The 72,089-nt window shown below is 42.3% G+C and overlaps 2 long non-coding RNA genes across 7 annotated transcripts; one reads left to right on the plus strand and one right to left on the minus strand.

Moving 5' to 3' along the window:
- The first annotated feature begins 9,978 nt into the window (after positions 1 to 9,978).
- Positions 9,979 to 16,949, plus strand: LOC308478032. Of its 5 annotated transcripts, none has more exons than XR_013986823.1 (4): positions 9,979 to 10,043; positions 10,876 to 10,939; positions 14,790 to 14,995; positions 16,231 to 16,949. It is a non-coding gene; the product is annotated as an uncharacterized lncRNA (long non-coding RNA). The 5 variants fall into 5 exon arrangements; XR_013986824.1 differs by lacking the exons at positions 9,979 to 10,043; positions 10,876 to 10,939 and adding exons at positions 10,050 to 10,436; positions 11,560 to 11,923; XR_013986825.1 differs by lacking the exon at positions 9,979 to 10,043 and having other exon boundaries at positions 10,062 to 10,939; positions 16,231 to 16,587.
- Positions 16,950 to 51,679: 34,730 nt separating this feature from the next.
- Positions 51,680 to 56,298, minus strand: LOC308478075. Of its 2 annotated transcripts, none has more exons than XR_013986847.1 (3): positions 56,200 to 56,298; positions 53,719 to 53,922; positions 51,680 to 52,101 (listed from the first exon to the last, which is right to left on the minus strand). It is a non-coding gene; the product is annotated as an uncharacterized lncRNA (long non-coding RNA). The 2 variants fall into 2 exon arrangements; XR_013986848.1 differs by having other exon boundaries at positions 51,680 to 52,063; positions 56,200 to 56,296.
- Positions 56,299 to 72,089: the final 15,791 nt, after the last annotated feature.

Below are 72,089 nucleotides of genomic sequence, written 5' to 3' on the forward strand. Positions count from 1 at the left end.
CTCAGTTGGAGCAAACAACATGTGTTTTGATCTATCTCTAAGCAGTGGGTCTTCCCTTGGAAAGGAGTGTGGCAAGGGGGAAACCACTTGGACTAATGCCTAGAAAGTGTGGCTTTGTGGGTCAAACAAAAAACCACATCATGCTTTCTAGGCATGGCACAAGCAGAAGTGTAAATGAATCCTGGGAGAGGATACACAAAATATCCAGAAGAGCCTACCTGCATTTTTTTAAGCTCTTGGTCAATGCTGCGGTGGAATTGGACAGGATAGAGCTATGGGGCCCAGCATTTTCAGTTTTTTGACGTGATTTAATGTATCATAATTATTTTAAATTTGGGGGAAAGAACAGAGAGTTGCTACCTTAATTTCTGTTCTTCCCAAATGTTCTTAATTCATCTTCCTAGGGAGAATGGGCCACTTTCCTTCCAGAATTCTCAAATTACAGCAAAAAACTTCAAGGGTGCTTCACCTTGGCAGTGAAACCTGGCTTTCAAGCGCAGGCCATTGGTTCATTTTCAAACATGCCAGCAACTCACAGAAGAAGATCATAAAGCAGCTTCAGCTCTCTGTTTTATTGCTGACTTAACGATTCAGGGGGACGGACCTGTCTGTTTATTAAAACATTAAGCACTAAAGTTTAACAATGGACAGTAAAGTTTCTGCTTCTGATTGTTGAGAGCCACATTGTTGACAGCAGGACTGAAGAAGAGTTCTGTCTGTTTCCTGTGCAATCTTGAGCGTACGGTACAGCACAGTTTTCGAAGAACAGCCCTGAGCTGAGACTTCATTGGAAGGAGAAAATATTCACTCTCAATAATGTCTGTTCTTCATTTGTCCAGGTATATTGAGAGCTTATGTGCAAGCAGGGTAGGGATGGGCTGCTGGCTGTTAACGCTTTCAGCCTCAGGTCAGCTACAAACCCCAGGATTAACCTCAGAACTGTTTTGATGAACAGCTTTTAAAAACAGGCTAACATTTCATTTGAGATGTTCTTTAAAAAAGAAAAAGGTAAAGGACCTCTGACAGTTAAGTCCAGTCACAGACGGCGCTCATCTCGCTTTACTGGCTGAGGGAGCTGGTGTTTGTCCACAGACAGTTTTTCCGGGTCATGAGGCCAGCATGACTAAGCTGCTTCTGGCACAACAGAACACTGAAACCAGAGCAGCACACAGAAACGGCGTTTACCTTCCCACCAAAGCGGTACCTATTTATCTACTTGCACTTTTCAAACTGCTAGGTTTCAAACTGCTAGGTTGGCAGGAGCTGGGACTGAGCAACGGGAGCTCACCCCGTCAAGGGGAATCGAACCACCAACCTTCTGATCGGTAAGCCCAAGAGGCTCAGTGGTTTAGACCACAGCGCCACTTGTGTCCCTATCCTTCCCCAAATGTTCTACCCCAAATATCTCCCCAAATGTTCTACCCCTCCCCAAATATCACCAGAACAAGGACACGAAACAACAGCAATGGGATTAAGAGTCATTTTTTTTTGAACTTCAGATTGGCAGGAAACAAAATACCAACATGCCAAATCGGTGCAGGCACCTCCAAATTTCAGGGGCTGTTGAGCCCTGTGGAGGTATCGTGCAGTGGGTGGTTGGATCAGGAGGAGAAATGGGGGTGGTTTGTGAAGTTGGAGTCAGATGATTCCAGGAAGGTCCTATTAAAATGAGGAGTGCTCTGCTAGGCATGTCCCACTTGTCTCTTCCATTCCTTGCAAAAGACAGCTGGAGATGCTATGGTGGATGCTCAAGGAGAGTTGAAAATGGTTTGCCCCCCCCCCTTCCCTCCTTTCTCCTCCACTCTTGCAGGCTGACCTTACATGCTGATTAGTAAGGGCTGGCTCACAGGGAAACTGCATTTCCAATGGTCACTTTGAATATAAGTTGAAGGATTTCAGAACAAAACCTCACCCCTCATTTGAAGTGGGCTATATAAGTCCACAAAGCCGGAGCTTGAATATGTTTTCTGGCATTCCTAGTAATAAATGAATTTCAAAACCTCCCAGGAAGCTTAAAACTTCCAGCTGCATTGGTAAACAGGTTTAGGAGTTGAATCTGTGATCAGGTGAGGAGGAAGTGTAGAAGGAGGAAGTCATCAGGGGTCAGCAAGGGCAGAGCAGGATGGGCTAGGAGCTATAAAGGAAAATGGAGAGTTACACTGAACATTGGCTGCTGATGCTCAGGCCCCTTCAAGATGTTGCAGCTTTGACAAATGCTGCCAACACATTTTCAACGTTTTCTTCACAGCCTTGAATGCTGTAAAACCATTCTTTCAATTAAAGCTGAACTTCTCAGAAAACCGTGTTTCAGAGTTACAATTCTGCTGTGTATGTATGTGGGTAGGTAGAATCCATGAAGCCCAACTCTGGGTGTGACAGTAGAGAAGTCATTGTGTTTGATGGACACATTACCTGAGGGCAGCCAATTGGGGATCTGGGGTTATGGTTCAACTGCATCACAACCAATACAAGTCGTGTCCACACTAGATATTTAGCACAGGTTCATGCTAGTTGTGCTCTGAATCCAAGGACACAACCCACCAGGAAATTCACCTTCACCAAGACCCAGTGAAAAGAAAGGAATCTTCTAAACCAGGAGTAGTCAACCTTTTTATACCTACCACCCACTAATGCATTTTTCTTGATGGTAAAGTTTCCTTACTGCCCATCAGTGCTGCAGTAACAGGTAGCGTAGAATCACCTACCGCCCACCTGGAATCCTGAAACGCCCACTAGTGGGCGGTAGGGACCAGGTTCAGGTTGACTACCCTTGCTCTAAACAGTGGCAGCACAAGGGGAGGTGGGCAGAAATAGAGTACAGTGCATTTCAGAGAGAGCAAGTGTTGTCCTACATGGATACTTCACCTTAACACTCCCATTGGAAACATTTTTCCCTGAAGGAAGCCCTATTGATCTTGATGGAGTTAACATTCAAGTAAATATGCTTACGAGTGCAGCCTTATTTTCATTTCCAGTTTGCAATTCAGTTATAAATTGTATGTGAAAGGTGACTTTCCTTTGAAAAAGGGATCCAACAGTGGGTATGGGTGTATGCTTCTTTCAGGGACCCCTCTGGTATTGTGTATGCCTCTATATCAGTGGTTCTCAACTTGTGGGTCCCCAGATGTTGTTGGACTACAACTCCCATCATCCCTGAGCTCTTGCCTTGCTAGCTAGGGGTGATGGGAGTTGTAGTCCAACAACATCTGGGGACCCACAGGTTGAGAAAGGCTGCTCTATATGCTAAGTGTACTGCCTCTGCCTACTACCATCCAAGTGGAAGCATGATGAATCAGTGTCTGCACAATGACAGTGAAGCGAGTCCGTGCCTCACTGAGCCTAGTTGAAAAGAGTCCTGTTTCTCAGCTTCCATCCCTTCCATTTTGGCCAAAATCACATGTATGCGGTACTTTAAGATCATGTCTGAATCTGCAGGAGAAAAAGCAGCTCAAGGGGCTGTTATGGAGGATCAGCTGTGGTTTAAATATCCTACCACTATCCACCAAAGCATGGAGGACCCCATCTCTGGACCACAAGGTGTGATCTCTCACTGCTGTACCTCTCAGCTGTTCTTTTCCATATACAATTTTTTAAAAAGCAACAACACCATATTTATATTATCATAGGAAGGATCCCTGCTACTTAGAGCATAAATTCAAAGTATCTGCTTTATTTACTTTTCTATATATTTTCCTTGCCACCATTTAGTTTTAAATAAATAAGCTATTTGTTCATCTCTTATCACACACAGAAGCTAGATATAAGCAGAAGAAAAGCAGACCAGGAGAACCAAGGTTTAAAAGTCAAACAAATGTATTATGATTTATTAAATCTATAATATAAAATAATGGATTTATTTGCAGGTTGTTTACTCTTGTTTTAGATAGAAATCTAGAGACCTACTCGGCATCCAGCCTCTATAAGAAGCCATTAGCCAATTACCCTTCTGCCTTGTTAAATCACAGCTGCATAGAGAACTTAATCTGAAGTCTTCTCTTCAATCAGGATTCTTCTCCCCACAGTTACCTTGCAGGCTTTCCTTAGGACTTTATCACCAGTCTTCTCTCTGGTCAAGGACACACTGTTTCTTCAGATTAACCAACCTCTGCTGATGCTCTGGCTTCAGCTTTCCCAAATTACTATTGCCAAAATCTTCAGATCCCCTTGAAGGTCTTCTTTAGGGTTGCCATTCGTCCGGAATTTCCTGGACATATCTGAAATATTGCAGTCAGAAGCAGAAATCACAAAAAAAAAATGTCTGGGAAAATCCGGACGTATGGCAACCAACGTCGGCATTGCCGTTTTTGCCAATGTTCCTTAAAGGTAGCTCAAAAACTTCAGGGTTTGTTGTTGCTGCTGCTGCAAATTTGACAGAAAAGCTCAACAACTGGATTTTCACTTACAGATGGGTAGCCGTGTTGGTCTGCCATAGTCGAAGTAAAAAATTCTTTCCTGTAGCACCTTAAAGACCAACTAAGTTAGTTCTTGGTATAAGCTTTCGTGTGCATGCACACTTCTTCAGATACACTTTTCACTGTTTGAAATATGGCAAGCCTATCTTGGCTACCATCTTCATTGATTTCAGCTTTGAGGATGGCTTCTTACTCTCCAGCAGCTACCTGCTGCCACAAAGATTGTCCCTGCATCTCTCTTGAACTCTACTGACACCAGTTCCTGCTGCTCTTCTGGGGTCTAGGCCCTCTGCGGGTTTGCTTCCTGCCTCTTCAGAGTCTTTTCTTTATTCTCTCAATGAATCTCTTCACAGCCCCTTGAAAACTGCCTAGCTGACCCTTAAAGAATGTTGAGTTTGCACTTCCATTCTTTCCGGGTTCACCAATCAGCTGGTTCTCACTGGAATTCCAAAACATCAGTGGCCTATAACCATTGACCAGTAAGTCTGAATGGAATGACCACTAAAGGACCTCGCACGGTCTAACCTTCTGGATTCTATTAGCTCATAGAAACCCTGACTTGAGATCCCAGCCAGCTTCCTGGCCACTATAGCAGTCTAAACTGCTTCCTGTCAGATTGCCAAGTGAACCCAATTGTAACATATATCTCTAGATTCAGCTAGTGTAACAAGTGACTTTTCCCATTCATACAGTTAACTATTTACAATTCTGTCAGTGTTTATTGCAGAGCAACCTTCTTACGTGGGGATTTCTCCTCATAAAGATATACTTTATTCCCAGTGGCAATTCTGAGTGGGAAAGTGACTGCAGCAGAAAAGATCCTGCATCTCCTCTACACACCAATCATCTGCTCAGATTTGCACCCTCCTGAGTCTGCCTCTGGGTTACCAAAAGGCAAGAGAATATAATACAGTGGTATCTCGGGTTACATACGCTTCAGGTTACATACGCTTCAGGTTACAGACTCCGCTAACCCAGAAATAGTACCTCAGGTTAAGAACTTTGCTTCAGAATGAGAACAGAAGTCGTGCTCCGGCAGCGCGGCAGCTGCAGGAGGCCCCATTAGCTAAAGTGGTGCTTCAGGTTAAGAACAGTTTCAGGTTAAGAACGGACCTCTGGAACAAATTAAGTACTTAACTTGAGGTACCACTGTACAGTGGATGCTTGGAAATTGAACGTAATCTATTCTGGAAGGATGTTTGACTTCCAAAACATACAGATTCTGAGGTGCGGCTTCCGATTGGCTCACAGCTAGGCTTTTTGCAGATTGGAAGCCACGTTTGGGTTTCGAGGAACGTTGGAAAACCAGAACACTTACTTTTTGATGTTTGGGAGCCGAAACATTCGGGAACAGAGCAGTTCAAGAACCAAAGCTCCTCTGTATGACATCAGCACATGCAATTATCTAGCTAGATCTGGACTATTCGCTAATTTAAGACAGCGTTCCCCAGCCTGGTTCCCTCCAAATATTTTTGGACAACACCTCCCATGGACCATAATGGCTAGGGCTGATGGGAGTTGTATATCAAAACATGTGGAGGCACCAGACTGGGGAAGGAACATCTCTGGGCCTTAGTCACACAGCCTGTGATGCTGCTTAATGCATTATAGCTCATACTATCAGCTTAGTCTTGGGTTCATTTTACATAGAAGTAGAAAGGCACTGTGTTCAGCTGGACTGCCGCTCTCCAGAGTACAAATAATATATGGTAAGCTATGTGGGTCAAAGGACAGGCAGGGCTGCAGCTTAAACAACAGCAAAAGATGATGAAAAGGGATGCAAATTTTCATAGAGTTTGCATATGCTAATTTATGCATACAGATGCAAATTTAAAAACAATTACTTCAATATACAAGGCAAGTCAATTAATTTCACATTCAAATCACCCTAAGAACACACTGCAATTAATCTGCACCCCGTCTCAGATAATCTAAACCAGTTCTTCTTCAATTAATTTCCCCCAATTAATATCAACCAGATTCTGCTCCAAAATCAATTTCCATTTAATTAATTACCCCTCACTCATCATCAATCAACATGTCATTGCCCCTCCCCCCCAATTAAATTAAAAATAAACAAGATGTGTGGTTCCTTTTGGGTGATGGTGGGAAATTCTTCTATGAAATGCGGTGGGTAGTGGGTGGTCTCTATTATTATTATTATTATTATTATTATTATTATTATTATTTAATTAATGAAAAGAAAAACAATTCCATGTAACTGCAATATGATCATTTGAGTTCTGGAACCCAAATGAGCTCCCCTATTTTAAGGGGAAAAGCTTAATTTCAGTGAAAGGCAAGCTCACTTCTGTGCCGCAACACACAAACTGTAACCTAAAATACCCCTGGAAAATGATATCACTTCCATTTCCTTTCCAGGAACTTCAAATGCTCCTGGGAAATGATGTCAGGGCAGCCATTTCTTTTTCCATATAACATCCCTGGAAAGGAAACGGAAGTGACATCATTTTACACCTAGGATTTAATTTACAATGCAGTAGAGCCTTGGCCTTAATATTTTTTTTGGAGGGAGAGAAAGATAGACCACACTGAACACCATGTGTTATCCTGTATGTTTGCTATAAGACATATGGAAAGTGGACACCATCCCAGATAACCCTTGAAATACTGTTTCATCTGGTATGGAAGATTATACCTGAAGGAGCGTCTCCATCCCCATCTTTCTGCCTGGCCGCCGAGGTCCAGCGGCGAAGGCCTTCTGGCAGTTCCCTCATTGTGAGAAGTGAGGTTACGGGGCCTTCTTGGTAGTGGCACCCACCCTGTGGAACGCCCTCCCATCAGATGTCAAAGAGATAAACAACTACCTGACATTCAGAAGATATCTGAAGGCAACCCTGTTCAGGGAAGTTTTTAATGTGTGACATTTTAGTGTATTTTTGGTCTTTGTTGGAAGCCGCCCAGAGTGGCTGGGGAAACCCAGCCAGATGGGTGGGGTACAAATAATAAATTATTATTATTATTATTATTATTATTATTATTATTATTATTATTGCACTCGAGTGACAGGGCAGAAAATTATGTTGTGTCACATGACTGCCCCATTCACTTTCAATAAAACATTAGGTGGGAGGAGATCTATTGATTTTCAACAACAATGCACAACAATGAAGGACATATCCACCATTGTGGAAGGCGCTTTTCTCCCTGCAGTGCTCCAGGATGGAAGTGAGAGGGATGAGTCTGTCTATAAGCTTCTCCCTTGCAATATAGTCCAAGATGCAGGTTGACCTGATCCTTGGATAAAACTCATTTCCTGTTCTGTCCGGCTGAATGTGCCATTAGGCCCAAAATATTTGAAGTACCAAGACTGAAGCACACCCTCCAATATTTCTCCACTGAAAAAAATAGGGATGCCCTACCATACCCTTCAATATTTCCCTGGTGAAAATAGGGATGTCCTAAGGAATTATGGTGCTGGAGGAGACTCTTGAGAGTCCCATGGACTGCAAGAAGATCAAACCTATCCATTCTTAAGGAAATTAGCCCTGAGTGCTCACTGGAAGGACAGATCCTGAAGCTGAGACTCCAATACTTTGGCCACCTCATGAGAAGAGAAGACTCCCTGGAAAAGACCCTGATGTTGGGAAAGATTGAGGGCACAAGGAGAAGGGGACGACAGAGGACGAGATGGTTGGACAGTGTTCTCGAAACTATGAATATGAGTTTGACCAAGCTGCGGGAGGCAGTGGAAGACAGGAGTGCCTGGCTTGCTCTGGTCCATGGGGTCACGAGGAATCAGACATGACTAAATGACTAAACAACAAAGGAAAAGCGGGACATTCTGGGATCAAATCAGAAATTGGGGTGGCTTCTGTAAATCAGGGAGTATCCCTGGAAAATAGGGACGCTTGGGGAATCTGCTGAAGTCTACAAGGGTGGGGTTTTTTTATGGCACACACCTGCCTTTAAACCTCTCCCCTAGAAGGAAGTAAATATGCAGTGCTTTTTTGTGATGGTGCTCTATGCCCTCTATGCTGCCCATGGAAGACATTTTGTGTTGGCATGCAAGACACTTTTATTAAGAGGTGAGTACCTGTGTGCCATTTTTCATCACGCACGCACACACACACACACACACATGCAGAGAGACATTGGAGAAATTTGGAGAAATTTCTGCCTGGACACCAACACAAAACCAGGAAAAGGCAGTCTTTCAGCACAATTAATTCTTCAGGAATCAGAATTTTGTCTATTAAGAACGTTAGCCTGAAGCATCTCCACTTCTAGCTGCTAATATATCGATTCTGTTTGCAGTACACCTTGCATTGTATTATTTATAAGAAACAATATTCTCTCCTCCCTCGACAGTGTTCTCTGGCTGCAAAAATTGGCTCGGCACGAAAGGTGCTGGAACAATTTTGGTTATGTTTCCATAGCTACCTTTGCTGCTAAATGGGGTTTGCTCCATTTTAAAGTCAACTAGCATGCATATGTGCAGACATACTGCAACCAGTGGAGTATTTTCAAGCTAATCTCCAGTCTTCCTACTGCTAAGCGAATATCTATGCAATCGGTATATTTGTGAAAGGACGCTTGCAGCATAAATAATTCGGGAACTTGCGTTCTGGCTAGAGGTGTGTGTCTACGTATATACAGGCTAGATAATGCAGGCAGGAGGGTGAGTGTTCGCTGTTTGGAGAGGGAGCAGGAAAGGCATTCTGGCATCTCCCTTCACTTTGTATGCTCCAGTCAGCACTTATAATATTACAGATATTTTTCCGTTTTCTTAAAAAAGAAAAGTTTGAGGTAAGTGGGTGCCCCCTAGTGGCTGTTGGTGTGTTTGCCATGTGAAATCCATATGTTTAAACACCAGCCAATGGGAAACAAAAGACCCACCCCGCCTCTTCCAGCAATGTCCCTAAAGTGTAATTATTATTGTATACAGTTATTTTTAGATTTAGATTGTTGCTGAAATCCTCCAGCTTAGGAGGAGGCGTACTGTGCATGTAGATGCATCCAGTGGGTGCACAGCATGTTTTTTAGCGCTCTGATTTTTATTTTTTTATTTTTAATGCTTTGGGAAATCACTTTGTGGTCTATTTGATTCAAGGCTGTGGTAGAGAGAAATGTCCCCCAGATGCAAGATGAGGTGCAGGGACATTTAGCAAAAGGGTCAAGACCAAACTACCCCACGCTGATCATGTTAGATGTATAGATATTCACAGGTATGTCATCATGACAAAACGTTATAGCTTGTGCTTTTCTTACTGGCTGAAAGTCATTTTAGAAAAGAAAGGAAATCTCAGCCTTGATCTGTGCCCTCCCTGCGAGTGACCATAGAAGCATGGTTCTGGGCCAAACTAGACAATACTCCCCCCCCCCTTAAATAAGGATCGAGCCTGTGATGTACAGGGATTGGGCAGCCCATTTCCCTATATCAGAGGCAGGGAATCCTTTTCAGCCTGAGGGCCACATTTCCTTCTCAGCCAAGCTTATAGGGGCCCCATACTAGGGCTATGTATTTGATTCAACCAAACCCTGAACTGAATCAGAATTCTTTTCTGTGGGAGGTTCTTGGTTTCAGTTGAGTAAGGTGGTGACAGCCCTAGATTTTCACAGTTTGGAATGGGCCACCCAGAACAATCTAGGGCTGGAGGGCAGAGTTGGGTAGGTAGGAGGAGCAGGTGGGGGAAAAGAGACGCCATGAATGAAAAGGCCTGGGAGTGTAGGAGGGAGCAACTGAGCCTGTTGCATCTCTCAGAAGAAGGCAGGAGTGCTGGTAGTGAAGGCTGTGGCATTCATATGGAGCCCCCGGTCGTCTCACGGACTATTGACCCGTACACCACTAATCTGCTGCCACCAACCAGGTCCTCCCCGGTAAATCACTTAGTTATTTTTATCCTGTCTCTAACTCTTCTACCTCCTCTCACACAAGAACCAACTGCACTAACTATCTCTCTAATTCCATCTGTCTGCCAACTGCTTTCCTAACTGCCTTTTCCCAACCAACTAACTAAAACCAACCAACCCAAACCTCGGGCTAAGCCCTTTTATAAACAGGTAGGCTCTGCCTCTGCCTTTTCTATTGGTCTACCTATTAACTCTTTCTCTCCCCCTGTACAGACATTTTCAAACGAACGGGCAAATGCCACAGATGCCTTTGGATGTGGGGTGCTCCTTTTCTGCCTGAGCTCTCCTTTTCCCCACCTAACTCTCCTCCCTGCCCCTGAAACAGCACTCTCCAAAATCCATGTCTCCTTGCTCATTTGCAAGCATGCCTTCCACACAGGGAAGCTGCTTGGGAAGGAGTACTCAACAGGATTAAGAACACACACACACCTTGTTGTGGGTCGGGAGGAATGGAGAAGACACAACGGTCAGATCTATACTCATGGTTTATAATGTTAAGGAAGGGATAAGGAATGGTTATCATACTGGATTTGGACACATTACATTTTGCTTGTAACATTAATAATCCGTTATCAAAATGTGACACTAGAGGGTGCTGCAGAGCAACCAGGAACTGGCAGTATGAGAAAGTGTGTTGTTATGGAGGAAACAAGGTAAGGAACATTTTTATTTTACCAGTATGCCCTGTGACGTTTCAGAACAAGGTATCCAATATCGTTCTAATAACGTTAAAAAGCTCCATGTAGATCCAGCCAATGGCTTCTTCCTGCTCCCCCTCCTGATTGTATGTTTTAATTACACCTACCCAAACACATTTAAAAGGGCACTGGATGTCAATCAGCCAAAGGCCCGGTTAAAGAGGAGTGTTTTTGCCTGGTGCCTAAAGATGTATAATGAAGGCGCCAGGTGAACCTCCCTAGGAGGAGCATTTTATAAATGGAGAGCCACCGCAGAAAAGGCCCGTTCTCATGTTGCCACCCTCTGGACCTCTCTAGGAGGAGGTATATGAAGAAGGGCACAACATTATGACATCATATGATTGACAGCTCGGCCTGACAAAGTTGGCCCACAGGGGGTGGAGGAGCCAAAACATCTGGAGGGCATCAAGTTGGTCTGTGTGCTCAAAATAGTGAGTGTGCATCCACAGCATGATCACACACACACACACACACACACACACACACACACACAGCACTCTTTGCTCAGGTTGGAGCTCTTCGGTTCCTATTTATTTATGTAGACTGTGATCTGCTATTTTTTTTCTTCTTTCCAGATTCAGAGAGAGCAGAAGAGCAACCCAAAGCTGAAATATTCATCAGGATCTACACTCAGGCTTAAGGAGATTTTTATTTTATTTTAATCAGTTCCATGTTCTACAACAACAAAAAATCAAACAGAAGCTTAAGAGCTTAAATGGGACGTGCCAGCACGGAATGGTTTCCTCGCACACTGCCAAACTCATGCCCTGCAGGGCAGCACTCACTTTCCCTTAGAGCCCATCTGGGATTCATGCAGGAGCATCTGTGTCATCATTGCCAAATAATAATGTAGCTAAGTAGCCTTGGACAGGTAGCTAACAGGCATCTGATCATGGCCAGGACCTTTGCTAATGGCATGCAACAAAGCTCTTCTCAAAGGTAGGGTGGCCACTTATGCATCACCGAAAGAGAGGACAAAGAAAGGAGAGTGATTTGCATAAAATTTGCATATGTTAATTCATACGTATAGGTGAAAAATTCTATAATTTAAAACAGAAATCTTTCCATCATGGGGGAATGGGGTAAGGGGATTTGTGTGCTGATAGCGGATTTCAGCCTTGGTCTTTCAGGTCCTAGTCCAACACTCTACCCCACTCCCCAATACTACACTGGCTGCTGTTATGGTTATTTTGTAGCAGCAGTATTATGGGATGCATATGTCACTCTTCAGCATAGGATCTAGTAGCCAGTCAGGTAAGCCAATAGGACTACTAGTGTTGCAGAGTCAGGACAAGTGAGTCTGGGGGGCTGGGGGCTGACAAGGGAGGAATTAAGGGCCAGGTGAGATGTGACAGTATTTTCTAACTTGCTAATAGACTGAATGACTTTTTACAAGTAAATTGCAGACATGGGAGGGAATGCGAACCACCCCCACCCCCACACAATGGAGATAGCAGACACAAGTGGCCTGATCCAGATCTGGACTGCAGCAGGGGTCAAAGGTGCTTAAACCAAATCCCTTTTGCTTACAATTTGCTTTTTCAAAGTCATTCACACAATTGCTAATTGGGTAAATGGCTTTTCTGTCTTGTTTGTTCTAAGCCTGGAAGTATTAGGAAGGAAGTCTCAGTGAACAGAAACTGAGCTGGATTAAAAGGTTTTTCTATAGGCCACGCAGACAGGCAGGCATCTAACGACCATCTTAGCTTCAACAACTCACAGACTGACTCATTCAAAGACAGTTGTGCCAGTGGATGGGCACAGAAGGAATCACACAGGAACTTCAGGCAGGTTGCTGACCAGTAGGGGTCTCAGGACTGACTGGGGATCAATGGCTGGAGGTCAATGAAAGGCATTACTGTTGGCTGTCCTTGACACTGGGCTAACTAATGGCTAACTAATGGATGCTTTAGCTGAGAGACACATATAAGACAATGATTTCACTCCCTAATAGAAAACGCACAGAGAAACGTAAGAAAACTTGGATGCAATTATCTAAGGTGAGAAAACACTGAACTGATGTCCGTTTTTCACAAATAATTTGACTGGAAATAATAACTCTTGGAAATCCTTATTTCTAGACGCATGTCGAAATAGAAACATAAAAGAACTAAATGATACAGACTTCCAACAGATTTATAGTCGTCAAAAAACCGAGGTATGGAACCAAATATCATAATATGTGTTAACATACTTTAGAATGTATATAATTTATTATATTTATTATCTATGGATTGAAGCACCTTGATCTATCTTGACATATTTTTTGATATTACCGGCTGAAGAAGGCGTGTACTCCGAAACAGGGCCCTGTCCTGGTTACCGCCACTGAACCGTACATCTGATTCACACTCCGGATACTCCTTTTTGGCCCCATTTGATCCTTCATTCTTTATTCTTTATTCTAATTTTATATAATGTGGACTCTTTTTGACTGCTATTGAGACTTGTATAAAACAATTGTTGTGCACTGGTATTTCATGTACCTTTGTACTATATCATTGTATATTTGAAACGACATTATTTCTGCACTTAAACGTTGTATCCAAACTTACCATCACTTTAAAACTATCATACTTATACGTTGTGTTTAAATCTACTACTAGCTTCAAACTGTTATTCTTAGCAGAATACACACGTTTTTCATTTCAACTCTTGAGTAGGAATTATTCCTTATATTGAAACTTTTGGCCAGAGTTCTTGATATATCCTTAGCTGAGATTCCTGCATTGCAGAGGGTTGGACTAGATGACCCTTAGGGTCCCTTCCAATTCTAGAGCCAGTGTGGTGTAGTGGTTAAGAGCGGTAGACTCATAATCTGGTGAACCGGGTTCGCGTCTCCGCTCCTCCACATGCAGCTGCTGGGTGACCTTGGGCTAGTCACACTTCTTTGAAGTCTCTCAGCCTCACTCACCTCACAGAGTGTTTGTTGTGGAGGAGGAAGGGAAAGGAGAATGTTAGCCACTTTGAGACTCATTAGGGTAGTGATAAAGCGGGATATCAAATCCAAACTCCCTTTCTTCTTCTTCTTCTTCTTCTTCTTCTTCTTCTTCTTCTTCTTCTTCTTCTTCTTCTTCTGTTCTATGATCTTCCTCTTCTTTTTTTTCATCAATAGTCTTTGAGAAACAATTTGAACATTTTATAAATTTCTGCTTGATCAGGAGCCTGTGTGTTTCACACAAAGCATTGGACCTGGGGAAGAGCCACAGTCAGGCATTTATTTTAAATAATGGGGAGCAGTCGTTGCTGCTTTGGCTATGCACCATACCTTTAAAGTACATTTAACACACACCTAAAAGAAGCCTGGGAACTGTAGTTTCTTAAGGGTACTGGAAACTGTAGTTCAGCGGCAAACTTCAGCTTCCACGATTCTTTGTGTGTTTTGAATGTGCTTTCAATGTGTGGCATGTATGCAACTTCAGCCCCACAATCCTAGGTGTGCAACCTGATATCTATATCATCCAGCAGAGACTTATTCAGCCTGTAACCTCCATCTTGGCACTGAGTTTACAAGTGACTCCTATGGTTACAATATCAGGCAAAATTTTGGTACATTTTTAAAAAAAGTTATCCTCCCCATCTGCCCTGCTTGCTCTGTGCAACATCTTGCCTAGTGAAGAATTCTGGGGAACATGAAAGCTTATTCTCTTTTTGTGACCTTTGGGTTGGCCTTAGGCCTTGCCTAACTATAGATTTTGGAGAATTTTCCCACCCCCAACCCCAACCCCTTATGGACCAATACTGTTGCCTATGCTTTTTAAATATAAATCTGCTCCGTCTCTGAGTCATGCTGTCCCGCTCTCAGTATATTAGGATGCCATGAGCAATTCAGGGGAAGTAACATCTGAGTCTGGAGCCTTTCAAGCAGCAGCCTGCTGAGGTGAGGCACTCAACAATCCTCCTGCCCTAAGGTCATACTCAGCGAGGAGTCCCTGGAATTAGACCCACCTCATGCATCGTGATTGAAAACTCCATCCCAGCCGAGAAGCAATGCCTGGAAATAACTTGTTGGTAAGTAGACAGAAGTCTGTAAATCCCGCTTACTGCTCAGCATCTGCCAGCAGCCACAGTCGGCTGCTCCGCTCCGGTGCCTCCGAATCTCAATAAGTCCCCTGCACTCCTCGGCTGCTGCCTTGGTTTTCCTTGGTCACTCTTCGTCACTCTTGACTGCTCCTTGTCTCTCTTCATCAGCCTTAGCAGTGCTCAGCCTCGCCATCTCCCTCTCCCTCCCCTTCTGATTTCTCTCTCTTGCTAGCGTGTCCCCACACAGGGCAACTTTTCAAACTCAATATATTCCCTAATATTCTACGTTCTCTGCCACCCACTCCAAAAGAGGCCGTGACACAGATGGAGATTGACACGGGGGCATCAGAAAGCGCAGAGAGAGAAGCATTTCTGAGAGAAGATGGAGAGAGAGAGAGAAGGTTATTCCCTCAAGAAGAACTTACTTTGGAGGCAGCCTGTTCAGAATAGGCCCATTTCTCCACTTGAGAGCAGACCGGCAATTTGGCGCGGGGGCTAAGCCGTTGTTGTTATTATTATTAAGATTTATATTGCCATCCATTAAAGAACATTCCCTGGGCAATTCACAACAAAATATTAAGCAAGACGATAAATAATAATAAGAACAGGAAGCCAACAATCAGCCATAAAAGTTCAAGGAAATTCTTGAAGGAGGCAGCATAAAGTAGTTTATAGCCCAGATTTAAAACTGCTAAAAGGACTGGGTGAATTTATTTGGCACCAAAAAGACTACAGAGAAAGCACCAGTTTGCTCAGCCTGACACTAGTTCTGGCTTCACCTACTGTTGGTCTCCCTGCCTTCTTCACTACTCAATCTAATAGGCACCAGCCACTATGCAGCTGAACATGCTTAGTATCCTTTACCACAGTCATAGGCAAGCTCGGCCCTCCAGATGTTTTGGGACTACAACTCCCATCATCCCTGACCACTGGTCCCGTTAGCTAGGGATGATGGGATGAGTTGTAGTCCCAAAACATCTGGAGGGCTGAGTTTGCCTGTGCCTGCTCTACCACATGATCATAAGCCCTTAGCAATCAGTGTAGCTTCTGGTTACATGGAGGAGCCTATCCATGTACTTTACAGCCTGATATTCAAAAGGGGGAGACAGCTAAACCACCACCATTCTGTCAATCATCTTGCCAAAGAAAGGTGCATTGTTGACTGGGTGGTAGTTGGCATAAACCTCTGGGTTCATTTCACTGCCTTCCTCCCCCCCCCCCAGTGGCTGCACCACCACCTTCTTGGGGACCATCCTATCATGCAATGAAGCATTCACCGCATCCTGGTTCTACCTAGTCAACCCTCCATGGCTTGCACAAACCAGTGAGCATGGGTCAAGAGACCACGTCGTAGACCACACAACTGCAAGAAAATTGCCTGCATCTTCAAGCATCAATAGCTGAAACTGATTCCACAAAATGGACGGAATGGTACATCAGATGCCTCAACAGCTATTGCATCAATGATGATTTAGCTGTGTTTGTTAAAGATGTGGTTATGCTCCAGTTGCTCCCCTTGATTGTCCATTCTTTATTTTCTTTGCTCAGTTTCTCAACAAAGCAGCATCTCTTGAACTTCAGCAATGTTTACTTTCTCTTGTTTAAGAACATGTTATTCTCTTGAATACTTTTCAAATTCAAATTGCATGTGCAGAAACCACATAGTACAATGCAGAGTATCATTAGCCCCCTTTTGCTCTTGCAAGATTTCCCCTTGAAACCACATCACATGAACCCACATATGCTAAATAGGTCCCTCTTTCTGTTTCATTTCTCTCTCTGTGCTTCAGTGAAAATCCAAACATTGCAATTCAATCCTTGTTAAAATCTATCAGTAATCAAATACGCATATATTACCGTTTTCATCTCCCAGCTGGTAGATGTTGGCAATGTGTGTGTAAATAATAATGATAATGATGATAATAAACAAAACTAGATTTTATTTCATCTGATATAGATGCTAAGACTTTGCACATTTGAAGCAGATTGGGGTGGGGTGACTTATCCCATTTTCCTTTTAAGCATTAATTTGGTGTGTCCATCATTGTCCACCAAAGTGATGGGCTTAGCATTCAGAAACTGCCTGTCATATAACTTCTGATCCTTTCCTGTAGCCTATGGGATATGCATTGTGCACACATCTTATTTCTACTGTACTACAAAAACAAACCTGCCTACACAAGTTTCAGTGTGGCACAGCTGGCAGATATTTAGACCCATCTGCACTATACATTTAAAGCAGTATCACGCCACTTTAAACGGTCATGGCTTCCTGCAAAGGAACTGGGGCCTGTAGTTTGTTAATGGTGCTTAGAATGGTTAGGAGTCCCTTCACAGAGCTACAATTCCCAACAGTCCCTGGGAAGAAGGATCAAATGTTAAACCACTCTGGAAATTGTAGCTCTGTGAGGGGAATTGAACTAGATGAGCTTCAAAGTCCTTTCAAACTCTATGATCCTAAAGGGATGGTATTGGTTGCCAGTTAGGTACTTGTAATGTGGAATGGTAACTTCAATTGTTTAGAATCCGCATGTGTATTTCAGTGAACAGAGGCTTAGGTCCATTCCTCTGCAACAGACAGTAATCCAGCTCCAAGGTGGAGATGAATCTAGAACTAACCACAGGCCAGGATACTATGGCATATCAATATTGCATAAATAGCATGTCTGTTAATGGCATGGTCCTTAACTGCTTAAATTTCCCAGCATTTTGGAGCTTGAGTGAAAACAGAAAGCCCTTGACCCTATCTGCTAAATTAAAAGAGGTCCTGCCCCTTAATTGAATATAGATACATTCATTGATCCAGTACAAATATTGCAGCTTCTACATGCAACAATTATTTTTACTCACCCTAATGGAATAAAAAATGGGGAAGGACTTCTTGACTTGACATCTTGTAAACTGCTCTCAGGTTATTTTAATGGTGGGATACAAAGCTCTTCAAATAAAATTTACAAATCCATACATTTACTTTATCTACTAAATTTCTGATAGGGTATGGACTGTTAGTTTGTCCAGCTCCGGCCCATCTGGAGCTGGTACGGCTCGTCTTATCCTGAGCCCAGCAGAGTGTAGTCCGCAGACGAAAGGATGAAGCAGGTATAGTGCCACATTGCTAATTTTATTTCCAAACTATACCGAGAATACCGAGAACGTACATCTTGCCTCTGTGAGAGCAGAGAGCAACTCTCTCAACAAAGAAACGACAGAACAAAGAAACAGGAAACCAGTGTTTGTCACATCCAGTCTCCCATTCCTGTGGGAACCCAACAGTAACTCGGACTGTGGAATGTAAACATTGTCTTGTGACATGCATCTGCTGCTCAGTGAGGGAAATAGAAACCAACATGGACCAGGTAGGCCCAGATTTTCACAATGTCATGTAGGAGGGCAGGAGATAAAAAAAAATTGCCCCACCTCACTAGCCTTCCCCAGTTTTGTATCTTCCAGATGTTGCTGGACTACAGCTCCCATCATCATCCCTGAGCTTTGGCCATGATGGCTGGGGCCGGGGGAAGTTGTAGTCCAAAACATCTGGAGGGCACCATGCTGTGGAAGTCTACCCCACACCAACCAGGATGCGGGTGATTCTTCATCAGAACCCTCTGATCTTCTACTTTTAATTTCCACGAAGCTCCTAATCATATGCAGCAAACAGAGCAGAGCAAGAAGAACCACAAGCAACCCCCTCCCTCCCTTGCATAGTTTCCTTTACCAGATTAAATATTTAAATCAATACCACATCCAATTCTGTAGTCATTTTGTTATTTATGTTAATATTTAATTCAATAAAAGCCCACATTTTAGAATGCTTTCCAATTTATTTTATGCCACGACTGCAGCTGTAACTTTTGTATTGCATTGATGGGGGTTGCCAGATGTCCTTTGTTTTTAAGGGGGATTTGCCTTCTTTTAAAGAACTGCTGCTTGCTTAGGAACATTATAGTTTTTGTAGGGTATGGCGGAGGCTCTTTGTTTCAGACGTCAAACTTCCTAAAGATCCCTGATGCCTGACATGTTGATCTGGCCCCCCTAAATTCTCAACAGAGCAATGCGACCCGAGTATAGGGATGCAATTCAGTATCACACTAATATGATTGTTCTATCAGTGCATGCATTCTTGTTTGCCAGATGAAAACTATCTCCCCTCCTGCATCCTCTTCTGGGGGTTCTCCTGAACCTCCAGAGTGGATTTGAGGGTGGTATGGGGACATGCAGAGGGAGGAGGGGAAAGCCCTGTTGTACTAGCAGGAGTCCCTGCACTGAGTTCCACACCATGTTAGTTGAATCTGGCCCTATGGCTAAGGGACAGAGAGTGCTTATATTTTAACCTAGGAATGCAGCTGTTTGAGTACCATCAGGGCTGGCCTGTGAGGATGATGTCAAAGCCCCCACTTAGCAGAATGGACAGGGGAGCCCCCCAAATGCATCAGGGCTGGCTGACCACATTTTGAAGTACAGTGGTACCTCGGGTTAAGTACTTAATTCATTCTGGAGGTTTGTTCTTAACCTGAAACTATTCTTAACCTAAGGTACCACTTTAGCTAATGGGGCCTCCCGCTGCTGCCACACCACCGCCATGGGATTTCTGTTCTCACCCTGAAGCAAGGTTCTTAACCCGAGGTACTATTTCTGGGTTAGCGGAGTCTGTAACTGAAGCGTCTGTAACCTGAAGCGCCTGTAACCCGAGGTACCACTGTACATGAAATTACACACTGGCCTGTTATGTATTGAAGTTCACACCCTGGCCACCGGGGTATTATGTATATAGTTTTCACTCAGGTCCACATCAGTTAATTTAGGCGGGAAACCCTGGGCTGTTGTTGGTACAATGTTGACAGCCGACTGCCTATAAAAGCAGGCTGGCTGAGCTGTTCAGTTCAGTTCAGTTCAGTTCCAGCTTACTTATAAAGAACTACTTAGAGAAATCTCTGTGTCGTCTGCTATGTCCACCCGCTACTTAATACTGCCCTCTAAAGAACTCTGCTGCATAAAACCATTAAGTCGACAGGGTGATGGCGAAAGACCGTTAATTCCAGAACTCTCCTCCTTCCCAACGTGTGTACCTGGCGTATAAGACGACCCCCGACTTTTGGGGTGATTTTCCAGGGATAAAAAGTCGTCTTGTACACCGAAACATAAGGTATGTGAAGTTTCACAACTTTGGTGCCTGAGCTATCAGCTGGCAGCCTAGCGGACCTCACAGCAATGTTATGGAGATAAAAAGGAGGAGGGGAAAGGCAATATACACAGTCCCGGGAGAAAAAGTCATGGGAGAAAAAGCAAAAGGCAAAACTGTTCTCTGTAAATTAGACTTTGGTGAATTGTTTTAGAGCAGGGTTTTTAGGTTACATTATTATTTATTTTATATATTAATTGTTGTCGTCCCCCCAAAAAGTGAAATTTACAAAAGTAAGCATTAAAACCAAGGATAAACAACCCAAAATACACCAATAAACACAATTTAGTTCATAAAACAATTAAATATCTACCCCTAACTCCACAAACCTGCCTTTGTGCAGAGTGATATCACTTGTCTCAGCCTAGTTCCACAGCAATTCATGGATTTGTAGAAGGAGGAATGCTGCCGTAACTGGAGATTTGTAAACTCCAGCTCTGAGGAAAACAAAGGTGACAGAGAGATAAATAAGAAGTTGGAGGGGGGCGGACTCACTGACTGGCATCTCCATTGGTTATGGATCATTTAAAAGCAAGGAGTAACATTCAGTCTAGTCTGAAAATTAGCTGAAGTTAAAAAATCCTTTAAACTTATCTTGAACCTTCTGGGGCCTAATTAGGAGATGAAAGAAAAATAACACACTGAAAATAATCATTTTTATATTTAAAAGCCTCCCTTATAAAATGGATTATGTATAAAAAGGAATTCACTGGCCCTGCGTAGGAGAGATGACATGGGACTAATAAATTGTGTCTCAGCCGCTAATGAATCCTATTCACATTCTATTACCACACAAAAAATATCAGTTGTGGATCCAGTATTTATGAGGAAGTTATCTCAGAGATCTCTTCATGTGTTAAATTCATAGAACCCCTTTCCACAGCACAGGAAAGAAGGGTGAAGAAGCTAGCCTGCGGACACCAGCAGGGGTCCAAACTGGAGCAGCACAGAAAGGGTCTCTTGAAATTGTTCTCCATCCCTACTTGTGGGTAGAAAAACAGGAGGGACCATTCTACTATTGCAGAGTAGGTTTATCTTCACCACGCTGAAGAGAGACACAACTGTAAACTTTAAACTGTGTATTTTACTTAGCATCACCCAACATTACTGGTTACAACAAAAAGCAAAGGGGGAAAGTGAAAGAGAAATTGGCCTGGCAGACTGCAATTTATCCTGTCCCTGGGCATGGGGTCAAGTGTACCCATTGGTCAGTTGATCCTGTGCCTAGGGGAACGCCCAGTGCTTTTTTTTCTACTAAAAAAATGTTTAGGCGTACTCTCATTTTGACTCAAGAAAACCACCATTTTATAGTTCAAACGGGAACGATAAATACAGTACAGTGGTACCTCAGGTTACATACGCTTCAGGTTACAGACTCCGCTAACCCAGAAATATTACCTCAGGTTAAGAACTTTGCTTCAGAATGAGAACAGAAATCGTGCTCCAGCGGCGCGGCGGCAGCAGGAGGCCCCATTAGCTAAAGTGGTGCTTCAGGTTAAGAACAGTTTCAGGTTAAGAACAGACCTCCAGAACGAATTAAGTACTTAACCCGAGGCACCACTGTAAATGGACAAAGTACAAAGTACAAGGAAATGAAGCTGCCATCGGGGGTAGCAATGGAACTGACGATTCACTGACGCTATTCAACAAAATTGACGATTCACCGTGGTAGAGAAGAAACTAAAAAAAATATATTTTTTTTAAAAAATAATTTTTATAAAAATAAAAATTTTAGTTACTTCTCCCACTAGATTCACAAAATGTTTAGGGGTATGCATACCCCTGCGTCCCCCCAGAAAAAAGCACTGGGAATGCCCAAGACCTCCTGCTGCCATAGGCCAATATGTGGCAGGCAGGCAATCTGGCCTGCCATTCGCTGGTTCACTAGAGTGTCTCAAAGCCCATCCACAAAACTGCCTGCCTAGGAGGGCAAACAGATTTGGCTTTCTTTTCCTTTGTAACCCTCTAGGTGACTTTTCCTCTCAGTACAGTGGGTATTAATTAAAGGATGTTGCTTATTCCAGCACCTACCAATTTCTCTGGGAATCCTCCAACAATTTTTTTGAAAGTGGAATTCAATTTTAGCAGTAGTACAGCCCCCCCTCCCAACTTATGTTTAGTTGATGCCACTGCAAGTGGAAATAACAGCAACTTCATTGACATCCTGGCCACCATTTTGAATCCTTCAAAATGTCCCAGGCCTAGCATCATTCTGGAGACCTCATGCAAGCTGTCGATTGCCCACATGTAAGTTAATATATTGGCTCCATGAAGCTAAAGGTAAAGGGACCCCTGACCATTAGGTCCAGTCGTGACTGACTCTAGGATTGCGGCGCTCATCTCGCTTTATTGGCCGAGGGAGCTGGCGTATAGCTTCCGGGTCATGTGGCCAGCATGACTAAGCCGCTTCTGTCAAACCAGAGGAGCGCACGGAAATGCCATTTACCTTCCCCACCAGAGCGGTACTTATTTATCTACTTGCACTTTGACGTGCTTTTGAACTGCTAGGTTGGCAGGAGCAGGGACCGAGCAATGGGAGCTCACCCCGTTGTGGGGATTCTAACTGCCAACCTTCTGATTGGCAAGTTCTAGGCTCTGTGGTTTAACCCACACAGCGAGGGCTGTGGAGACTTCATGCAAGCTGTCGATTGCCCACACGTAAGTTAATATATTGGCTCCATGGAGCTAAAGGATGCCAAAGAAGGGAGCCGAATTGTTGTTTTTTAACTTCAATACGTATTTTTTAAATGGCTACAATACAGTACAAATTTAAGCCTCATTGATTTCACCGGCTCTTGCAGACCAATTCTATGCTGTGTCCCTTTGTTTGAATAACTGTGCACCAGAGTGTGGCCATGGACTCTTTACCAAATCCCACAAAGAACCCCACACCAGCCAGCTCTCTGGCTTCTTTAAACATGAAAATAAATTCACAGCCAATCATGAATTCTTAACTTTAAGGTAAAAAAAATAAAAATGTAAACTCTTAGTGTAGAATAAGCAATTATTTCCCAGGAAAGGGAAATAAATGTGCAGTTCTGCTTCATGGGCTGTTTGTGTCTGCTTTAAAAAAAATCTTGACACATCTTTTCTGTCTGTGTGTTGACATCAGCTCCAGGCTGGTTGGTGAAAAAGGCCAAGGATTTTCATTCCGGTTGCACATCTCTCCGAATCTGACATGAGGACAATCAGATCAGAGCTGCAGCAGGGTTGCTCTGGCAGCTCTGGATAAAATACCAGTGGTGAGGGAGATAATGGGAGATGTGTTCTGTTCTGGAAAGTCTTGCTTACCTCATCTTGCTAGGGAAGAGAAAGGATCAATTGTTCCTTGCTGCTTCCTTGCACTTTTCCACATCAGTTTATATGTGTTGTTATTGTTGTTGAAAAAGTCTTCAGCATTTTAGTGTGAATTTTTAATATACACATTTTGTGTGTGCAATTTGGCCTAATATGCATATTTTTGCAGGGGTATTTTTCCCTAATAGAATGCATTGTTTGTGTTATTTTCACAAATATAAGCATTTTTTAATGCACACTTTATCTGGGCTAGAAAACTGCAATGGAAAATTTAGGGAAGTGTAAATTTCATACCTGCATTTCAGTTTGCATTTATGTGAAAAGTGTAAATTAGGTAGGTTTGCTTTTAAATGTGAACTGAATTGGAATTAATTCCTCATCCCTACTGGAACATTCATATTTTCCAGGTTCATGGGTGGCCATCATAGGGAGAATCATTATCACAGGGTGTTGTCATATCCTCCTGTCAGTGCTCACATTGGAAGTAACTTTCATGACACTTTTCTTAAGCTACTCTTATTAGAAGGTTTCCACGATTGCAGGGAGCTGGGTTGAGGCGTGTAGAAGTTCTCCAGATCTCTGCTCCTCCTTAATTCAAGAACTGCAACCTTCCTCTTTCATGAGTAAATCCATTTATATGGTGACTTTGCAGTTACTTTTGAGGTGTAAATGTTCACACACATACACACCCTCCCTCCCTCCCTCCAGTGGTTGAGCATGTGAAAGCAATTTCATGTGCTCAATTACTTTAAAAAGTAATTTAAATTGTGGGGAATTATACATCTGGCCAGCACCACACAGCTTTGCCTTTTGCACAAAGCAAAGCTGCAGGAAAATGACTAGGGATGGATGGATATGTCAATTTCAGTATCTCTCCCAATTTTTCCAGTCTTAAAAAGTTGTCATGAAAATTCATTAGCATTTTAGCACGAATTTTTCCCAATGGACACTTTTCGTATTCAATTTTGCCTAACATACACATGTGCAGAAAGCATTTTCTCTAATATAATGCATTTTTGTCTGTTATCTTCACTAAGATATGTGTTTACACACACACACAATTTCTGCTAGTATGTGCATTGTTTGTACACATTATTTGGCTGGCGAATGGCATTGCAAAATTCACAGAAGTATGAATTTCAAAGGGTGGCTGTCTTTCAATTTAGATCTTGTTTTGGAAATTGAAAATTAGGTAAATTCACATTTAAATGTGATCTGAATCTAATTTCTCCCTTGTCCAAAAAATGACAGGAGAAATCATGCAAGATGTTGGTTTTCGCCTGCCCAAATCCCCTGATTTCTTAACTTTTCCACTCCGTTCTTTCTCTCTTTAGCTAACTATTCTCCATAGGATTAAATTAGTGTCTTCTTTAGGAACGCTGAGGTTTGCAGTGATATTTGTCTTGCTGACTACAAAAACATATAAACCTGTTTATGTGCACTGCCATCTAGTTATTTGGGCTAAATTGACAGAACCAGAATAGGCAAGCACAACAAGCAATTCTAAACACCTAAAAATGCATTGAAGCAACTTTTTGTATGGAGTTGAAGCCCATCAATCAGTGTAGATTTCACACCTCTAACATCTGCCCATTAAAATAGGTAAGCAAACCGATTATTAGATAAGCTCTGAGAAGGTTGGATACCACCTGCAAAAATATGGGTAATTTAATATACATTAAGGATGGAGATGTGAAGTCATGAGCTGTACTTAACATAGTTAAATTTCTCCCTGATGAACCAAATGTTCTTCCCTACTCCTCCCTCTGCATGTCCCTTAAATCTGTTTTGTGGGTTCCCATAACACTCTGGAGAAGATTTTGGGACAACATAGGGCATTCATAAGCAGAGGCAGGGAGAGGAGGAACTTTTCTTGTACTAGTGCAAAAAAAAAAAAAAAAGTTGATTGCCACCATGTCTGTGAAAAAATTGAAATCTCCTCTTTAAAACAATGAATTCTCAAACAATCTTAGCTTTCTACCAGTGTGCTGGAATGGATACGAGTATTGTGCCTGAAGAATGAAGGCTTACTGGGAGAACTTGGACAACGCGTTCTCCCATATCCAAAAATATTTCACAGGGCTGTTGTAGAGTTAAACGAGCTAGGAATTGTGAGGCATTTTTTACAAGAGTACCTGCTATAGAAATTATAAAGATCATGTTTCATTAAGTCCTATGGAGTGAGAAGTTCATAAACTCAAACATTCTAACATACATAAAGAGTTTAAGGGAATGGAAATATATTCAGAAGGGGCCCACACTTCAGACAGGACTTCCACTGGGACGTTAGCCACTTGTTGTTTGCAAGACTCCTTCTGCCTGGCTTCTCCCTCCAGCAGACTTGTGCTGCATCTCCTTAGAGGTAGATCTGAACAGCAAGTCCAGTAATAAACTCAGACTCTGGCAAATAAGCTTTTCATTAGGTCTGGATTCTGCCAGGGTATTTGCGTTCTCTTATAATGAACAAGGATTTTTTGAGCAAGAGGCTTGTGTGCAGTGAAACTCATTCCATCTCTCTGCTATCGTTTAATCCACTTATCACAATCTGATTTTTGTTCCAAAATAAAACCCTCCAGCTTCAGGGTGGATGTGTGGGAAGGTGTACTGTGACGATAAGGCTATTTTCAGTCTGCCAGGAAAGGGCTTTTGATGGCTGTAAAAGTTTGGACTTCTGTGCAATGTGTCTGAATTAAGATCCCCCCCACTCTCTTCTTTCCCCCAGATTTGTACTTCTGACTCATTCGCCCAGAAATACCACAAGGGGCCTGGGTTCCTTTTCTTAGAAACTCTCCAAATTTGAACCCAAATACATTTTGCTGGAGCCTTCCCCTGAATCACTGGCCCAAAAGGGCTCCTTTGTAGCGAATTGGGGATTGATCCTCATCCCCTTAATTTTCTTGCACGAGTGGTGCTGACCTTTTTAACGCTTCTAAGTTGTAAGGTGAAAAGATGGCTCCCAAAGACAATAGGAACACAAACCTTCCCAGCTCCCAGTTCAGGGTGGCCAAAAGGATGCCCTCCAGATGTTGTGGACTCCAACTCCCATCAGTCCCAGCCAGCATGGCCAATGGTCAGGGATGATGGGAGTTGTAGTCACAATATCTGGAGGGTACTACATTGGCTATCCCTCTATTAGTTCCTATCTTCTTCCCTTTCTGTTGCTTCTGGACAGGATCTGACCAATGGCAGAAGATAAGTTTCTCTTTCTGCTCCTTTATCCGTTTCTTATATATATATAAAAATTGATGCCATAAAAGGATAGATAATATCTTGAGATCACACCTGAGCCTTGGCGCATCTCCTGGCAGCTCAGTTTCCTGCTTCGGCCTCTGGTTTACCCCAGGCTACAAGCTGAACGGATCAACATCCCTCAGCAAAGGACAGAGAGCCATAAATCACATCAGCCTTGGAAAACATTTTAATTAAAAAAAATGACATAACAGCAGCTTTAGCGAACATAAAAGGAAACAGCTGTGATGCTCCCCTCTGCCTCTCCCCCTGCCCATCTTCTGGTCTCTATCTTCAAAAACCCATTTCAACAGGAGGCTTTTATCCATTCTCCCCAGGCACCACTGGCAGTTTTCATCTAAAGCCCTGCCTCATTGCAGGTCGGGGAGATGGGCATATCTGGGTCATGCTGGCAGATTTGGAAAGCACACAATTTGGGAAACAAACAACACTGACAAAGCAACAACAACAGCACGGAGAGAGAGGGGATCTGAGAGCAAAGGAGAACACAGCACAAACTGCTTTCATCTCCAGGAGGATGTGCGCTCACTAACGAGGGTGGTAATAGGAAGAGTGCTCACAGCATAGGTGCTCAGCTATAGGAGTTCAGAATCGCAGGCAATGCAGTCTGCTGCGTTTTCTGGAAAGTGGTTGCATACAGCTATGCAGAGACAGATGGGCATTGACATCTACTGGCCCAAAGGGTGGGGTCAGTCTCACATAAAACACAACTCATAGCACTTGGTTGTGGGCTACCAATTTGACATGTTGTTTTTTAAAAAAATAATTGCATCAAAATGACACATGGGGGGGGGGGAAACACTCCAATGTAAAAACAGTTAAAAATAGGTCTAATACAGATGCAGACCAGGATAAACATCACCACTTAAAAGCCTACCTGAAATGCACTGAAGGGTGGCAAAATGAAGGGACATTTATTTTATTTTTTTGCCCCTCCCCATTTATCCACAAGTAAAGCCACTTCCGTCCTCGACAAAGGAGGTGAGGTTGCGGGCTTCATGCCCCCCCCCATGCGCGGGGCTGGCTCCAGCCCCGCGATAGTTAGGGAATCCCAGTCCACCTTTCACCCCCGGGCCAGCCAATTGCCTGGCGCCGGGGGCGGGGCCTCGGCTATTTAACCCGGCTGCAGCCGAGCCCCCTCCTCTTTCTTTCCTTCCCCACAGGTGATCCGGTTTTTACCATGGTTTTACCTTGTTTTGGATTTTTTGCTCTGTTTTTCCTTTGGCGCTATCGGCTTGATCTCCGCTCTAATTGCCTTCTTTGGCGGCCGCTTCGGGAATAATTCCCCCATTTATCCACAAGTAACAGGGCTGCACCACTTGATATCAAGTCCCATTGCTGCCAGCCAGGAGTTAAGGTACTGCACAAAGCTTATCCCAGCAATCCTGAAAGACAACCCTTTTCTCCCAAGAGCACTCCAGGCATAAGACATCCCAGGAACTCATGGCCACAAGACACATGTATTACTGGTCATATGGTGAGTCATCTAAAACACTCTCTGCCAAGCAGCTAGGCTCTTAAGGGACAAGAGGCTGGGACTATAATGGCCACCAGCATCCTTCTCATATTCCCCGTCCCTCCAAAAAATTCATCCCAACTTTTCTTTTTTAAAAAGAAAATCCACTAAAGACTTCAAGGTTTTTGTTTTTTTGTTTTTTAAAAGAAACACAGAGTCGAGTAAGAATGGAAATGATTAAAGCTGCAGCAGGGGGAGAATTCCATGTCTCAAACAGTCTGGAACTTGTTGAGACACAAAAAAATAATGAGGTCAAACTGAACACAAGGTAACTTTATGAGGAAAGTTAAATAAGTGAGCTGACCTAGACTGTTTCCAGAGGAAGGCCCCTTTTGCATGATGAGAACCCAACCTGCTTTTAGCACTTTATTATTGTTGGCTATAAGCAGTGATGTCCTTTCCACATGGTAAGGAAAGGAGACTGGACTGCACTGGCTGCCAAAGATTTGCTAGGAATGGAAACACACACACACAAATATATATATATATATGGGATGCATGAACAAGTATTCCATAGAAAAGGAGCACATAGCCTATAAGGAATGGTGCATGATGTAGTCTCCTTGCTGAAGCTAAGTAGGCTGGATTCTGGCAGGGCCTGTCTGTGGGGGTGGGGGATAAGAGAACACAATGTAAGAATATAAGAAGAGATTGCTGGATCAGGAAGTGGCTCATCCAGTCCACCATCCAGTTCTTCCAGTGGCCACATTAACCCTCTAGAGCAGTTGGTGGTTTGTGGACACCAGTGGGTCCATGTACCAGGCCCAGGGGGTCCGTGGCACCATTCACATAGCAAAAACTAGCACAGAAATGTCAAAATTTTCAGAAGTAGGGCCTGGTCTATGACTTGACCTTTGAAAAACGGGGAGTCCCCGGTACTTAGCTAATTGGGACCAACTGCTCTAGAGCTTCCTCTTCCAACTCACATAATTACTAAGCTCACTTGTCACTTCTTAACCCCATTTCTGAAGCTATCTTTCTCTTCTCTTCTGCAGCCCTGCTATGCACCCATTTTCACTTTCACCTCCATGCCCTTGCGTCCTCCTCACCTCATTTCCGAAATCTCCCTTGCACGCAAAGCACCCACATGGTAGCTTCCTGCATCTTCTGCTGCTGTTATTTTAAACCACAATTTCCCTGTGTTTCCCCCCAGCCCTGCTTTACTCAGACCTCTGCTGTTGTTTGAAACAACATTTTTTTATCACTGTTTCTCTACCCCTGCTTTACTCAAACTTCCTGCCATTGTTTTAAACAACCACTTTTTCCCTTTCAGTGTCCATCCCTTCTTGCTGTACTCAAATCAGTCCTAAAATCAGTCCATTCCTCATCTGAGAAAGATAAAGGATGAGCAGTCCCCAAATATTCCATTGTGTAAAGATACTTAACTCAAGCGTCTGCCATTGTTTTCAACTACCAACACTGGCCAGTACTGTTGTGCAACCTGCCTTCTCCTCCCGTACCCTAACTTGCTGCAAATCCAGGATTGTGATGAGGCATTACAAATCCTCCAATGGGGACTGCATGATAGTAGCCTTACAATGTTATGTCTATAGAAATAAATACAAATTGTGTTAAAGAAAAGAGAAGGAAATGGGTTTTGAAACAAGCTAACATTCCATTACAAACTTTTCTCCAATGTACAAATCAGAGAGCCAGAACACCTACGTAGTTCTTTAGAAAACAGCTTTACTTCTGAAGTAGTGTGAGCAGAACCAGGAATGCAGGCTTTCAGTGAGAGGAAACTAAAAGAATGAATATGTTCCTTGGATAATTCAGATCAACGGAAAAAAACATTGTTGGATATTCCAGGTAATATACAGTAGGTCTGGCTGATCAGAAAGGGAAGGGAGGATGAAAAAAGCATCTATACAGATAATTTATGGATGTTAAACTGGCTGGCTCTTATGCCATTTTGCCATTTTGTGAAATGGTTTATGACAGCTTGAGGGCTTGGGCAAGTACATTTTCTATTGCCAGTATGGCAACATTACTTAGGCACTCTTCACCAATCCTGCTCCACAAATAGGTCTTAATTTGCCGCGGGCACAAAATGTTCATTGACAGCCAGCACTTGATGGTATTGTGACAGCAATGGTGCACCGTCTTTGTTCACTGAGAGACATATTCAGTTCTTCGGGAATATTAAGCACTTGGTTCACTCTGACAATTTTTATTTCTCTCTCTTGCTCATGCCTCTTTACAACTTTTGGAAGCAGTTTGAGTTCCTATTGCTGCTTTAATGCCTTGCAAAGTGTCTGAGTTTTTCAGGAGCAAGAAAGAAAATGGCACTTGGAACTGAAACCATTAAGCACATTAAAACGCTGCCGTTGTCTATAAATTTCTGTCTGTCTTTCAGCTTATCAGAGTTTGTTTTCCTTTACTCTGTTCTCCTCTATCCACTCTGTACTACTTTTCTTTGCCTTGTTTTTCAAGTCAGTCTCTTCAGTTTCTTCACCACTCTGCCATTCTCCCAATCTCTCTTACAAACAATCCCTCACCAACAGACCTTCCATTTTCTGTTCTCTCCATTCTATGCCCCTCTCCTTCACACAGCTTGTGTTCCAAGACCCTTATGAGCAGGCATGGCACACTTCCTTCTCTTTGAATGATACACATTTCCATGTGCCTTGCATGGTTGCATTAGTTCCCTTAATCTATGCAGGACCATACATTATTATACCTGCTCGCCCAGTTTCCCCAATCCAAGACATTCCTCAACCAGCATCTTGGGTGGAATGCATTTGTTGGTCCTTTCAGAACACTTATATATCTGCTGCCTTGATTCTGGCACTGAGTCAAAATTAACCAGGCCTACTTTCCACCCCTGCCTGCTTTGTGAGTACTCCAAACTGTTGCATTTGTATTAATTAAACTCTAATACTAAACTCAGTATTAATTAAACTCTAATATTCACAGACCCAATTCTCTGTATAAAGTCTCCCTTTCCAGCTTCCATGATTAGTACAACATCCATGTTTTCCAAACTGCCATGATTCTAGTAGCAATCAAAACGTAGGGTCAGAAAGTACAGAATCACTTCCAAAGGAGCTATACTGGGTACCTGAGTCTGATGCTGCTGGCCAGGGGGTCACTAAATCCAAGGCTGGAGGGCATGAACCCCTTTCAAAGCCACATCCCACAGTACAAGGGACCATAGAGCCAGAGCCAGGACCTTCACAGTTGCCTTTCCTTGGGTCTGTGCAACCAAGTGCCTCCCAACCTACCTTGCTGGTCTACTAGTGCAGGTAGTGTCCCAGGTAGAATGCCAAGGGAGCACAGAAGAGCTGCACATCTGTGGGCCAGAGGTTGACTCTTTATGGGCTGCTGGTTGCACACAGGAGACTAGGAGAAGTAGACGGCAGGCAGTGGCTCAAAAGGCCTCATTTAACTCTAGCCTTTGCTGGAGCTGACTGCTTGCTTGGAGCTGTCCATGGTGCTGCAACACCTGCCTTGCCCTGTGGACTCCTCTGACCGATCAGACCAAGACACAAACATTAAATAGTTTGTGTATCCTTAAGAGTGGGCAGCACTCACTTCTTGCTAGAGTTACATCCATCTGGCTGGCCAAGTCACAAGTCTGCAGTCCACTCAGTAACTCATGGACACTTGGGCAGTTTCCAAATTGGGGAGCATAAATTATGCATACAAAATGTCAGAAACCATAAAGCCTTTTAAAGGTATTCTGGCCATTTGTTTTATATACAATAAACCAACATTTATCTTTAACTGGACAGAGATTTTACTCCCATATGGAATGATGACAGTAACAAATGGCAACACAGTGAAGGGGGGGGAGACTTTGGGGGGGAAAATGTCACAAATGCATATATATATATATATAACCTCAAAATCTCACGTATGCGAGGGCTTGTCCTTCTGCAAGGTGACACAATCCTCCAAAGTACACAGAACTAAACTTAGCAGATCTGTATCAAGTCAGAAGATGAGATTCTAAGCAGTTAAGCATACTCGTGAGTGGTTTCATTAGCAAGATAATAGGCAGAATAGCAGCTGAAGCAAGAACAGATCCTCAGCTGTTGCCAGGGATATGACAGAAACCATTCTCTCTTGTTCCAAACAGGCAGGTATACTGCCATCCTAGATAAGTTATCTCTGTATGAAATTTGCAATGAATACACAGAACAGAATGCACAGAAACCACTGGGAACATAGCAAGCCTGGTTCGCCCTTGTGCTTGCCCCAAAGGTTGGAGTTGGAATCTGAATTAAATTGTACACATTGCTTCTGAGCAATGGACTACTTTGGTTAATAGGTCTGTTATGTACACAGTAGGGGCTCACCCAGACAACCTGTTTATTGAGCATCCATCTTGACTTTGTTGTACAAAGCTTGTTGTACAGTCGTCAGACTATGTCCAGTCTCTATTGTGAATTCATCTTGATTTGCTTGCATAGTGCCTATACATCTTCCCATGAATCATTTGTTCTTTTCAATGCATTCCCCTGTCACTTTCCTAACCATAAAAAGGCCAGTTGTTGTTTTTAATATGGATTTGTTGTGGTAAGGCAACAGGGATCTGCAAAACACTGAGCCTGGAGGTGACCTAATTATACATCTAATTGCACAACCGTGAAATAATATTTTGTAAATAATTATCCCATTGGGTTCATAAAGGCTATGGTACATAGTCCACAGGAGAGTTACTTTAAACTTCTATGAAGCACAGGGAAGGGGAACCTGTTGCCTTCCAGATATTGTTGGACTACAAGCATCCCTAACCATTGGCCATGCTGGCTCAGGCTGATGGGGTTGGAGTCAAATAACATTGGGAGCGACATGGGTTCCTCATCACTGCTGTAGTCAATCTAATACTCTCTATAGTTCTAGGACTGTGAAATAACAAGACTTCAACATCAGTTTTCTGCAAGAGGATGGACAGGTGGACAGACAGACTGACGGATGAATAGATGATAGATTAGATAGATAGATAGATAGATAGATAGATGATAGGGTGAGATTAAATTACAACCACCAGTGTATCTTAAGAGCACTAGATGCCTGCAGCCAAAGAGCCTGGCTGGATAGTTCAAATCAGTGTGTAAAGTTCAGAGTGTAGCTAGGCATTTGTAATCTGGGTGGAAAAAAACCACTGTGGAAGTTCTGATGCTGCAGTTAGTTGAGATATATGCTTTTCTTTTAAGGACTAAGCTTAAAGAAGATTGATGCAGTAGCAGCAGCAGCAAAGAACTGAGATTCCATGAGCATTGTTTTTCTTTCTAAATGAATGAGTTTATGGGCTTTGAGAGATCCAGAATTACTGAGAAGAGAAATCTACTTACAAGTGGAAGATAAACTTCATCCTTTCCTATCCTTTGCATAAATTCTTGAAGGCACCTTCTAGGGAGTCAGGATATGTGTCTGGTGTCTACAAAGAGTTTGCTGAAGAGAAGTAGAGAACTAGACAGCCACAACTTGTTGTTCGGTGGGAGAAGCCATGGGCCTCCCTGAGGGTAGCAAATGTGTCTGGGTTGGACTGGGTCAAGTTGTCAGGGTAGGTAGGCTTGCCATATTTCAAAAAGTAAAAACCAGGACACCCCAAAAGTTGAGCTTCCCCGCCCCCCAAACACCAGATGAAAACCATTTTAAATGAGATGGGGAAGTTAGGAAGGAGTGAGATATTGAATGTCCAAATCTGTAGCCAGATTTTTTTGCTATGAGGGCCTATGGGAATGAGGAGTCAGGACATAAACACAAGCAGTCTAATTTATTCAATTGCATTACATTAGGGATGAGGAGCCAGTGGCCCTTCGGATATTGAAGTATTGCAACTGCCATCACCCTGTCCATGGACCATGGGAGTGGTGGGAGTTGATGTCCAACCATGTATTGAGGGCCACAGGTTCCCCATCCTTGCATTACATATATTAAAAACAGCCCAGTGTTTGGTACTTATTGCAGTGAATTCGCACTCATTTGCAAGACCATGAGCATGGCCATCTGGCTTATATTACATAAGACAGTTCTCTGTTTAAAGTGTTGCCTGTTCTAAGTTTTGGTTTAAAGATAACAAACCATAGGAAGGGACAGAAGTGGGATTGGACTTGCTCATCAACAGTTAGCATGCAGATCACATGGTCATAGTCTTCTGCAGCAATGTGAGATGTATTTTATTTCCATTTAAATTAATTATTTCTCTGTCCATGCACATTTTATTGATACAGTATGTCTGCCTCTCATTTTGGGTTTGTGTGTATGTGTTATATTTCCTCATGTTTGACAATATGTACGTGACTACCCCACAAGACCATGAGCAGTCAGGAGGAAGTTTGCAAATCAGGGCAGAATACTGCCTGGACTTTTTCTTGATCTTCACAACATCTCTGAGCCATAGGGAGCAGTGGGTGGGGTGCTCCAGGAGGCTGAGGCAAGCAAGGCCCACAGTCCAGCTCTCTAGCTGGCCAGGTGGGGCTTATCAGCTCTGGGAGGAGTTGTGTGATTCCTCAGCTAAAGTAGACTTAGAACAGGTGAAGGTCACATGTGTCATCAAGTCCAGATGCTGAAACCAACATTCAAAGCATAAAAGGGCAGCAGAGCTGAGGTGCTAGATCTGCTCAACTGCCCATGTTTGATGGACCTTGACTTAGATGTTCCTGTACCTCCAGTGGACTGTGCTTCAGTTTTGACTCTGGATTGTATCCTGACTGATGGACTTCAGGCTTGGCTACTTTGATTGATCCTGAACTTCATTTCCTGACCTTTAGACTTCACTTGTGTGGATCAACCCTCACACTTTGGATTTGGCATACTGACTTGCTACCAGGTAGGCCACAGGTTCAGGATACAAGTTTAGGAGCAAGAAGCTTATATAAATGAAAGCTGAACATTTAGAGAGGGAGCTCAAAATATCCCTGAGTGGGTCTCTCTGAAAGTAAAGGCAGCGTGATAGTGCTATACTAGCAGAAAAGACTCTGAGTTTAGAGTACAAAACTGGCTAAGACAGGCCAGCATAGAATTGAAGGGCTGAGTTGAAATACACCCCCCTGCATTTAACACCCCATTCATAGGTGGTCAAGCAGGGGTTAACTAAGCAAAAAAATGGGGGGGGAGGGAATTGAACTAATCCCCTCCCCTTTTCAACACTCATTTCATGGGCAGGTGGGTGTGGAGGAAGAATTTGTTTTCAATGAATTTATATATGGAGTTTGGCAGTTCTGACCCATTCAAGCTTTGCCCATATTGGACTGCCTCTTGCATTTAATGCCTGCTTATTTCCAAGCTGCCTGGGCAAATATTTAAAATAAAAAGGTCCGAACAAAAATATGCAAAATTAAATGCAAAAACTTATATTATAGGTATGATACATATAAAAGAGTAAAGCATCATGCAGTACTATATTGTCATCATAATTTTACATGTTAATGTGTATTTTTATACATGTATATGCATTGTTGCATGCCTCTGTTTGTGTGCCGATTCCTTATAGGAAATCTGGAGTTTGTATGGATATTATATGCATGTAATTATATAGAGTATTATAAAGCATATAATATGTGAGGAATTATTTTTCTCTTGTTTTTGGTGGAACTGGCAAAAAACAACCCTTGCTTCTTATTGGGATCAAGGAGGGAGATGGGGAGTTTGGGGTAGAATCTGTGGGGATAAGCTCAACGCTGAGATTTTCAGAAAAATTCCATCCCTACACACAGATCTGGGGGAAGAAAATGGTGAAAGAATATGGAACAGGATATTGTGGATTTGGTACAAACAGAGGAGGATGCATGGCAAGATTTCTCCAGATTGCCTTCAGTCATTGCATTTTTAAAAAGAAGCCTGTAGGCAAATTATTTTACAAATACGTGTCAAACTGCAACAGATGCCCATGGGAAATGTGTGTTTCTTCTGATCACATGTATGTAGGGACAGACAGATCAGTTAGTTTTGTTTCTGTAAGCTTCTCATTTCTCCAATCTTCCATTCAGTTCTCCACATTTCTGTAGGAGTTCATGAATTCCTTCCCCACCAAATAATAAGAATAAATAAATAATTTTCTCATGTAAACTGAGCAGCATTTTAGTGTGAATTTCTCCTAATAAATCCAGCTTTGATTGCATTTTTGGCTACGCAAATTTTTGCAAGCATTCCCCCCCCCCCCACTATAATGCATTTTTGCATGTTATTTTCTCGAATAGCTTTTATTTTTGTGCATATTTCCCTCTAAAACGTGATTTTGGGGTAGAAAACTGCAAAATTCAGAGAAGTGCTAATTTCAAATGTTTCGGATTGCACATTGTTTCAGAAGGTGCAAACTAGGTAGCTTCTTATTAAGATGCGAACAAAATTGAATTCTCCTCCATCCCAGCATGTGTTACATGTGCAGAGACGTTTGGGTTCTCTGCCATGTGTACACCCAGAAGCAAAACCACATTTGCCACTGAGTAACCTGTGAAGTGTCCCTCTGAGCTAAGAAGGAAGGCAAAAGAAAGGCTGCCAAAAGCCACCCCCGATTCTCCGAGGGTTGCTTCGCAGCGAGCTCTCTGCTGATTGCTGTTTAATCAACTATTTAAAATCCTGCTCTGAGACTTTCATCAATTCCCAAATCCCTGAGACTGAAAGGAAAAGAAATTAAAGCGGAAAGAGAAATCTCTGCAGAGTCCAAGCTGTGTGTAAATGTGACCTACTTACACGGCTGTGGTCCCGCCACGAGGCAGCGAGGGACACGGTGTGCCCACGCAGCACCCCAACTCAAACACCGGAAGAAGGCCTGAGGTGGGAGGGGGAGGAGCTGTTCTCCTCCTGCGATTTGACGGAGTTCTTTTTTAGTTTTGGCATCCTCTCACATCACAGGCAGAGGAGGAGTGAGGGCTCCAAAGGGATTAGTAAAGATTTATTTTTTCTTTTTCCGGAGTGAGATGAAAGAGGAAGGCGAGGAGGGGAAGGGGGGTGGAGAGCCAAAATGAAGAACAAGGATTCCTAGCAAAAGAACCTCATTATTCTTCATCTTTTCCAATGACCTTGTTTGTTTTATTCTTGCTTGAAAGTGGTTACTTCTGATGCTAAAGTTTAAAGACATCTGCAGACTCTGGCAAGGAAGGAAGGGAATGAAAGTAAGGATTAGGTGAAGAAGTGAAAAAAATCTGTCTCAGTACCTTTTGAAAAAAGATTCCCCCCCCCCTTCTCCATTGAATGTGCAACATACCTTGATCTCACAGGAGCCATTGCTCTGTGGATGCTGAATGGAGCATAGAATCATAGTGAAGTGGTACCTTGGGTTAAGAACTTAATTCGTTCCGGAGGTCCGTTCTTAACTTGAAACTGTTCTTAACCTGAGGTACCACTTTAGCTAATGGGGCCTCCCACTGTTGCTGCCCCGCCACCGCACAATTTCTTTTCTCATCCTGAAGCAAAGTTCTTAACCTGAGGTACTATTTCGGGGTTAGTGGAGTCTGTAACCTGAAGCACCTGTAACCCGAGCTACCCTGTATTGTGGAGTTTGAAGGGACCCCAAGGGTCATCTTTTATAGCCCCCTGCAATGCAGGAATCTCAGCTAAAGCATCCATGACAGATGGCCATCCAACCTCTGTTTAAAAACTCCAAGGAAGGAGAGACTAAAATCTTCCACGGGAGTTTGTTCCACTGTCAAAGAACTCCTCCTGTCAGTCCTAGGGATGTTGACTCCGAAGCAAGCCCTACACGTATGCTCTAAAGTATGTGCACATAAAATTGAAACTTTACAGCTTGATTCTACATAAGCTCAGTGAAGCCTATCAAGTGTGCATAAGGGCTGCATGCTCCCCATTTCACCAAGCTGTGAGGAGTTCCAGGGGCGGGACTGGAAGTTCAGCTTCCTCCGGAGATGAGTACACTGGAGGCTTCTGGCATTTTGTAGTCTTGCCACATGTCCTCTTTTTCCAGGACACATCCTCTCTTTCATGAGGAGTCATCATCCATAGTTAAAAGTAAAAAAGGTAAAGGGACCCCTGACCGTTAGGTCCAGTCGTGAACGACTCTAGGGTTGCGATGCTCATCTCGCTTTACTGGCTGAGGGCGCCGGCGTACAGCTTCTGGGTCATGTGGCCAGCATGACTAAGCCACTTCTGGCAAACCAGAGCAGCACCAGAGCGGTACCTATTTATTTACTTGCACGTTTGACATGCTTTTGAACTGCTAGGTTGGCAGGAGCAGGGACCGAGCAAAGGGAGCTCACCCCATCGCAGGGATTCGAACTGCCGACCTTCTGATCAGCAAGCCCTAGGCTCTGTGGTTTAACCCACAGCGCCACCTGCGTCCCATAGTTAAAAGTAGAAGTCAGCAAATGTGTCCTCTTTTTTGCTCTTCAAAATGCGTCAGCCCTAGATAGAAAAGGAATTTGATTTGGTTTGCATTTAAAGGGGAACCTACTTTTCTGATTCAATCTGCCAGGAGTGGGGAACCTTTTTGGTCCAGCAGACCTGCCAAAGTCCCTTGTGCAGCATTTCTCAACAGTCAGCTGGTTGTAAGGCACTTTGGAGTTGTAGTGCAAGGGGTTTTGCCAGCCCAGGTGCTCAGCAAAGCTGATTTCTGCAGGGACTGGCTGCAAGATCAAGTGCTTCAAGAGTTTAACCCCCCACCCATCAGGTAACAGGTGGTGATTCAACCCTGCTTGCTGCAGGGATCAGCTGTGCAATTGGATTCCCCAAGGGGGAGCTAAGTCACGCAGCTGATCCAGCCACATCTCTTCCTGCCCCCACACTCAAAGTCACAAAGGTCAGACATGCTGAGCATGGTTTTGGTTAAACAGCTTGTGGGTCAACTTGGGACCTGTGCATGAGGTTCCCCAAGCCTGCAACACGCCATTCGAAACATAGCCATCCTGTGAAATTCACCCTTCTCCAAGTTTTGTAGCTTCCCAGCAAGCAGAACATGCACAAAAATGCACACGCTAAGCTAAAATGTGCATAAGATAGAAATATTGTGAAAATAATATAAAACGAGATGGATCAGGGAAGACGGCTCTGTAAAAATGTTTATATCTACGGGGAAAACCGCATACGAAATGTGCATATTAGGAGGAATTCACACTAAAATGCTCTTTAAAAAATAAATAAATCACAAACTGGTGTGGAAATGTGGAGAACTGAACTTAAGACTGGAAAAATGAGAAACTGAGGGAAACTGAAATTGGCAGATATGTCAATCCCTAGTGGAAGTGAACTGAATACATACTCCTAGCAGACGATCAATCTGCTGCTCCATAGCAGACTTCTAGAGAAAGGAGCCCCAAGATCCTTTCCACATTCAGCTTACTCTGTCTTTAAAAAAAAAAAAAAAATACTTCACCTTTTTCTTTATACACATACATGTGGGTGTGCGCATGCACACACACAAGATCTACCTCATCATAGCTTATTTTACCTTCTAGAATGATCCCCAACTATTCCCTAGCCATTAGCTCCCACTGAAAACACATCAGCTAACTACACTGAGCCATTAATTTGAAATTCACTTAAGAAAATAGGTGGCCAGTTAGTATGGTCAGTATCTTAACCAATAGGGCTGCAGCTGTAATGTGACACGTCTGCTATCTGCATGTGGAGCCCTGTGGTGTGTGTAAGTTAACCACTGGGGACCAATGGGTGACTGGATGTTGGAATAGACAGCCTCATGGTTCTTTTCAGTGATTCTTTCACAGGCAGTGAAATGTCTGGAGCTGCCCCTTAGTGTGTGTTGTGCAGGGGGATGGATATTTACTGGATGTCAAACAATCATGTAATGCACATTAACAATGTGGGCAGAAGTTGCCACAAAAGAACATGCTGGGAAGATCAAGATTTTATCATCAAACTGGCTTTGAATCTTCTTCTGTATCTTCTTAGACAGCTCTTCTGATTGAGTCCACAGTTCACTTTTGCAGCAACTCGATGAAGTCTGGCATTTAACCTGCAGACAGAAAGAAAAAAGAATCTAAGCCCACCCAAAGATGAAAAGCCTGAATATAAAAAAGAGGAGACCTCTAAAAATGAAAATGAAAATCAAATGTACAACCTCTGCTGGCATCTCACAATGATCTACTAGCCCTTGGTTACTCATAAATACTTACGAAAGCACTTCAAGAGCCATAATTTGCATACTTATAACATCTCATAAATAATTCTAAGAGCTGGTGTTTAATGATCTGACCTATATTGTGGTGAGATTTTGCTCGTTACATATGAGTTCATCAGAATAGATGCAATGGGTATCCCTGGCTGCTGAGCTGCTGTCAGGAGACCTAGATAGCAGTTTGATATGTACCCAACGTGAGTAAGTACTGGTGACTATATATCAGCATTTGTAACTGAAGGATAATGGAACTATCTAAAGAAGAGTCCATTCTGTGAAGGTGTGTCCATTTGTTGTCTATATCTTCCAAAACCACAGTAACTGAACTGGGAATGCCCAGTGCCTGTGATCTTCTGGATCCAGATGTCAATAATAGTGGCTTATGGGTTGAATTTAGTGGTTCTGTCCAGTATGAATATTACTTCACAAATTCTAGTATGCTTATCAAAGCTGGGTGGAATCTACACACATATAAAAAAAGTTCTGAAAATGTGTTTTCAAAAGCATTTTTAAAAATATGTTGAATTTCCCATAAGGTTCACCATCACCATCTAGTGTCGCATTGTATATTGCATGTAAAACATACTTAAAACGTTTTATTTGCAGCTGTATAGCTGAGTCACTGGAGTCCTCTGATACTTTACTTTGACCCACAAATGTGTAAGTTGTCAGCACACAGATCTAATGATGAAGTGAGAACTCAAACAAATATCCAAGCATAAAAAAATGCATTCTAGTTCTAGATCAGGAGTAGGGACCTTGTGGTCCTCCAGATGTTGCTTAACTACAACTTCCATCATCTCAGATCATTGACCAAGCTGGCTGGAACTGTTGGGAGTTGAATGAGTTACATTAAGAGATTATGAATGTTTTTGTTTGAAGGGGGTTAAAAAAACACACCCAGGTCCACCACAGATATTGTGCCTAGCTTCTCCAACATGGCCCAGATCACTTCTTAAGGGATCTGGAAATGGAGGGGGCCTTACTGCTGAGTTCTGGGATTCATCAAATATTTGGGATGGGGCAGCTGTGCTGGGTCTAGTTGTTGGTGCAACTACCTGTTGTTGCATTCCTACTGCAGTAGATCCAACTGCAAGGACCTGTTTCATCCAACAGATTATTCTTGTTTGGTCGTGAATGCTGTATAAGAACAAAAAACATCCTACCTTTTACAGTACAGTGGTACCTCGGGTTAAGAACTTAATTCGTTCTGGAGGTCCGTTCTTAACCTGAAACTGTTCTTAACCTGAGGTACCACTTTAGCTAATGGGGCCTCCCGGTGCTGCTGCACCGCCACCGCACAATTTCTGTTCTCATCCTGAAGCAAAGTTCTTAACTCAAGGTACTATTTCTGGGTTAGCAGAGTCTGTAACCTGAAGCGTCTGTAATCCGAGGTACCACTGTACATCAATTTATAGCATGGCTAATGCAGTGCTATATTGATAAAAGTTCATCTTGAGGAAGTGGGAAGAAAAAGGCAGGTTAGGGAGTGTGCTGAGTTCAAGGCCGGTCCTACCAATAGGCAGACTGAGGCAGCTGCATCAGGCAGCTGATAGTGAGTGAACAGAACTGTGCATGCCATGCAGCCCTGCACTCCCAATGTTAGCTTGCTGCCTTCAGGTACTGTGGAAGCCAATGTCAAAGTAAGTTTCATCTGCCAGCCTGGTTGGCTTTTGAGCATGGAATAGGAAGAGGCATCATCTTGCCCCTTGTCTCGGGGAGCAGGGATGCAGTTATAATATCTGAGTGAGAAGTGGGATGGTAGAATGTGAGAAAGCAACATCCTTCCCATATTTCCACCTATAATAGAGCTTATGGAGAAAGGGTTATGGTGCTTGTTGTAAAACCCCTCTGGGAATCCATAGATTTCAGTCCTGTGCTAGATGGACCAATGGGATCCTTAGCATCAGGGTAATGAATCAGGATAAAATAGCTTCCTGTGTAAATCACACACATTTACATTTATGTACCATGAAATCCTACATGTCTTATCAAAAGGAAGTTATATTCAGTTCAATGGGGATTACTCACAAGTGAGCAGGTACAGGATTACGGGCTTAAAGGAAACTGGCTGACAAGGAACCAGTTTTGAGCTCTACCCATGTTGCAAGACCAAGTTTGTCTTGTCTGCAACAAGCAATATGGCCGAAAAGGAGGCAGAGATAAGATACCACCCTGCCCCCCTCCAACAGTTGCAACATCCCCTTGATGGTAATCATGACTCAACTATATTCCCATTTTATTAGCTCTCCTCTCTGCCCCCCTCCCAAATGCCAAATGACTGTAAGATGCCTTGAGCTGTGCAGGCTGGAGTTAATGAAGAATATGCTTGACCTTTGCAGCTGCGACGATTAAAGATTAGAGAGAAAAGTGGGGCAAGGAAGGAACCCCCCCTCCCCTGGCTGCGGTGATGGCTGCCCAGCTTGTTATGAATCCACAACAATGATTAGATGGATCATAGAGGCTGTGCAGGGAGGCTGGTTTACCTCAGCCAATTAGCAGGCCGAGCAGGAATAGTAATTAAGGCGGCTTTTGTGTTTTGTTGTGTTGGGCCACCCCTCCTGTTTACTAGCAGCTAGGCATCCCTTTTTTCTTTTGTGGCGCTGCAAGGCTTTGACACCCCGCTGTCTGGAGAGAAGCTGTTTACTCTTGATGCTGTGTTGGCTCTTCTATCTCCCTCCCTCCCTCTCTACAAATAAATAAATAAGTAGATTGTCGTGTTTTACGAAAATATAATTGCAGTGATTGTAAATGAGGGATAGAAGCAAAAAGGTAATTACAGGGATTGGTGGGCATGCAGGGAACTGTGAGGAGGAGAAGGAGGGGTGCTTAGTAGCTTTCCAGGGCACTGGAGTAATGGCTATTGGCTTCTGCAAAATTATCAGCGCTGGGGGAGGAGGATATTGTAAACCATCCCTCCTGCACTCGCTGACGTTCCATGTTTATGTACCAGATGGGGAAGATCCCCTCTTGAAACTCCAAATTAGCCTTAATCAAGCTATGACCATTCATGTCATGCTTATATATTTCAGGATCAGAGTAGTGGGAAGGCCATGGAGTTGATTTCTTTCAGATGTTTGGAATAGCTGGGAGGGGTTTTGCACACCACAAGACATTTTCAGAATTCTGGATTTAAATTTTCATTGTGGGGCAGGAAATGCAGGCACACCCTGGGCTTAGTATCCGTCTGTGGTGACTCTTGTGTTGATCAGATGAGATTGAATGTGTACAGTCATACCTCGGGTTAAATATCCTTCGGGATGAATATTTTCGGGTTGCGCTCCGTGGCGACCCAGGGGTTACTTCCAGGTTTCGCCACTCGCGCATGCGCAGACGCTCAAAATGACGTCACGCACATGTGCAGAAGCAGCGAATCGTGACCCGCGCACATGCAGATGCAGGGACGCAGGTTGCGTTCACTTCAGGATGTGAACAGGGCTCCGGAATGGATCCCGTTCGCATCCAGAGGTACCAATGCACATGGCTAAGCTATAACCAGGGTGCTCCGTCACGTGTCCGATTTAGCCTGCCATCAAAAAACCTTTACGAAAGTCCTTTGTGTGGCATGTCACATTGGGATCTAGGTGGGCAGGGAACAATTTCGGATTCTCTCTGTTTCGGTTTCACTAATACAATTCATTTTTGTATTTTATTTTCATTATTATATGCATTTGACGCACAATTTATCCTAGTATGTATATTTTGCACACATTATTTGTCTGGTGAACTGCACTGCAAAATGAAGAGGGGTGCAAATTTCAAAGGATGCCTTGTGTTTCAGTTCACATATTGTTTCAGAAAGTGCAGTTTATGTAGGCTTTCTTTTAAATGTGTACTGAATTGAATTCCCTCCACCCACCCTTAATACTGAAGGCTTAAATGACCACTGTGCTACATACAGGTAAACAACAGGGTGAAATCAGAGAGTGATAGCATTTCCATATGGTTTTCATAATCTGTGTGCAAACTACATGGCAACACTGCAGTGAGTAACAGACCTTAGCAGGACTTCTTGAACTTATATCAATCAAATTAAATGAGACATACCACAGGGCATATATTTGTGTTTTTCTACATTTTTCTAAGAAGTGATTCACTCAATTTTAGTCCTGTTGTAATTATCAGTGTTGTTATGTATATGAAGTGCCTTTAGCTCTTGGGAAAACATTAAATAAATTCTAACTGTTGCTATTATTAACATCAGGCCCATGATGAGCAGTAAACTTGTGTGATTGTTCCACTACATGGTAAGATGGCAGCTCGCCATGCTACTCCATAATATTGCTGTTAGGAAGTGTTCCCTGTGGTTTTTCTCCTGTTCTTAATTGGAAGCCTTCCTATTAGTTTTTACTTGCCATGCAGCAATAAATAATTCCGCTTCTTCGCGGGACGTCTTAGAAGTTTTAAATATTCACGATCTTATCATGCATCTCTTTGCTGAGCAAGACACAGATTGTTCTTTTCATCCCATCCCAATCATTCCTTATAATAATTTTGTGCATCTATCGCTTCCCTCCAATCTGTCAGTTTCCTTCTCACCAACAGAAGGTGCCCAGTACCATTTGTAACAGGGGTGCCCACAGCAGGTCAGATTGGGGACTGGTGTGGCAAGCAGAGAGGTAGGTCCTCATCTTTGGAGATATTACTCTCTTGCTTTGGCAGTCTCCAAACTGCATTTCCCTTATAGGGGAGAGAGCGGGCAAGAGAAAGAAGGAGAAGCTATTTATATTGTTATCCGTAGTGTTTTGCATAATCACTTTAATGTAGAACAATGACTACAACATAACTGGGGAACTACTTCATTCAAACAGATAATGCTGTGGGACATGATCTATTTGTTCCATTCAATATTTACCAACTTGGTGTTGCTCTTGAAAGGGGACTCTGCATTATGGAGGTTCAATACCTTTTTGGACAAGGCTGTTAAAATACAAATCAAACACAAACTGGGTGTGTGTTTTTCCTTCCTTGTTATCTTTTAAACCACCATGAAAATTCATGTAAGTACAGTGTGGGATGGAAGTGCATGGAAGGATACATAAATGTATCTATGGGAGGTCCTCCGCCTCTCCTTTTCCTCCTCCAACTCCTCCTCCTCCTCCTCCTCCAGTTCCTCTTTCTGGCTTTTAGATACTTGGGTAGGGTGGCCCTTTTACGACTCTCTGATTGCTTTGAGGGACCCTGTTGTTAAGGTTCAGGTTGACATATACAAACCTAGGTGTACATATTTTATCCCTAAATACGTATTTAAATACATATTTTATCCATGTGCATTTCTAAATTTATTTTATCCTCAAATACACATTTGTAATTGCATTTAGGTATGTTTCCCCCCACTCCCCAATAGCTAAGAATGGTGTGTACTAGAAAATTTGGAGCAGTGAAAAATCTGAAGGATAATGATGCTATGAGCCATGTATTTGCCAGGGTGTTTGTGCGCAAATTAATTCAGTTTGCCTAGAAAGGTGAAGGAAACAAAGGTATCCTCCATCCCTAAAGCCAGCAACATCTGGAGGGTCACAGGTTCTGCCTCTGTGCTCTAAGCCTTCTGCAACAGGTGCCATAGGTTCCATTCCCCTTAACTCCACTGCACATCTGCTCAGATTTGACTGTGCCATGCTAGGAGGAGATGAATTTTCAAAAGATCCATAAACACCAAAGAGAAGAGATCTCATGACAGCAATCGTTACCAGGATAGATCAGTTCTTGCAAGAGAGACATTATTTCGACAATCTGTTGAATATCATTTAAGAGGCTGACTATGTTGAAAGCTTGCAGTTATTAGAAGCTCAGTTGTTTCTATTGTTGACTCAACAAGTATTGTGTGTGATTTCCCCAGAGTTGCATCAATGTTTTCCATTTTAATGTGCAACTCCTTTAGACACTTTGGGAATGCAGGAGGCAGTCCCCGGAAGACAAGACAGTTAATTATTTCAAATGGATCAATAGATCGATTGATTTATCAGATGATAAACAGGGGATGCCTTCTTTGGGGCTATGAATATTAATTGATTTGACAGAATAAACCTTGGTAAAACAACAAGTAGGGGCATCAGGGCATCACTGTATTAATTAGACTTGCTGAAGCAGCCTTTAACTGTTCCTGAAGTTTAATCAATATACTACATTTGAGTCCCCAAAGGCTTATAAAAAAAACAGACTTTGAAATCCTTTAAATTGTTGCCTCAATGAGGTTTTAGAAGTTTCATGTATTCTTGTGCTTGTGGGCTATCTTTTGCTTCCTGAAATCAATAATGACCCAGATGGTTATATGGTTTATTTTGTTGTTTGTATCACACATGAGAAAGAGAGAAAAAAGCCACTACTTTTGCTTTATAATAGCAATTGTAATCTTATATATCCATGATCTGCTCATTGCTTTCTGCCAGTTTCTATATTCAGTAAATGATTTGTAGTGAGGTGAAGTGTTACTTAAATCATATTGCTCCATAGGCACACGCGCCATCCAGCCTTTGATTTAATACCTGATGAAATGTAAGGATGCTGCAGTATTTTAATGACCAAGACACAGCAAAAAAAATAAAAAAGATGGTTGGAGGCAGGAGAGCAACTTGCCCAGAACATAGAACAGGGAAGAGGAAGCTGTGACTCTCCAGACATTGTATTAACAGTGCCACGGGAGACAAAATGTGATGGTCACTGCCTGTGAACAGAGCTAAGCGACTACTTGACTCCCAGCCCACTGCAGCACCTATCTAGTGTGAGATAGAAATTTTGCAAAATCCATTATGAGTAAGGCCAGCTTCACATATACAAGGGGATGGCCTGGCCATAAAACCAGTAAGAACAAGTTATGAGGGAACCTAACTGAGTGCTAGAGAAAAAGAACTGTTCCAGATCAGAGGCAAGGAAGGCTCTGCACGTAGAACAACAAAAAGTTGAGCTGAGTAAGTATTTTCAAGGGCTGTGGCTGGATGAGAGATGGTGGGGCAATAGGGTAGCAGAAGATGGTTGGAGAAAGGTGAAGATGGTGTATGCATATTTATCATATAGAGGGTGTGTGTTAATGGATACGCTCTCACAGATTTTTTTGGACTCTGTATTGTAATGCATTACTGAATGAAAGTCTAATCGGGATTCTGCTTCAAGCCTCTGCACTGAACCCCCCAAAGGGAATTTTCTCCCACAACTGCTAGGTAAGGTTGCTGGAAATGGAGGAGAAGGCTAGTGGCTGCCTCAGTGCTGCTGCTGCTGCTGCTGCTGCTGCTGCTGATAGGTCCAAGTGGTGATGGGCACTGGGTGGGGCTTCAAGGGCAGCCTTTGCTGGGCCTCCCAAAAGTCTGAACCAGATCTGCTCCTGATCTAGAGTACAGCAATCGAAGCAAAAGCGGTGAGGATCATCTAAGAAATGATTTTAAAGGTACATTGGGAGAGAAATCCAGGCAAAAAACACAGGGAGCAAACTTCACAACCACTGCCATCCACCTTCCAGCACTGACAAAAGTGAAGCTCCAAGCTTGTGCCCAGGCTTCTAAGTTGGCATCTTACTTTCATCTCGGCTTCCCATATTTTGAATATACCTTTCCTTTATTTTTTTATTTCAAGAAGATTGTTGCAGACTGCAAGCTCATGAAAAATATAACAGCAACATATGTATGATAAAAAAACCACAGAAAAATAAAATAAAACCAGGGATCATCAGCTAACTATGAAAGAAGTTGCCTTTGCAGTGGACAGCAGAGAAGAGTCAAACGTTCAACCCCTCTTCATGCATTTCTCATGCAAAGAAACAGCATAGGGACTGGGCAGGGGCACTTTTATAGCCTGGCCCCTGAGGTCATATGGTTCCTCCCAGCTCTTCCCATCTTGTGGGATAACCTCTGAAGCAGGAAGCCTTTTATATCCCAATTTTATATCCATGAATACTCCTCTATATGATTTAGAACACTGGAAGACAAGGCTACCAATCATGCAGGGAGTTTACATGTACTTAGAAAGGGCTCCCTGCTTCTGAAGTTATCCTGTGAATCTAGAGAAGCTGCACCATCTTTATCTGGAGCTGGAGTTTCTCACCACTCTAGGTGTGTCGGTTCTCCTGAACTTGCAGCCTCCTCCAGCAAGGGTGGGTGTCATATGTGCTGCCTCCCTGTGATTCTTGTTGGTACCAAGCTCAGGAATAGGATCATTCTCTTCCTCTGAGGATTTATTTATTTGTGGGCCAATCCTCATAGGAAGGTGGTGCAGCATTTTTTATTTTTTAAAAAGCTGGTAAAACAAATCAAGGAGCGTGGCATCCAGCTGGTAAAACAAATCAAGGAGCGTGGCATCCAAAGATTGAGTCTTTTCTCTGAGTGCTATTTGCCTTTCCAAGCATCACGTTATATGTAAATACTCTGGTCTCCCATCTACATGGATCTTTGAATGATAATGCTTAAATTACATTTTAGTCCTTGCTGAACATTTTAAACAGCCTTGTATAACTGTCGTGAAAATGTACCATTCTAGGCAGAAAATCTATGTTAATTCAATTCTTTGCTCTGATGTTATTGGTGGCAAGGGGAGTAAAGACATTTCACTCTCATGGTCAAATAGTGGTTACTTGACCCTAGGCAAATAGATCCTGGTAGGGCTGATTTGAGGGTTTGCCTTACAAATGAATCTGCAAAGTTGCATTTGGAATCCAGTGATTTAGCATAACTGCCCTGTGCATTTATTTTGCTTCAATATTTGATCAATACACGGTTCTCCAAACCCAGTGTAGATTTTTCCAGCTGTGTTCTGTACTGAGGGGTCTGTAGTTTTTTTTCCTGGTTCTTTCTTTGATGACTCTGTGTTGATTTTCTTTGGTTATGGTTATCACATAGGTGACTTGAAAGAAGCCTGAATTGAAAGTCAGTTCCTTCTGCCTCCTGGCCGTGAATAATCATAGCTTGACTGTCAAATCTCAGGTGTCTTCCTAATGAAAGAGCAAGTGTAAATCTAGCATTGCCTGCCTTCTGTTGTGTAACATTCCCCATTCCTGCTCACCTTATCTGTTGGGCAGTGTTGCCATTGTCTGTCTTGAGATAGACAGATCAGAAATTTGGAGTGGGGTCCTAGCATACTGTTCTTTCCCACCATTTAAAATTTAGCATGACATGATGATACATTGATTAAAAAGCCACAGTTTCACATACAAGAGGGACTGCAGTGTTAAAAAGGAACATTAGTTTTCTTGGTCATAAGGCTATCCCTTCTCTCCCAATTTCTAATTCAATAAACCTCAAGTCTGAATTCTGCCTTACTGTGAGTCAGCATAACAATTTATATCCCCACTCCCTGCCGCCACTGCCCATCTTCTGAAGTGCAGGGTTTAGTTTGCTTCTGCCTGTGGATCCATTCTCTCCCTTTTATTCTTAGAAAACATTTTCAACTACCATCTGCTGCTAATTTTTGCAAATGACTGCATGTTCTATTGATCCATTTCAACGTGGTCTTTGCTTCTCATTCCCCAATGCATTGCTGTTTGCAATTTATTTCACAGCCCTTTTAGTTCCACATATTGAGATGTGTGCTTTGCTCTCCCTTATGCGACTACATTTTAAGATATTAATCACCCACGGCAATGCTTAGCCCTCCTCCTCAAACTGCTGTTGAAAAGGGCCATTAAAAAGCTTAAGGGATTCCTATTTAGCTGCTTTATTGTCCAACATTATTTCTCATAACACTTTTGGTAAAATAATGGCAGAGCATATTCCAGTGTTATGATTTTAGCAGCTTTATTGGCATTACGGTTTATGGGTGAAAAGGACTGGTTACCACGTTGTATGTGAAACACTGTTTGCATCATGCTTCCTTGCAAGGGACCCACAATATTTGCATTGTTTGATATTCCTACAATTACAATGTTTTTTCCCCAATGACTGAATACTAAGCTTGGTCTTTTAGTTAACTGCCATTTTTCTTTGCCTCTAAATTCATAGAATGTTCAAATTGTAGAGTTGGAAGGGACCCACAAATGTCCAGATTAGCTCCTTCTACTGTAAATTATTACAGACTCCTTGCTGTCTGAAACAATCCCTTCCTTGGCCATTGAGTAACGTAGACCCCTGTGTTTCTTGAATAACACTGGTGTCATCAGAAATTATCTAATATACCAAGGCTGCAATCCCATGAAAACTGACCTGGGAGTAAGTGTTTTTGAACTCAGTGGGGTTTACTTCTGAGTTGAGACAGGGGGAAATTCAGTTCCTCTGTAATCCACACTTTTCAAAGCAGCATGAGTTCAAACTCAGTTATGTGAACAAAACTGCATATAGTAGGGCAAAGTGTGCGTAAAAATGAACGTGTTAGTGAAAATAACACACACAAATGTATAATATTGTGGAAAATTTCTTTGGGAAAATGGGAAATTGCACAGAATAACATTTATTTAAGTAGAAATCTTCATTAAAGTCCGATGAATTTTCAAGAGGAAATTTTTCAAACGAAAACTCACCAACTGCTGTAGAAATGCAGATAACTGAACATAAGACTGAAAACATGAGAAATTGAGAGGAACCAAAATAGACAGATTTGTCCACCCTAATACTGCCAAGTTTCCAAAAATCTATTTTGGAGAAGGAGAAAGGTGGAAGAACAGGTAGCTCACCTATGCAGACATGAGATGGAGCCCTTTTCTGCCTCCTTTCCCAAAGTAAGGTCTTTTGGGAGGGGGAGCATGAGAAGGGGAGTAGCAGGGAAGGGGGAAAGCCACACTTCAGCCAAGCCTTTTGAGCATTCCTGCTGAATGCTTGAAAAAGCCTTGATGTGTTCTCTTGGGCATTCAACAGGAAATACTCAAAAGCCCAACTTGTTGTTATTGTTAAACTATCAGTAGTCCAAGATCCTTGCTGATCTACTAAGAATCATCCCAGGACCTATCAGTAGATCCTAAACTACCTCCTGCCCATCCATGCTTAGTAGTGAGAAACTCCTGAACATAAGTGTCTGTGTATGAATTTCAGGTTTACTGTTTTACTCTGCATTCCTTTGGGAGGCTAGAAAGGCCATGTAAACACAACATCATCACCTAGTCCCCCATGGACAGCCACTGTGGAAAGTGGGGCACCCATCAAAGAGGCTATGCAGAGCTGGCAAATCTGGGGGCCACTATCCCTGCATTTCCCACAGCTTGTCCCCTTAAATGCAAATATTAACCTTGATCGGATCAGACTCCCTCCTTGGCTTTGTTTCAAAGGGAAAGCAGCAGCAGCAGCAACAACACACACCCCTTCATACTCAATATGATACACATGCATTTTAAATTGCAATATCTGAACCCCAGCAGAAAAAGACCCCAAAGCCACAGCCCTGAGCTGCTATCCCATTTCTATTTTGCCCTTGCCCAGGAACAGCAGCAGATGGGAAAGATTCTTCAGTATAGCTGTACAATGCCTCTGAAATTGTCAGTATAATGGCAAACAGAACATCATCTTTAATCAGCTGCAGCAAACCTCCTTTTCCATCTCCAAGGCCTTCTGTAGAAGAGGAACAAGACAGGTTTGTCCATTAGCTTCAAAGCCATTCCATTGGGTGGCATATGGATGGCAGACTGAGGCTGGCCAGCTTGCATCAATCTAGTTTTTCCTCTGCGTCTTTCTCCAACCCATTGCCTTTCCATTCATCTGGCCTGCAAACCCAGCCCATTCATATTGCTAATAGATGAGTCCTCATTATCTGGCCATGAGTGCAAGAAAGAAGTGTGCCGGTCCGAAAGGGGAGTGCCATTTTCTGGGTAGGCTCTGTGCCTCTCCTGTGCTGCTAATCCATCTCTTTGTGGAGAAAGGCCCCTTGCTGCAAAGAAACAATACGACTTGCATGTCATCATTAGTCTGAAAATTATAAAAGAAACCTTCCATCAGTATTGGCACAATTACCTTCCCATTCGCCTGCTCCACCTCATTAAAAGGAAAATGTTACAATTATGGCAGAGACGGGAGGAGCAGATTAATGTTCTGTTTCTAATGCATTGATGAATTGGCACTTAGTCAAAGAGATTCTTCTTTATTTTAAATGAAAGCCTGTCTTGTTTTCACACAAAAAATGTGTTATAAATAACACAAAGATAGGGAGAGTCCCCTATATTAGGGGCCCCTTGGCTGTGAATCTGTTTTCTTGATTAGCTCTCAGATAAGATGTGAAGAATAAGAAGCCGGTTAAAAGGAATCATTCAGCCTTCCTTATGGGAGAATTTCCAGAGGTAAAGCTAGGAGTTATTTGCCATATAGAATTATTGCAGACACATTCACTGGTTCACCCCTTATGCAAAACTGAACATTTTTGAGTATGGAATAAATTACATGTCTTTTTGAAATGGTGTCTTTAGTGTGGAAAGGGTAAGTGGGTATAGGATTGAGGTTTCATTTCTGATCTCAAAGGCTCAGGCTGAATAATAAAGGAGAACATAAATATGTAAAAAAATAGATAAAATGGTTAAGAGACATAACTTAGTGCCCAACATGACCTGTTTGCCAACAATAATAACAGTATCCATTACAGCCTTCTTCTGGAACTTGTGTACATAGTTACATCCCCACCACATATGCTCAAAATATTCTAAGTCACTTTGACTCAATGCGGCAAAAAAGTAACCAATAAATTTAATAAATGAAAAAGTTGAACACTAGTGTGAGTGAAATATGGGACAGAATTGTTCAGTCCATCCCTGCTTTGGAGCGAGCCCTACCCAGAATGAACAGAAGGTTTCTCCTTACATTCCAGTATTCAAAGTGTTAATGCACTCATTTCCCAAAGAAACAGAGATTGAAAGAAACAGTGCACATCTTTGGTTAAGAGCTTCTATTATTCAGTCCACATGCCCCTCGCCTCTGAGGTTGACCCTCACCCAGAATATGTGAGGGGCTGAGGGAACAGGAGGAAGCTCAGATCTTGTTGAGGGAATGCCAAACCATGGTTTCGTTTTACATGTGACCCACAGTATACCCAAACTGATTCAAAACAAAGTTTTCTTCCTATTAATGAGATAATAATTTGGGGTCAGTTTTCTTCTGTGCTAATGCTGAATCAAATTTAAAGCTAATGAGAGAAAATGAGTTCCTGTGGTAAGTTAGTTATTCTTGGCTCATAACTACCTCTGTGGGGAGCCATTTCAAGGCTTCTCAGTTCACAAGCTGTAGTTTTCATTAAAAGGAATCAGACAATTGGATTTTTATCTTTGCGTTTAGACCCCATTGAAGCAGATTTAGATAGCTGTCTTTAATTTTCTCCCCCACATTTCATCTTAATTTTATCAGGGGATGTCCATGGCAAACACACAAACTTCAATCCTGAAACATTTACTTTGTTGGGAGGAATCAGAGGAACTATATGTGGCATGAAAACTGAACTCTGTGGTCACATTAAAAGGATATGAGAGTACCCCTTTAGTTAAATAGCAGAAAGTGGGGGGTGTCTACGATTATAATTCTACAATTTATTTAAAATGTTACCTGTTGCTAATAAGTTGGAATGCGGCTTACACAATCTACTTGACGATGTCTCCAAATGTGTCTTGCTGGGATCATCTTCCTCCTCCCCATTGCCCTGCCAGTTCATGACAATCAGGTTGGCTAAAAGAGGGTCATCCCACTTTTTACTCATCCTGCCAGCTACCAATGAAAGTGTAGATCAACTCACAGGATTCACCAGCGATACTGTAGGGCACAGATGTTTCATAAGACAACACAGTACCAAGAGAACATGGATCATATTTGCTTTTCCCAGACACCCAGGGAGGAATTCAACATAAATGCTTTGTTTATAACAGCTGAATGATCTCCCCTCTTCTTCCCCTGTGTGCTGTTCTGGGGGGGTTCTCTAAGCCCCCCACTCCCAGAGCCAATTTAGTGGGAGAAGAGGGAGGAAGCCCCATTGCATCACTGGAAGCCCTTGAACAGGCTTCTGCTAGTGGGACCAGTTAGCTGAATCTCGTCCATAATTCTCCCCATCTGGAAACTGGCCTGACAGACAAAGGAAAAATGTGGGTGCATTGAGAAGGAGAGAGAGAGTTGTACGTTAGTACAATTTGTGCCCTTGTACAATGTCATTACTGATCATGGGGCATATATATTAAGCTAACAGTCTCAGCTTCTAATTTCCTAGATTTGTGGAGCTTGAGCTACCACTCTAACTCTAATCAACATGAGACAACTTCTGGCAGGTTGTTTGATCACCGAAAGTATTTACTTATTGCAATTATTTATATCCTACTTTTTAAGATGCAAATCCTTCCATGATGGTTTGCAAGTAGCATGAAATTATAGTTTAAAAAAACACAGTAAGGAACATCAGCATGTAAAAAGCCAATCAGGATCCCTGCCAACCCCTAGCTGGTAGAATGGCTCTGTGGTGCATAGGGGAAAGTCCAGCTGGAAAGTCCAGAGTTGGATCAGGCTCTGAAGTGTTTATTGCCTCCCTCTCTCCTGCAGTCCTCACGATAGGGCAAGTGGTGGTACATAGCCCTTTGATATAAATGATAAAGTCCAGCTGGAGCAGCTCCTGAGGTGGTTTTTGCCCCTCACGCTCTCTCTTTCCTGGAATCCTCTCCATAAGTTGAGGTAGATGGCACTGTAGGGGAGACGTCCAGCTGAGGTAGTCTTCACCCAGGTTCCCCTCTCTACCAAGATGCTTCTTGCAAGGCAGCTGGTGGAACTTAGGGAGAAATCCAGCTGAAACGGTATCTGAGGCGGCCTTTACCTCAGAATCGGTCATTTTTCCTTTATGGATTGGTGGGCAAATGCCACTCTAATTTCTCAAGAATAAAAATTGCCTCTTACATTTTGTATTAATCAGTTATCATGGTCCTACAATGGCATTTATTATATTTCCATTGTATCACTCATTTGCAGCAACCCTCGGACTGTTTCAAAATGTCATGAAAACGTCACTCATGGGAAACATTCAAACTCTCATGGGAAACATTTAATTTATACAATTATTTTTATAGTCTTGACCTTCATGTCTTTAGATGTTCTCTCCATTTCCCTTTATCTTTTTGTTGGAGTGCAATACCGAAAAGAAAGAAGTACTCCACTGGGCTAAAGGTTACAGCTGCTTTCTAAATATGTGCTGCAAACACTGCGAGAATCTTTTAATGCTTGGTATAATTGCTCAGCATTAATTCAGTGGGTGAAACACTGAAGTGACCTATTCGGGCATTGAGAAATCTGGTTCCTGCGGTGCTGGGCGAAGCATGGCTTATATGATACTGTTATTAATTATGGCATGCTTCCATGGTATCTTTAACTGTGGGCATTAAAGATATTCAAAGCATTCACTGGTGCTTAGGAAGCCATATCTGTCAAAGCTTCCCCCCCCCCCCCAAGTCTGTGAAAGCTGTAAAAGACTAGATTCCCTTTTACAAACCAATGAGTTTCCAGTATCTTTGGTCAGCAAAGAAAGAATCCCAGCCAAGAACAGGAAGGGAAACCTACCTTTCTCTTATTTGCTCTTATTTGCTTTGTTTCATCAGCAAATCAGAACCCCCTTGCCCCCTTGCTTCCCTGACAGGTGAAGGATATTCATCACATTCTTCTTATTCATGAGATAACAGCCAGTGTGTCATAGTGTGCTCAGAGCATTGGCCTAATACCCAGAAGACCAGGATCCCCATGGCAGTCATGAAACTCAATGGGTGATTGTGGGCCAGTCACTCACTCTCTGCCTAACCTCACTCACAGGGTTGTTGTGAGGATAAAAATGGGAAGTAGTAGAAAATGATGTACACCACTTTGAGCTCCTTAGAGGAAGGATGGGATATAAATGTATAAATAAATATTTCCTATCCAATATCATGATCCCATCATTGAGTTACACCTGCTGAGCAGAGATGTGATTGCTGTCAAATTCTGTTGTGCAAACAAAGTACAACTGTGTGATGGCAAAAGTAGACAACGTTTGGTACCTGACCGCAAGGAGGAGCAGAATCTTACCTTTAATAAAGACAAGATGGCCAAGGGCTTTTCTTTTTCTTCATTAAGAAAAAGTGTCTTGCTGTTGCTTCCATGGATGGCTTGTCTGCTCTCAGCAGTCCATCAGTCTTCTGGAACAGAATGGCCCATAGGAACAATGATGGTATGTCATAATAAAGATGATAATCAAATCTTCTTGGGGTCAGTACTCACTGATACAGAGCACAGGTCCCCCACCCCCTTTGCTGCCAATGGCAGCCATTTTGTGCTGGCACCTGCAACACTTTTATCAATATACAAGTTGATAAAGCACCCCCCTTTTTTAACCAAAAGAAGCACTAATTATGATGATTTGTGGCATTCCATCTATTTACTTAGCACTTTGCAAAGAATGAGAGGTTGGTGAAACTGTTGGTCATCCCACAAAAACAACAAAAGAAGGGGCGGAAATTAGGGCTGAAATAAACCTGGGGAAGAATGGGTGATTATTTCCAGTTGCAGAGCCCTTGGCTTGGATGTGTTAGGGTTGGGTGCTGAGTTGAACGGGTCTATTCCAAAGGCTTCATGGAAAAGTAGAGTTCTGTGAAGGGATTTAAAGAATGTAAGGGAGATTTTCTCACAGAGGCATTCTTCTAGGATAAAATACGTCTAGAAGTTCATACACTGAGGTAAACAATGCATTTGAAGTATTTTGTGGGAAACTATGTTTATTTATATATGTATTTATATATGATTTTTTTATCTTTTTAAAACTAAAAACAGGTTAATGTGGGGAAAGGACAGAATGGACACCAGGGACCAGAAATAGACTGATCCATGCATCCCCAGGGGGTGGGCTGACTTTGTTCCTCCACCAGAGGTGTCCAGTGCCACACAGGGAATTGTGTAAACTGGAGCCTTGGGAGAAATATGGTCATGCCTGAGTTTCTAGGTGTTCAAATTCCAGCTGAACTTCTGAGAGCATTTGCAGATGACTTAGTATTGACGTTACAGGAGCCAGAATCTAGTACTAGAAGGGTTTTAGAACTGATTCAAGAATTTGGTCACGTGGCAGGATTTAAATTGAACAAGTTAAAAACTAAGGTTTTAGAGAAAAATTTAACACCGATTGAAAGAGAGAGGTTTCAGAATGAGACAGGTTTAACAGTGGTTAAGAAAGTTAAATACCTGGGGATTAACATGACAGCAAAAAATGGGAATTTATCTAAAGACAACTATGAAAAATGTTGGGCTGAAGTGAAAAAAGATTTAGAAATTTGGTCAAATTTGAAGCTTTCACTGCTGGGCCGTATTGCTGCGATAAAAATGAATGTATTGCCTAGAATGTTGTTTTTGTTTCAAACTTTGCAAATTGTGGACAAAATGGATTGTTTCAAGAGGTGGCAGAAAGATATTTCTAGATTCGTCTGGCAGGGCAAGAAGCCCAGAATAAAATTTAAAATACTAACAGATGCAAAGGAAAGAGGTGGATTTGCCCTGCCAGACCTCAAACTTTACTATGAATCAGCAGCTTTTTGCTGGTTGAAAGAATGGCTGCTTCTTGAAAACACTGACATTTTGGACCTAGAAGGTTTTAACAATGTATTTGGATGGCATGCATATCTATGGTATGATAAGGTCAAAGCGCATAAAGCATTTAAAAACCACATTGTCAGGAAAGCGTTGTTTAATGTATGGATAAGATACAAGGATTTATTAGAAAACAAAACCCCAAGGTGGCTGTCACCAATGGAAGCGAAAGCCTTGAAAAAGCTCAATATGGAGGTCAAATGGCTGAAATATTGGGAAATTTTGGAACAAGATGGAGATAGACTGAAATTGCAGAGCTTTGAAAAACTAAAAAACAAAGTGCGAAACTGGCTTCATTATTTTCAGATAATGGAGGCATTTAAATTGGACAAGAAAATTGGCTTCCAGGTGGAAAAATCAAAATTAGAAACTGAACTGTTAGAACCCAAAACTAAGAATTTGTCAAGAATGTATAACTTGCTGTTGAAATGGAATACTCAGGATGAAACGGTGAAATCTGCTATGATTAAATGGGCACAAGACGTTGGACACAACATTATGTTCGCTGACTGGGAACAGTTATGGACCACAGGTATGAAATTTACGGCATGTAATGCCTTAAGAGAGAATATTATGAAAATGATATACAGGTGGTACATAACTCCAGTCAAGCTTGCAAAAATCTATCATTTGCCCGATAGTAAATGTTGGAAATGTAAAGAAACTGAAGGTACATTTTTTCACCTTTGGTGGACGTGCCCAAAGATTAAGGCTTTCTGGGAAATGATATATAATGAATTAAAAAAGGTATTTAAATATACCTTCCCCAAGAAACCAGAGGCCTTTCTCCTGGGCATAGTCAGCCAAATGGTGATAAAAAAGGATAGAACTTTCTTTATGTACGCAACAACAGCAGCAAGAATACTCATTGCAAAGTATTGGAAGACACAAGAGCTTCCCACACTGGAGGAATGGCAGATGAAACTGATGGACTATATGGAACTGGCGGAAATGACTGGTAGAATCCGTGACCAGGGAGAAGAGTCGGTGGAGGAAGATTGGAAGAAATTCAAAGACTACCTGCAGAAACATTGCAAAATTAATGAATGTTAGAGTGATGATGGATTGAAAATAAGTGGCTTCCAGCTGTACAGGATTTAAAGTTATAGATAGATTAAGATTAAGGATTAGGATTAAAAAAGTTTAAGGAAATGGAAATTTGGTTTTTAAGAGGCAAAATTTTAATGTTATATTATATTAAGACTAAAGATTGGGATTAAAAAAGAGGGAAAGAAATTGCTGGACAAACAATTTGAACTGGAATACAAAAGAGGGAGGTATGAGGAGGTCCAGAAAATAAGTAAATTTAAAAATGGAGATGAAAAGGTGATATTGTTTTTAACTGTTTTTTTTTCTTTTTTCTTTTTTGTCTTTTGTTTTCTTTTTTGGATTATGTATTGTGTATTTTTTGAATTGTGTATTTCTTTTTTATGTTCTATGTTTAATTTTTTATGGAAACGTTAATAAATATCATTTAAAAAAACAAAACAAATTCCAGCTGAACTTCAGTCAATAACAACAACAACAACAACAACAACAACAACAACAACGAATGAAATGTGATTTGAGCTCTGACTTCAGGAGCAATTTTGTAGTGAAGAACAGCAGCACCAACTATTTGATCTGAAACGAATGTTGAGAGAAAAAGCTGTGAAATGTTTCCTTAATTTTAAGTGTATTATCTATTGCTAGGATGGGGGGGGGGACCTTAATTGCTATTCTGAAGGGTCTGCTATCAGGTGTAGACATGTAAATGCACACCTACACACACACACACATTTTATTTTGGCAGGTGCAAATCCTCCATGGGGGAAAAAATTATTCTAGCACCATAATGATGTGCTCTGTGTGTGTGTGTGTGTAAACTAATGTGTCAGTTGTGATTGGGCTGAGCTGCAACAAAAAGGAATAGACCTGGTCAAATTGTCATTCCACCCATGCTGTTGTTGACATGTTTTATTCCTGTATGCAGACATTAATATACCAAAGCTATAAGTAAGTAAATCGGAATCAACAGGAGGGCATGCACTAGCATATTTCACAACTCTACTGGATTTACTGCAGAGCTTTGAATTCACAGCCACCTGGAAGGGGGGGGGGGGAAGGCTAGATTGGCAAATAGACCTGAGATGTGTTTGATAGAATGAATTTGAATTGACAAGTTCTTGCACAGGAAAAAAAGAAACGCCACCATGAAAACAAAGTCTCAAAATACTGGCAGTGAAAGGCTGTTTTATCTTTAAAACTTGGGTTTCCTACCAAACATTTAAATGCCATAAAACGCAACGCAATGAAAAAACATGCATATGCAAATTCTATGGATGCAAAGTTGAGAAGTGCCCCAAAAGCGTTTTAAAGAATAATAATATGGATCAATTGGTTGTCATTCCCTTTCTATTCCAAATTCACCCACTAGAGGCAGCATCCTAATTTTAACCCCGCAGCAATGAGGATTCAGTCCTTTGCAAGGGGGAAAGTGCTGTAATGTATCTACCACAATCTTGACAATAATGGGTGTTTTCTCTAGAATTCCAGGGATAATTTACAGAGTCAGGTTAAGTGTGACGGGACTCACAGCTTTCCTCATGATAAACTGCTGCCAGCATTTGATTGCTCATTTGTATGAAGCCATTATAACAGATCCACTATCACAAATCATCAAGATGTGATGAGAGAGAATGATCTGTGATAGCAAACCCTTCATAATGGCGCTACTGAATAAGCAATGGTGGGATGGCTACAGGTTATCCTGTGGAAAGCTCTCAGTTCTGTCTGATAAGATTATAAAGTGAATTGGTCCTAAATAAAATGCTCCAATGGGCTGATAACCTAATGGGACCTAGATAGATATAGCATGGTTATTTCTCTGGGAAGGATAAACCTGTCATTCCTACTGGCAGCAAAGGTACACCCAATTGTTGCAATGTCTGAGGAGGGGGAATGATGCTAAATTCTAGAATTGTGAATCCATGGATGCTTCCAGAAGGGTATTTCATGTGGGATTGATGCTCCTCAAACATGCAAGGTTTTTTTTTGTTTTGTTTTTTTGCAGGAGCCACGTGGTGTCATTGTCGTCAAAATGCCAAGCCATATCTCCCCTCCCCTCATTTAATCCAGATTTACCCTTTCTGGGGGAAATACAATTAAGTGAAGAAGAAATAAAGTGTTGCCACTATGTTCCCACCTGCAATATCTCTACAACATTCATGATATTAAGCCCCAACCTAGAAGAACCCTTAGTGGACGCAAGCACATGTTGCAAATCTTGCAGAAGTTTCTCACTAAAACGAATCCCTGTTATTTCAGGCCACATTAGGCCTACCTACAAGCCTTTAATTTGCAGCATGCATAAATGAGGTGGAGTTCTTCAGAGCTGAGAAATGTACAAATCCAGTGTGGTGTAGTGGTTAGAGAGCTGGACTAGGACCTGGAACACTAAGGTTCAAATCCCTGCTCAGCCATAAAGTGGTCAGCCACAGTCTCTCAGCCTAGCCTGTCTCACAGGGTTGTTGTGAGGATAAACTGGAGTAAGGGAGAAGAAGCCACCTGGAGCTCCTTAGGGGAAAGGTGCCTGCAAGGGCTCATATAGTTTGATGTTGGTTTTGCTTCCCTCTTTGGCTACTCCAGCAAAGCCATGTGTGTGTGTGTCTGCAGGGATATAATAGGGAGTACTTGATTCAAGAGACGTGAGGTACAGCAGGAGCACAGATGCTAATCTAGGTCTGCCATATGTCCAGATTTTGGTGGACATTATTGGGATTTCAAAGGCAGATTTGACATCCGCTCATCAGTTTTGGGGGTGTCCTGGTTTTTACTTTTTGAAATATGGCAGCCCTAGCTAATGCATGCAAACACTCAAGGCCTATTGCTGTAGACCCAGACCATCCTGCTCCATGCATCAGAAGCAGGTGAAGATAACCTAGTCCAACCATTTCAAGGACTGGCTTGGATGACTGATGAGGGTTCCAGCAAGAAAGGCCGATGGGGTGCCGCTAGAAAGTAGAGAAGGAGCTGGTCTGGCTGTGAAAACCAAAGTGATAAATTGAGCTCATATCAAGAAGAAAATTGTCCACAATGGACCCAGGAGACAGGTTTTGTGAACAAAGTTCCTGGGAGCTAGGTTGATGGGTTTCATCAGCAACAGCCACTTACTCACTGAGCTTTTATTTTTATTTTTTTAAAAAAATGTACAAGGAGGGACAGTGCTTTTCTCACCACTGTGGGAGACAACTCTGCATACAGGATGGAGGCACAAAGTTGGAGGTGTTTTTCAACAAGGGGCAGCCCCAGTTTTCTCATGTGTGTGAACGGAGCCACTGCATCAGAATAAAAGTCTACAAAATAAGCTGTTGATGTAACAGAGTGGGAGCAAATGTTAACAAGCCTGGAAAACAGGAATGTAAGAAGGCATTGTTTTCCTTTCTGCTCTGTATTCATTGCATGCAACATTGCTTCTTTTCTGCTGCACTTCACCTTCTGCCCAACACCATGTTATTTGTCTCACTGTCCACTGTAGTGAAATTATGTAAGTTACATAATTAATTATGTACATTACGTAAGTTGCATTGTCATATGTTCTTTGAACCTATTCATTTCAGCGCACAGGAAGTGTGATGCAAATAGCAAGGGGGAATATACCCATTTAAATACTGTTTGTGGACTGCAAGGAACAGCAGTGGTGAATACCAACTGTATTTCCTGGATTGATTTCTCTTCTAGGCATTGGAAAAATAAGTGAACTTTGGCCATTTGCAGTCCCATTTCTGTTTCATTTAGCATTTTCAGACAGTCCTAATGGAGCCATTATTACATAGTAAAATATATATATAAAGTGCCAGCAGCAGAGTTTTTAGGTTTTGATGTGTGTATACACACTGCATCCAGACTAGCAGCCATTGGATAGAAGTAGGCTGATATTAGCAGTAATGATGTGGTACATACCACATGTAAGGCGCTATATACCTTCAAAACTATACTACAAAGTCAGGCAAGCGTAGCATGGGGAAAGCCCCAGGCACAAACTCTGCATTGAAGCCCAGCTTTAGAGGCAATGCCATTTCCTTTATGGAACATAAAGCCGCTTGTTCAAATGTGAAAGAGAAGTACCCCTTTGTGTGATGCTTTGGTGTCTGTCCCATAACGCCTTATTACAGCGAAACTGAAGCTCGCAGCCTAACATGGAGATTGCTGTGCTTTTCTGTGATAGGAAATGGAGGGTTTGAGGGCATGGGTTTCACGAAGGTGAAGCAGATGGACTCGGCATCTGTCAAGAGAAGAAAGGGGGCAGTTCCTGGAGCAGCATGAAGGGGTGAATTCTCCAGGCACCTCTGCCTGGCAGCCTAGACTGAAAAGCAGGGCCACGTTTCCTTCAAGGAAGCCATCGAAAAAGCAAAAGAGGAGAGTTAATGGACTTGATTGAGCAACACGGAAGACGAAGGGAAATTGCTGAGGCAGCTCCATTCTGTGTCTTTGAACATTAGACTTTGAAAAGTGGTAGAGAAAATCTAAAGGAATTAACAAGGACTACTGGGAAATTACTCAGGAAGAACTTCGAGTGTTCTTGACTTTGACAAACTTTATACAGGGAGAGGTGTTTGCCCATGTCCACATGTATGTGTTGCAAAAATTGTTTTCTCTTGCTATTGGAAAAAAGAGATGGGGTTTATTTTTTGTAGGCTACTTAGAGGTTATATTCACAGTCAAGCAATATAATTTTTGGTAATATAAAATAAATACGAACATAGTAAACAAGTAAATAAAATAAACTATGGGCTGAGAAATATGTATTCCTTTCCACCCCACCCCGGAGATCTGCAAATGTGGGGATCACATGCACCCTGTATACTTGGAGGTGAGGAAGAGAAATGCTAAATGGGAAGCTTCAATATTATGTTGTATGAAGGGGCATTGGTGGACATAGAGAAAATCCCTGGCCTCGGGCCCAGTCTGATGACTGATTTGGTTTGGACTAGTCATCTCTCACCCTCCTCTGCAAAATGCAATAAATAGTACCAAGCTTCCTGGTACTTTCATGGAAGCTGTTAGGATTCCTAACATGATGTGTGCATAGTGTGTGTGTGTGTGTGTGTGTGTGTGTGTGTGTGTGTTGAAAACCACTTTCTTTAATCCTAGGCATACTTTCCTGGGAGTTAGCCTCACCAAACATGGTGGAGCCCACTTCCATGTAAATGTGCATAGGGCCAAATTGAAGTTATCTGCACAAATATTTAACCATGTATCGCATGTGCAGCCAGGATAGTGAAGGGAAGGGGGAGGAAGTTTCCCAGTATTTGTCATTAATTTTCGTTGTCTGACACAGAATAGAAGCAGCCTCTTTAGAAAGCAACAGCCTTCACTAGAAAGAGGAACCAACATTGCTTCTAATGGGGGTGGGGGCAAACTGTTATGCACCTATGTCTATATTTTGACATCTAAATAGGCACCTCATTTCCATGAACACTTGAGTGCTTGTCAGACCCTATTTTCCTTTAACTGCTGTGATCAATACTTGTGTAAGTGGGACCATTTCCTCGTTTGTCTAGGTAAGGATTTAAAAGCCTGTTTAGCTGGCAATTTCAGAAAGCTTTCCCCTCTGCTTTAGAGTTAAAATCATAGAATGTTAGAACTGTAGAGTTGGAAGGGACCCTGAGACTAACCTAGTCCAACCCCCTGCAATGCAGGAATCTCAAGTAAAGCATCCATAACAGATGGATATCCAACCTCTGCTGAAAAATCTCCAAGGAAGGAGAGCCTACCACCATCCGAGGGAGTCTGTTCCACTGTCTAACAGCTCTTACTGTCAGGAAGTTCTTCCTGATATTTAGTCAGAAACTCATTGCTTGTAACTTGGTTGGCGTCCTATTCTCTGGAGTAGGGGAAACAAGCTTCCTCCATCTTCCATGTGACAGCCCTTGAGATTTCTTCATGGCGCTTTAGCAGAAATGCTCAGAGTTCCAGGTTCTTCAGTGCAGTATATTTATTGTGAGCTATATATACAAATATCTACAGGCTATAATACACGAGCAGTTCATACAGTCAAACAGAGTACCTGGCTGCATCTTAAGGCAAATAGGAAGACCTTTATCTCTCTCTCTCTCTCTGACCACACTCTTCTACACCACCACCCTTACTGCTGGACAGGTTTCCCTTTTAAACCGATGACAGCCAATCAACTGACAGCACATTACTGCTGAGTCATTCTGACCCAGCACTTCTGGAGAAAGTATTGCAGGCTGATTGCATCAGCCAGTTGCATCAGCTAGCAAACTCAAGCCTGCAGACTTACTGTCTCACACAGCATTATGTGAATTCCAACAATTTGAAGATGGCTATCATATTTCCTCTCATTCTCCTCTTTTCCAGGCTAAAAATTCCCACTTCCCACAACTGTCCTTCATAAGGCTTGGTTTCCTGAGACTTGATCATCACGGTTGCCCTCCTCTGCACACAAGTCACCTTGTTAAAGTCCTTCTTAAATTATGGCACCCAGAACTGGACACAGTGCTCCATGTGGAGTCTGACCAAGGCAGAATAGATTGGAGCTACTACTTCTCTTCAGCCGGACCCTATACTTCTGTGTTTGTTTGTATTTAAATAATTTTTATTAAAGATTTTCCTTGTTTACAAAAGCACATGCATTGTCTCTTTCTTCAGGTTATGCTTCCTAGAGATCAGTTACATTTGTTGTGAGATATTAGTGTTATATGCAGTATCGGGAAAGGAAGAAAAGAGGGGGGCGGGAGAGAGGGAGTGGGGTGGTAAAGCTTATGTTCTTTTACTTGGTATATGCATGGGGTTTAGTGTTAGCGTCACTTGGGTAGGTTCTCCTATTCACTTGTTATGTTTCCTTGGTGGTGAGAGAGGGGGAGTTGTTGAGTTAAGTTAGCCATATTGAATCATATTTTGTTGGTGGGTTCATGTTGTCTTGTTGGGCTGTGTATATGATAAAGGGGAGTCATACCAGAGTGAAGGCATCCTCTTCTATTTCTCCCCATATCAGTTTCAGTCTATTGGTTAGCTTTTCTAGTAAGGCTGTTTCCCATACTACTTGATAGCAGTGGTCCATGTTTATTCCTGACAGGTCCCTCCAGTGTCTGGCTGTGATGTTTCTAGCTGCTGAGAGTAGGTGAGTTATGAGCTCTTTATAGTGTGAATGAGCATTGTTATCTTGGAAGATGTTCAGTAGGGCCAGTTCTGGGGTGACGTCTAGTACCTGTTTAGTTATTTTGCTTATTTCTTATATGACTGTTGTCCAGAAGAGTTGGGTTTTGGGGCATTCCCACCACATGTGGAAGTATGTACCTGTGGAGGTGCAGCCTCCCCATAATTTTGGTGAGGTTCCTGGGCATATCAGTGCCAGTTTCCGTGGTCTTAGATACCATCTGTAAGTGAGTTTCAGAGTGAGGTCTTTTATTCTCATGGATATGGATTTAAAGGGAGATTTAGACCACATTCTAGACCATTGGGTGGAGTTAATTTTGTTGCCTATGTTGTCCCCCAATTGATTTTTGATTGCATCAAGGGGGTTTGTGGAGCTTTGGAACAGTGTTTTGTATATTGTGTATGCCATCCCCTTGCCATCTCCCATTGTTGTTAGGAGAAGGTTTTTGAAGGTGTTCAATGGCCTAGTGGCTGTTGATTTTATTACTGGATTGTTTAAGAAGGCATGTAGTTGGTGGTGTGCTAGCCAGGGTATTTGGATGTTCCCTAGTTTGTTTTATATTTCTTGTGTTGATATGGGTTTGTTATTTTTGTAGAAGTCTACTAAACAATATAGGCTTTTGGCTTGCCAGGTTTTTATCTGGAGATTTTGTGCTGCGTGGTGGAATAGTGAGTGGTGAGCCGGGGATTAGTGAGGATGGGGTTGGGGACAGTTCGCCTACTTCTTCCTTCCATGCTGTGATCTGTGTTAACCTGTTTAGTGTTGTGGGGATTTTCCTTAGTTTTTTTTGGAGGAAAGGATATGCTGTGGTGGAAGTGTTTTAAATTATGTCTCTCCAAGTGTACCCATTGTTTCATCTCATCTTCTAGAATGTATGGGATTATGTGGGGCACCTGGTTGGCAATGAAGTATATTTCTATGTTGGGGATTGCCCATCTTCCTTCTGAGGTGGGGAGGCGCAGGTGTTTGGGGCTTATTCTTGGCTTTTTGTGTGAGAAGATAAATGAGAGTAATTTTTTCTGCCATTTGCAGAGTTAGGTTGATGGAATACAGATTAGAAGGGTTTGGAATAGGTAGGTCAGTTTTGGAAGGGTGATCATTTTGATCATGGCTATTTTACCAGAGAGAGTGTAATTAATATTGTTCCATCTCCTCAGGTCATTGTTAATTTTTCACCACAGGGGTTTGTAATTATGGAGGTATGGTTTGTTGAGGTTTCTGGTGATTTGTACCCCTAAGTATCTGAATTTGGTATGGCAGAGTTTTATCTTTTTGATGTTGGAAAATTCCTTTTGTATATGAGGTGGAGTGTTGAAACACATAGCCTTGGACTTTGCAAAGTTGTGGGCCCAATTCCATTGTGAGTGTGTTGAGTTCTTGGGTTAAGGTGGTTGCTGTGTTTATGGGTGTCTGGTGTCGTGACCATCAGGTCATCTGCAAAGAGCCCTAATTTATAGGTTTTGCCTTTTATTTCTACTCCCTTGATGTTTGGGGCTGCCTGGATTCTGTTGATGCAGCCTAGAATAGCATTAGCTTTCTTTGACTGCTGCATCACTTTGTTGACTCATGTTAAGCTTGTGGTCTATGAAGACACCTGGATCCTTTTCACATGCACTCCTGGCAAGCCAGGTGCCCCCCCCATCATATATTGGTGCATCTGGTTCTTCCTGCCTAAGTGTAGAACCTAATATTTGTCCCTATTGAAATTCATTTTGCTAGTTGGGGCCCAGCTGTCTAATCTTTTAAAGGAACTTGAATCCTGATTCTGTCTTCTGTAGCATTAGCTACCCTTCCCAGTTTGGTGTCATCTGCAAATTTGATGCTATTCTAGTGGCAGCATTCATGTATACTTTTCCATTAAATAAATTTGATGTCTAATCAGCATCCCCTGCACTCTGAAAAACAAGTTGGTTCCCCACACAGCTTGATCTTGGTTATGGCACGTTACGTAGATGCTAATAAGTTTTGCCCAGCACAGTGTTGCCCTGAGGCTAGTAAGATTCAAATTATCCAGGGGATACAGCATTACTGAAAATAATACAAATAATTCAGGGGCTGGTATTCCTTTATTTATTGGATTTTGTAATTGGATAGAGTAAGACTGGGCAGCTGGGATAAAAATAATTGATAGTTCTTGTCCACTAGCAAATGATTTTCTACTGATCACCAGTGCAAGTGGATAGCATTAAAAATGAAATGAACAAGGGGGGGAAACAAACAAAAATGAATGTTTTCTAAAGGCGATGAAAATGTACACACTTGATTTTCTGTCTGGAATCACATATCAGATGGAGCAATTTTAAGTAATCAGATTTCTCTCCATGGTATTACATTATTTTCAAAGTAGAAATGCTTGGTTTATACCCAAACTCAACTATAAATCCCCATTCAAGCAGCTTTCCCTGAAATGCCTTGGTTTTCAGTATATGCTGACTTTTAAATCAATAAACCCTTGTCACAAGCTGGACGGCTACACACAAAGTTTTACAAAAATATTTGTAAATCAAGGCCGCTTTCCTACCTTAACTATGCTCGTTTGAGGGCCAGTTTACATGTTATTATCACAGCATGAAATGAGTTTGAGCCAGTTTCTATGTGGTGCAGCTTGCCATGCGGATTGCCCACATCCTGTGGAGATGCAGGATAAGTGACTCTATCAATTTCAGTTTCTCCTAGTTTCTCGTTTTTCAAGTCTTATTTTCAGTTCTCCCCCTTTCGACTTCATTTTTCAATGTTTTTTAAGTCCCTGGTATTCTAATATGAATATCTAATGTACATTTTTGTATGCATTTTTGTCTAATATATACATTTTGCAGCAAATATTCCCCTAATATTTATTTTTCCCCATATAATGCATTTTTGTATGTGTTATTTTTACTAACATATGCATTTTTATGCACACTTTAGTATAGACATTTTCCTGCACATTACTTGGCTGGAGAAATGCAGTACAAATTTCAGAGAAGTGAAAATTTCAAATGATTGCCATGCTTTGGTTCACACATTGTTTCAGGAAGTACAAACTGAATTGATTCTACCTCCTATCCCTAGTGGAGACTAATGTAGGATGCAATCCCAAGGCAGGAGGGAGGGGGCACTAAAGGCAGTTCATCTGCCTATCCAATGCCCTACTGGGCTCATACTGGCAGAGTGGGTGGGTGAGGGCTCTTGTGCACCTGTGCCCTATTCCTGTTTTATTTTATTTTATTTTATTTTATTAAAAAACCTATTTCCCTATCATTGAGGAAGTAGGAGGAAAAGAAATCAAAACAAACTACAGAAGGTTCAGGGTTGCCATAATTTATTTCATTGTATGAGTAAATGTGGGGGGGTGGGGGCTAAGAACCTTTGTCCCAACACACAATTTGCTCGCATTTCAGATAAGCTGGGAAATGGGTATCCGTGAGATAAATGCAGATTGAGAATTGTGTTGGGACATGCAGAAAGTTCAAAAGCTGGTGGATAACTAAGGCTGCAATCCTAACCATGTCTACTCAGAAGTAAGTCTCATTGAGTTCAATGGGGTTTGCTCCCAGGTAAGTGAGGTTAGGATTGCAGCCTAGGTTCAGAAGGTGCAGATTAGCTCAGTTCCTATTGGAATTTTGTTGTTGTTGTTTAGTCATTTAGTCGTGTCTGACTCTTCGTGACCCCATGGACCAGAGCACACCAGGCACTCCTGTCTTCCACTGCCTCCCGCAGTTTGGTCAAACTCATGCTGGTAGCTTCGAGAACACTATCCAACCGTCTCTTCCTCTGTTGTCCCCTTCTCCTTGTGCCCTCCATCTTTCCCAACAAGATCAAATTCCTCCCTGCACCCACACGAAGATTTAAAACTCTCTCCTATTCTTATATCTCACATCATTTTGCTTCTGATATTTAACCCAGCTTTCATGCTTTCTTCCATCCCCTTTGTATTCAACACCAACTGCCTTGTTATTGTTGCCCTCCCCTCCACGTACATCAACATCACACCCTTATTTCTTTCTCTGCCCTCAGAAACTAAAAAGTATGTATGTTTCAGGCATATCTCACAAGCCCATGAAATGAACAAAACAAGAAGCAGGCAGCTCTTTGGGCAGGCAGTGAGGGTGGGGAAAACAGGTAATTTCTCGTCTCCACAAGGCATTCTCAATTCTCATGACAGTCAGTGCTTGCTTTCAGGCCATGGATGAAAAGCAAAAACATTTCATTTGCTCCTTGAACATTGAAGCCATAGATCATGGCCATGTTCCCTTGGAGACTGGAAATGGGCTTTTGTGGGGGAACTGAGGCTGTCCTTCAAAGAAGCTACTCTTTCGCTTGCTTTTAATCAGAAGCGCACTATCAGATATTTCTTCCAACACCAGATAAATCCAATGCAGCTAGGCCTGTTCCAGACCTTATCAAGGCCCACTTGGTAGCAGGAAATAGAGTTTCTGACACAGAGTAAATCCTGGACCTTTCAGTGTTAAACTAGAGCACGCACTGTCAGTGATGTGTGAATGTAACCATTGGCCAAACATGGGCTCCCATAAACCAGATGGCTGGATCTGATAGCTTTTTATCAGAGATGGGGAACATGTGGCTCTCCAGATGTTGTTGGACTTACAACTGCCATCAGTCCTGGTCAGGATGGTGAAAGTTCAGTAAACATGGGAGTTGTAGTGCAGCAACCTCTGGAGGGCTACAGGTTCCCCATCCCTACATGATATTTTCTGTGCGATAAGCCTTTCAAAGATCTTCTTCTTCTTCTTCTTCTTCTTCTTCTTCTTCTTCTTCTTCTTTATACCCCACCCATCTGGCTGGGCTTCCCCAGCCACTCTGGGCGGCTTCCAACAAAATATTAAAATATAGTAATCCATCAAACATTAAAAGCTTCCCTAAACAGGGCTACCTTCAGATGTCTTCTAAAAGTTGTTGTTCTCTTTGACATCTGGTGAAAGGGCATTCCACAGGATGGGTGCCACTACTGAGAAGGCCCTCTGCATGGTGCCCTGTAACCTGGCTTCTTGCAGTGAGGGAACCACCAGAAGGCCCTTGGCGCTGGACCTCAGTGTCCCGGTAGAATGATGGAGGTGAAGACGCTCCTTCAGGTATACTGGACCGAGGCCGTTTAGGGCTTTAAAGGTCAGTACCAACACTTTGAATTGTGCTCGGAAACATACTGGGAGCCAGTGTAGGTCTTTCAAGACCGGTGTTATGTGGTCTTGAACAGATATCCCTCCTAATAGGGAAGCTATATTTTTAACATACCTGCCCCCTCTTAGGCCTATCAGAGATGCATTAACTAAAGTGGGGGAAGAGGTCAAGCACTCTGGCCAGCTTGTGGTGAAGACAGGAGTAACATTATTAACAGAAAAAACCAACAGAAAAAGGTTTTTTGTGCCACCTTGAAGACCTACCAATTTTATTATGGCATAAGCTTTCATAGGCTTAGGTCCATTTCTTGAGTCACAACTCATGAAGTGGACTCTAGTCCACAAAAACTTACGTTATAATAAAATGTATTTGTCTTTAAGGCGCCACACAATTCTTTTGTTCATTTTGATGCAACAGACTAATAGAAATACCCCTCTGGAAATTCTTAACAGTGTTTGCAATAGGTTTTTCACTTGTGCTGTGAATCGGGATTGGCAGCTTGTCGCAAAAATGTGCACAGAGGCAAGTTAAATGCTGGATCAGTAAGCAGCCTTTCCCTTCTCCCCACCAACATCTTTTTGCTTCAGGCTGGCTTAAAAATATTAAAGCGGTATATGTGTGTGGTGGATGACCCATATTTTACTGGGCTTCAGAACCAGCCAGAAATCTTTTATGCCTCCTCAGTGAAAACTATAGACACATTTACAAAAGAAATATGATAGAACTCTGCACTGCTACCTAGAGAGCACCCACTATGTGCCTCTTCTTCTGAAATACTGTGTGACTCCCTCCTTCTTCATCGTGGGATTCAATGACCTAACAAGACCAAGGAAAACTCCATCCTTCTGGATAGTCTTTCTGCAATTATTCCACAATATGTATTTTTTAAAAAAGAATGTATGTTCATCGTCTTCATCTTATACAAATAATAACGAACTTCTAAATAACAGTTGCAAAATTACTCTGGGGACTGAGCAGGTTGTATATAGGTTATATTGTATGGATGCTAGCTAATATAACCACCACCAATAGATGGGCTTTTCCTAACATGATGGAAAAGTGT

Source organism: Podarcis pityusensis (genome assembly GCF_964106645.2).
Source record: "Podarcis pityusensis genome assembly, chromosome: 5".
NCBI lineage: Eukaryota > Metazoa > Chordata > Lepidosauria > Squamata > Lacertidae > Podarcis > Podarcis pityusensis.